The 71,787-nt window shown below is 40.6% G+C and overlaps 4 protein-coding genes across 7 annotated transcripts in view; 2 read left to right on the top strand and 2 right to left on the bottom strand.

Moving 5' to 3' along the window:
• The window catches only part of RGS20 (regulator of G protein signaling 20), a 21,172-nt gene extending 5,202 nt beyond the window's left edge, over positions 1-15,970 (top strand). Inside the window, exons 2-5 of the mRNA XM_035125482.2 lie at positions 7,411-7,559; positions 12,393-12,470; positions 14,674-14,908; positions 15,782-15,970. Coding sequence (XP_034981373.2) covers positions 7,411-7,559; positions 12,393-12,470; positions 14,674-14,908; positions 15,782-15,970 — 651 coding nt within the window. The remainder of the gene's footprint in view (positions 1-7,410; positions 7,560-12,392; positions 12,471-14,673; positions 14,909-15,781) is intronic.
• A 9,131-nt stretch (positions 15,971-25,101) lies between these two features.
• On the bottom strand, positions 25,102-48,043 carry TCEA1 (transcription elongation factor A1). 3 transcript variants are annotated; one of them, XM_060277838.1, is made up of 11 exons: positions 46,009-48,043; positions 43,844-43,921; positions 40,826-40,888; positions 38,583-38,688; positions 37,251-37,338; positions 34,058-34,206; positions 32,987-33,043; positions 31,543-31,697; positions 30,625-30,771; positions 26,860-26,931; positions 25,102-25,987 (listed from the first exon to the last, which is right to left on the bottom strand). In XM_060277838.1, exons 3-11 carry the CDS (start codon positions 40,850-40,852, stop codon positions 25,979-25,981), a joined length of 810 nt encoding a protein of 269 aa, XP_060133821.1. In that variant the 5' UTR covers positions 40,853-40,888; positions 43,844-43,921; positions 46,009-48,043; the 3' UTR covers positions 25,102-25,978. The 3 variants fall into 3 exon arrangements, with proteins under 3 accessions (XP_060133821.1, XP_034980869.1, XP_034980870.1); XM_035124978.2 differs by lacking the exon at positions 43,844-43,921; XM_035124979.2 differs by lacking the exon at positions 43,844-43,921 and having other exon boundaries at positions 34,058-34,203.
• Positions 48,044-48,154: 111 nt separating this feature from the next.
• Positions 48,155-63,053, bottom strand: LYPLA1 (lysophospholipase 1). 2 transcript variants are annotated; one of them, XM_035124980.2, is made up of 9 exons: positions 62,852-63,053; positions 60,306-60,337; positions 58,391-58,456; positions 56,714-56,761; positions 54,978-55,048; positions 53,733-53,806; positions 52,559-52,660; positions 51,810-51,986; positions 48,155-50,941 (listed from the first exon to the last, which is right to left on the bottom strand). In XM_035124980.2, exons 1-9 carry the CDS (start codon positions 62,918-62,920, stop codon positions 50,888-50,890), a joined length of 693 nt encoding a protein of 230 aa, XP_034980871.1. In that variant the 5' UTR covers positions 62,921-63,053; the 3' UTR covers positions 48,155-50,887. The 2 variants fall into 2 exon arrangements, with proteins under 2 accessions (XP_034980871.1, XP_060133822.1); XM_060277839.1 differs by lacking the exon at positions 62,852-63,053 and adding an exon at positions 57,307-57,407 and having other exon boundaries at positions 60,306-62,749.
• A 2,205-nt stretch (positions 63,054-65,258) lies between these two features.
• The window catches only part of MRPL15 (mitochondrial ribosomal protein L15), an 8,025-nt gene continuing 1,496 nt past the window's right edge, over positions 65,259-71,787 (top strand). Inside the window, exons 1-4 of the mRNA XM_035126052.2 lie at positions 65,259-65,505; positions 66,876-67,024; positions 68,368-68,533; positions 69,622-69,745. Coding sequence (XP_034981943.1) covers positions 65,389-65,505; positions 66,876-67,024; positions 68,368-68,533; positions 69,622-69,745 — 556 coding nt within the window. The 5' untranslated portion in view covers positions 65,259-65,388. The remainder of the gene's footprint in view (positions 65,506-66,875; positions 67,025-68,367; positions 68,534-69,621; positions 69,746-71,787) is intronic.

Genomic DNA, 71,787 nt, shown 5'->3' with positions numbered 1-71,787 from the left:
CACTGCCACATGATTTCAGCACCCACTATGAGCTGTCAGATTGCTTGGTGTGAATCACAACATACTACAGTGAAATTGGCTTTGTTGAGGCCATTCATAAGAAAGCCTGGGGAACAGAATGCTCATTGAATTAGACCTTGACAGGAGTCAGTTGAGAACATCGGCTTCAACAGCTGTCTGCTCAGCTCCATCTTGTTAATTATCAAGTGCCTCATAGAATCACAAAATAAATCTATTCAGCAATTAATACTGTCTATATATCGTAACCACACATGCCCACACCCATCCACTCAAAGTGAGTTTAACTAAAGCAGTACACTCAGATGTAACTATTTCAGTGACTGACAAATTAGCTAATGATTTTTCCGCATTTAGAGTTCCTTAAACACACACACACACACACACACACACACACAAGTGTGTCAAGCCTGCTGCATTTTGGGGTGTGATTTAATCAACTACAAGCAAATTCAGGTTGCACAATTAAACCTGATTTGCTGCTCTTGCACAACAAGCCCACTTCCCCTTCAGCACTGGATTTTTCTGTGCTGTAAGGAAAGTGATGGGGGAAATACAGTGGAAAGTGTATGATAACACTTGCTTGAAGCAATGCTATTTAACCTCCCTGCAGGGCCGGCTCACCGTAGACCCCCGGTGGCGCAGGGCACCATGGCGCCGGCCCGCCAGGAGGGCGCCGTGAGCTGTGCCCGCCCGCCGGTCCGCCGGTCCGCTGTGCAGCTGCGCGCGGCGCCCACCTGCCCACCGCGCTGGGAAACGGGGCGGGAGGGCGCCGGAGAGATCGCGCTGTGTCTGCCCGCCCACCCGCCGTGCGGCACCGCCGCGCCCACCCGCCCACCGCGTTGGGAAACGGGGTGGAAGGGCACCGGAGAGATCCGGCGCACCATGGCGACAGGGGCGCTTAAGACGGCGCTGCCTCCCTGCAAGCAAAAAAGAATGAATGCTCAATAAACAGCTATGGGTTTGAAGCCTGCACCCCAGACCACTGAGGATAATCTTGGCCAATGCCATCTAACCTCCCTGCAAACTTTTGCAAACAAATCAGCATAAATGTTCAATAAACAGGTCATCTAGAAGTAGCCTATGTACCTAAGGACTTGATTTTAATTTTACATTCTGACCTTCAAATAGTAAAAATATAAATATATGTATAGTTCCAATAAAATTAATAACTTGAAGGTTCAGAGTTAGTATCTACATTAGCCAGTTTTCCAAAGCAGCCTACATTTGAACACATAATTGTCCCCATTTAAACCCTCTTCATGCTGTCAGATTGCTGTCAAATAGATCGTGGATAAATCAAATGCAAGCTTAAGCTTATTAGTGAATAGGGCAGTGTACCTCTTGTTGTGACTGTGTGGGTGGGTGTTGCAGTTCTGACTAGCATTGCCTTTGAAATGTAAAGCAATGCTTATAATGCCTGCAGAAGAACAAAGCTTTTCAGAGCTGAAAACATCATACTTGGGCGTAGGCAACCTAGTTTCTGGTATTCTATAACTTTTTAATATGAGGCTTCCATATTTGTACTGAACTGAAGATTTCTCTTCCACCATGAATCACAGTTTCCAACTGCTTGACAGCTTGGTCTGTGGTACCCAGTCTTGCACAAAATTCCTGGATAGGGAATAGACTGGCCACAGTCATTTATGTTCTGGCAGTCTCCTGACAGCACTGATGTGTGCAACTACCTTCAAGGGTTATTCAGAAGCTACAATTTGCACAACAGTGAGGATTTTAGTGGGGACCAGTCATTCAATTCCCACTTTGCCAGATTTGAAAGAACTTCCTGAGCCTCCTGTGCACTTCCAAGCCTAATTCAGAATGCTAACTCCAGTTTCCACCATCCCTACCCATTGGCCTTGCTGGCTGAGGCTGATGGAGTCTGACAATATCTGGAGCTCCACAGCTTCTCTCTCCCTATCTAAATCTCTTGGGACACAGGTACCCTTAAGAAGAAGCATCTCCCATGTCAACCTGCCAGTGGCCTTAGGTTGTCAGGCCCTTTTCTGACCACCACAGCTGAGCCTTTCCAGCCGTGCCTCTCTGATTGGGCAACACTTACCAAGGAGGCTTGCCTGTTGCTTTCATTGTGGATGGGGAACCTGTGGCTCTCTGAATGTTGTTGTACTATGACTCTTATCATCCCTGACCATTGATCATGTGAGCTGGAGCTGATGGGAATTGGAGACCGACAAGAACTGAAGGAAGGACATGTTATCCCCACCCCCGTTTTATACCCCAGCAAACACCTTTTAAACATTCACCCATGCTATTAAAGCTTTTATCTTTTAGCTGCTGCTTTATTAATTATGTGTATTGTTTTACTTCACTATATTTTTACTTTTAAAAAAAACCCTGCCCTGGGATGAATTTTGATGGAGTGCTAAGAAGTAAATGACATACATAGATAAAAATGAATACTGTAAATAGTGTTCCTTTGTGCATTGTGCAGTCAGCTTCCTTGTATCAGGACAGTAGGAGCAGCTGCAGAAGGGAGCCTCAGTCTTGGTAATTTCATTCACTGGTAATACCTGTGTCTTAACTTGGCTACTGTACTCTATGCTCTGGTCAGCAGCATTGTGTGAGCAGAATGGGAGGCAGGAGGAGGGGGCTGCCAAATTTTCACCTTGCACAGGGTGCCACTGAGGACCTTCAAAGACTGCGTCAACTTTATGAATTCAGAGAAAGTGAACGATGCACACAGATCTTAATCTAGCAAATTCATCGTCAAATTGACCAGCCAGGACCCAAGGCAAATTACAGCAATTTAAAATTTAAAACTAAAAGCAGTTAAATCATATTAGAATCACAGGAATAAGGTGGACCCCAAAAACCCACAACTCAGGTCAGGTGTTCTTCGGCATTCACTAAAAGCTGTGCAGTATCATGAAGAAGCCAGACACTCCTCTGTGCGGAGGCACAACCTAGGGGCTGCCACAGAGAATATGCTCTCCCGGGCCACCCCCACTTCCAAACTTCTGAGGGAGGTGGAACTTCCGAGAGTCCCACCCCTCCTCCCCTACTGATCTTAACACCTAGCAGGGTCTGTAGGGAAGGAGGCAGTCTTTCAGATATTTGGGGCTTTGAACACTAACGTGATCACCTTGAATTGGGCCCAGAAACGAACTGGCAGCCAGTGCAGCCAATTAAGCACATCCTTCCTTTTAATTAACAAGTAGTCACAAGTGCTGGCAATTAAATTAGACCAATTTTTCCAATGTAAGCATCTGCCTTTGTGATTTGCTGATTTGGCTTTAGGGAATTAAAGGAAACATGTTTGTGAGTGTAATAAACAAGAGCTTCAGAAACAAAGGAACGCTTCTAACTTCTCAGTGAGTTAACCATTTGTTAATTCACACATTATCAGAGGTTCTTCTTTTCAAATGGGCTGGCATCTTGATCAAGCAAGGGAGATTTGCTCCTGAGGTAAAGCGATCTTTGCAAAATTCTGCTTCTAACAGGATGCCTTGCCTGTGGAGAGATTGGCAAGCTGCGCAATGTGACCAACCCCAAATCTCTCTGCTGAGATGTGCTTCTTCTGGCTTTGCTTTTGTTTTCTCCTTCGTTTCCACTCATTTGCCCATCCTCTGCCAACCTGTATACTTCTGTCTACTTTTCTGTACATTTGCTTGAAGGTAAGTTAGGGAGCAACAGGGGCCCAGAAAGACGAGGGAAGTGTTCTCATTCAAAGGGGATGCAAATATATGGATTCAGGAAAAGATTCTAGTGTCTCAAACCAGCATCTACCTGAAATGGCAGGGATGGGGAATCTGTGGCCCTCCAGACATTGTTGGACTCCAGCTCCTGTGGACAATGGTCAGGGATGATGGGGATTGTAGTACAACATGTGGAAGCCATCCAGAATGGCTGGGGCAACCCAGCCAAATGGACGAGGTATGAATAACATTTATTTATTTCACCAGAGGTTCCACATCCCTGATTTATGGCTAGTTAAATGTGATTATGCTTTGGATATGTGTCCTAGTTTGCCATTTGAAAGTTAGTTTTATTGCATAATACATGGAATATTGAATATCCCTCTATTTGATGTAAGTTGTTTATTTTAAAGTCCTAGTTTTTTTATGACTTAGCTGCTAGCATATTTGCCAAGCTAAGCAGGGTCCAGTATGGGTTTTGTTGAACTGTATATTTTGTTCTTGGGACCCAGGTGGCGCTGTGGTTAAACCACTGAGCCTAGGGCTTGCTGATCAGAAGGTCGGTGGTTCGAATCCCTGCGACGGGGTGAGCTCCCATTGCTTGGTCCCAGCTCCTGCCAACCTAGCAGTTCGAAAGCAGGTCAAAATGCAAGTAGATAAATAGGAACCGCTCCGGCGGGAAGGTAAACGGCGTTTCCATGTGCTGCTCTGGTTTGCCAGAAGCGGCTTTGTCATGCTGGCCACATGACCTGGAAGCTGTACGCCGGCTCCCTCGGCCAATAATGCGAGATGAGCGCGCAACCCCAGAGTCGGTCACAACTGGACCTAATGGTCAGGGGTCCCTTTACCTTTACCTTACAGCTTATAAACCGCTTTGTGTATAGCAACATAGAAAGGCAGTATACAAACTAAAAGTGAAATCAAAATGAAATTTCATAAGCAATGGTCTTCTGCTGTGCAGGCTGATCCTAAGTTGCAGATACTGAATTTCTCTTTGCAGTACAGTTATTTAAAGTGCACTGGCCTTTGTCAGAAACAGAAAGGAAACCTCAGCCTGAACCACAGCAACAATAGCAAGGAAGGTATGCAAACTTCATTTGTTTAGGACACAAAAGAGGCACGTGACCTGAACAGTATTTCCCCCTCTATTTCCTCCAAAAACCTGTGCTCCCTGAATATGTATGCAAGACCAGTTCCTGCTTAATTTAGGAACAAAAGTAAGCAGGAATAAAGCCACCTCGAACAATATACCATCTGCTTTATTATAGCTCTCGTTTACTGCGAGAGCCAAAGTACAATTGAAAATAAAGGCCAGGCCAATCATCTTGTCAGTCTTGAACACACACAGCCCTTTTCAGCTTCAGCAGGCTCTGCGTATGCACCATTCACAGAATCCTTCTCTCGACAAAGGGGCTAACATGGAACAAGGAGAGAACCAACAGAGAAATGTGGGCCTTTGTTTGAGATCAAATTGATTTTCTTCTCTTTCCCTTTTTGACATTTCAGGTTATTTTTTCCCACAATTAACACCTGATTGGAGAGTGGTCTATAAAAATGCTTTTGCAAGGCGGGCAACAGATCTCTAACAGAATCCTCACTGTTTTCATTTCACAGGGCTGTTTGCTAAGCTCATTTATTTAATCATAGAAGCAAGTTGAGAGACAGTGACAGGCCCAAGGTCTCCCAAGAGCTTGCTGGTTGACTGAACAGAGATTTGAACCTGGGTCTCCCCAGTCCAACTCCAACTCTCTGTCAGCTACACCACAGTGGTCCAATTGCACCTATAGCAAGTGTGCAGGGTCCTCTGTTGCTGCATAAGAATGGATGGGTTTGTTGTTAAAAAGTGCTATTCTCCTCTTTGTTCACTTTCGCATGGCATCTTCTGATGTATAGACAGGGGCATCGCAAAGGGGGGCAATGGGGGCGGTGCGCCCCAGGTTCCACTCTGGGGGGGTGCCACTTGGCACCCCCACCCCCACGACTCCCAAGCCGAGCCTCCCGGTAAAAAAAGTCCGCTTGGCGCGGTGCGCTACGTAACTTTCTACCTAGAGTCACTTTCTACCTGGAGTTTGTAGCTGGAGGTGTGTGGATTGGAGTTGCCGGGGGGGGCGATACCCTGCTACGTAACACGCATGCACAGGGGGATGCTGCGTGTGCGTTGTTACGTGGCCGGGGTATCACCGCTTCCCCGTGCCTCCAAAGCCACGCACCTCCAGCTACAAACTCCGGGTAGAAAGTGACTCTAGGTAGAAAGTTACGTAGCTATGCCACACACACACACCCCGGGTGCATGGCAATTTGCCACCCTGGGTGTCGCGGCGGCTCGCTACGCCCCTGTGTATCGATTACTTCTTATAAGCATATCCAGCGTATCCTGTTAAATATGTTGCAGTGAGAATTATTGCGGCGGCTTAAAGACTAAACAAATTCATTGTGGCGTAAATCAGCAAAAAGAGGTACATGCGGTTGGCAGTGGGAAGGGGAGAATGCAGGAGAGCGAGGTCAGAGGGTGAGAACGATTACCTAAACCCAAAATAATCCTTGTGACCATTTGAAAAGACTGTATGTGTAATAAACATGGGATGTTTAATAGGGATGGGAAAACTTTTTGCCAACTGAGGGCCATCTGGGCAACATTTTGGAGGGCATGTGCAAGTGGCAGACAAGACCAGAAGCAAAAGTAGGCAGAGCAATGAATGCAAAGTTTACCTTTGTACAGCAGGCTATTTTCTACACATGGTCACCCACACTTCTTTATCCTTTAACCAGGGAACCAAGAATTGTTATCAGAGTTCAAGGACACATTCCAGCCAAGCAAAAACACTAGTTCAGTGCTCTTCTGTGTAGACATGTATAGGATTGTGCTGTATTCTCATGTGCTGCTTCAGATAAAAGCATAGGGATAGTGCATGTGTTGCATGCCAAAGACCCCAGATACAATCTCTAGCATGTCCCCTTGAAAGGATTAGGTAGCAGCCAATGGGAAACACCTCTGCCTGAGACTCTGGAGAGCTACTGCTAGTCATAATGGGCAATGCTGGCTAGATAGACATGGCAGCCTGAGATGAGGAGGCACCTGTTGTTGTTTCTGCCTCAAGCTCTCTAAAACAAGAAGTATTCTTGCTGCGACCTTTTCTCTGTTGCCCAGCTCACCTTTTGGGGCAGTGGAGGCAGGATGAAGACATTCAGAAAGGTGTCTGAGCACCCTGAGAAGGGCAGCCTGGGCAGTGTTGCAATGAGGTCATTTTAGACTGAAATGGTCAACATTTAGATAGTAATGTGTATTAACTGCGTCTCAACAAGGCGGAGTAGAAAACCAAACTTTGAAAGATGGCAAGCCAGCCCTGTCCTGCTGCTCTCAGGGCGGGTGGGGGGGGGTCCCTCCTGCTCATTTTGCTGAGTGGGGCCCTGGGAATCTTTCCCACTTCCACTGCTCTTTCAAAAACTCTGCTGCATTGCGCTATGGATGAAACGAAGATCATAAAGCACTTGGCAAATTAAAAATAAATGACAAACAGTCACGGTGGGCTTAACGACATTACCGGCCCAGAATTCCTCATCTGATTAGGACCATGAATTAAGGAAGCAGTTTCTTCTGTCTGCTCCACAGGCCACTTCACCTATTAGCAACAATTAGGAAAGCCACTGGGTGCCAAGACTAAAACTGAAGCAGTAAACCTGGTGCCTGGGCTTTTTCCACAGAGTGTAACCTCCTTCCTATTTTTTCCTCATGCAGCCCATGGGATCCGAGCGGATGGAGATGCGCAAAAGGCAAGCATCTGTGACCCAGGAGACACCAAGCTCTGTACAGCCACAGCCAGGGATTGAAAACCGTGGGTCCAACGCCTGCTGCTTCTGTTGGTGCTGTTGTTGCAGCTGCTCCTGGTATGCCTTTAAAACATATTCAAAGCTCTTGGGGGAAGAAGGGGAAAAGATGACACCATGCATGCCCTTGAGTAATCAGATGAGTTTTACAAGGGGCGGAGGAGAGGAGATGCAGCTGTTGCCTACTTTTCCATAGATGAAAACACCAAACAACATTCCTTCCAGTTCTTTAAATCTTCTGGAAATACATAAAGATGCAAGCAGAGCTGGAGCCATTCAAACCTTATGTGCTTCTCAGCTGCAGGTCAATGCAGGAACATGTTTAGCCTGAATAGCTCAGTTGTTTAAAGTGTGGTGCTGGCAACGCCAAGGTTGCAGGTTCGATTCCCGTATGGGACAGCTGCATATTCCTGCATTGCAGGGGGTTGGACTAGATGATCCTCAGGGTCCTTTCCAACTCTTATGATTCTAGAACAGCTGAGCCCAGTCAGATGCTTTGGGCTCCAATACCCATCACTCCTTACGATTGACCACACTCGCTGAGGCCGATGTAAGTTGAAATCTATCGATATCGGCAGGGGACCAGTTTGGGAAAAGATAGTCTAGGAAGGGGCACAGCTTATAAGTAGAACAAATGGTTCACATATATTAAGTCCCAGGTATCTCCAGAAAAGCTCACCTAGCAGGGCTAGATGGCTCATTGGCTAATGGGGGACAGCTCTTCATAATAATCCGCAATGTGTGGATTCCATTAATTAAGGAAGGAAGCATTTCAGAGGGCCATACCCAGAGGCTCTAACTTCAATGGGCCACATACTTCTGGTAAGAGAAAAGTAATATGAAACAACTATTGCTGAAAGAAACGGAAGAGTGGATACCCAGTCACCGTTCCAGAGAAACCGAGAGAATGCTGATAATTTGAAAATATGCAGGGCTTTTTTTCAGCTAGAACTCAGGTCCGGCACTTCTCAGGTGAGCACCTTGCCATTATAAGAGAACAAGGGAAGTGTTCAGGGCGAGTTCCAGCACCTCTTTTTCTAGAAAAATAGCACTGAGGATACAGCCTCACTCTACAGCCTCACTCTAGTTTAGCTGTCCTGTGGCTATACTAAACCTAGACACTGTACCACAGAGAAAAGGAACGAAGTAGCACATATAATCTTCAAAAGGAAAGCTTCTGAACAGCATATTCTTAGCAGGGATCTTTAAAGTGCATATGCTGACATATCTGGGACTTATCCTGACAGGATTCAGCATGGAACATAATGATTTTCTCCAGAACACTTGGTCTATATAATCCAGTTCCTCATTGCAATCAATCAGGGCAGCACAGAATCAGCAAAATGATGCATAGGGATCACTTCAGAATCATCTTACTGAGTTCTGATTTTAAAAGTTTTTGTTGCTGATTTTAGTAAGCCACCTGTAGCCTATAACCCAAGGTCATGCCCACATTAAGGATTTCTATTTGAGAAACAGATGGACAGCTAGAACTGAATGGTGTACTCTTCCCCTCCTCTGACTAGTTTTTGTGCAGGGGTGGATTCTACAACATGTCATTAATGCAATAATAGTGTATATGTGGTGGATTTATACCTGTTCATCCACACATCATTTCACTTTATTCATTGTTCTGCTATGCCTCCCCGGTTGCATTATTGCCATCTAGACGGACACTCCTGCACTATAGCACAACAAAAGCAGGATATAAAATAAGATAGAACATTTGTGGTATAAAAAGCTATAGGTTTTCAGCTGGAAGCTATGGGGCATTCACCAATTGCAAATAAAGCAGTACATCTGCCCCAGAACTTTTGCAGGTACAAACAGGATTATTATTCATTCATTTATTTGTTAAATTTGTATACTGCCCTTTATCTAAAGATCACAGGGCAGTTCACAACATAAAAATACAAAATGAGAACACAAAATACATAACAAAACAAAAACAGTCCAATAACCTCCCCTCCCACATACTCATTTAGAAAGATATAGAATGTTTAATCAGCCCAAGGCCTGGTGGTAGAAAAATAACCATTATGTATGTACGTACAGTCAAACCTCGATTGTTGAACGTAATCCATTCCAGAAGCCCGTTTCGCTTCCGTAATGTTCAACAACCAAGGCACAGCTTCTAATTGGTTGCAGGAGCTTCCTGCACTCAAGCAGAAGCTGCGTCAGACGTCCGGCTTCCAAAAAACGTTTGAAAACCCGAGCATTTACTTCTGTGTTTTCGGCGTTCGGGAGCTGAAACGTTCCAAAACAGAGGCATTTGGGATCCGAGGTTTGACCGTATATATAACCACCCTGATCTCATCACAAACACAAATCACGAATGCACAATAAAAAGGATGACCATACACTACCACACTTCTGTCAGTATAACATCTAGTATGTCTCAATCAAAATGTGTATTTTAATGAACTGAATAGGGTGAAATATAATGAGTCATGGGTGTGTGGAGAGTGAGCTTAGCTTTAGTTTAGTTTAATTTAATTTAGTTTAGTTTAGTTTAGCTTAGTTTAGTTTAGTTTAGTTTAGCTTAGCTTAGTTTAGTTTAATAAATGCATAGCTTATTCTTTTAGTTGCTGCTTTGTTAATAACATTTTATAGATTGCATTATAGATGATCTGTTAATTATTTTATATGTTTTATGCTGTATTTGTGATGTTCTATTATGTTATTGCTATTTGTTGTTTATAAGCTGCTTTGGGTTCCTTTGAAGGAAAAGCAGTATTTAAATACAATCAATCTGGAAAGTTACTGCTTTTGTCCTGACTACAAAACATACATATCAAATACTCTTTCAAGCATGCATAAAGGGGTCATCCATATTGGGTGGGATTGCTACAGAAACATGAAACTAGCTTGGACAGATGTAGGTGAGAAATGGCTGCTTACCCTGTCAAGGGGTGGGCAGCGGTTGCTGCCTGTCATCTCAGATTCCCAGGGAGCAACGCTGGGGCAGGCAGTGAAAAATCCCTGGGCTGGCCGCTTTGATTGGCGGGCTTTCCCACTACCCAGTTGTTTGAACCCTGGCCAATTTGGCCAGGGTAAGTAGCGGGGCTTGAGAGCAGACCAGAGAGTACCAGGCTTCACTCCAGTCCACCCTTGGCCGATAAAAGCTGGCTGCACCCGACCCCCTGGGAAATGGTTGCTCACTTCAAGAGCTTACTGCTGAAAATATTTTCCAGTGTAACCATTTCTGCAATACCGTATTAGAGTATCACCTTTCAAGTATTGTTACTGAGCATGACTGGCAACAGGATTTCTTCAGGTGCAGTTATTTCAACTATTACAGAAGGAAATAAAAGCACAATGGATTTTTGCACAACAGGCATACTTTCGTCTCACTGTCTTTAGCTTGGATATAAAATTCACAGCCATTTTATTCCATTTTCTTTTTAATCCCATTGAAAAATATATAATGAAAGTATAAAAAAGAAGTTGCTCTGTTGGAGGTTTTGAATTACTTTATATTCATGACTCTTAAAAATATTACTTGCACTTAATAGCATCCTGCCCAAGTAAAAAACCTCTCTCTACCATCAAAATTAAATTACTGTTTTCAAGTAAGGAGAAATCTGAAAAACGGCAATTCAAGGCTCTATTTATAATCTTTGTTTATAGAAAGGATTTCCTCAAATAACCTGAATGGGCTGCAAAGAAAAAGAAAAATATGAATAGGAACAGAAATAGTATCCCAAGTTACAAAATCTCCAATACTGAAAGCTCTTGTAGGGTTGGAATTAACCATTTTAGAGAAACTGAGGAGAAAGAACAGTCACCAGATGGGCTTTTGTTGGCTGAAGTCATAACTTATGCTCCATCTTTTCATCAGCAATTCAGGATCAATTATACTTTTAGCCAAGCAATTATGATAAATGGTCTCTCTTAGGTGGCTTCAAAATTAAAAGGCCACAGCTGTCTTTTTGAGAAGCATGAGAAATACAAAAAATAAAGCAGAGAAGAAACATGCTCTCCTACACTGTTTTGCATAGAATTTATTTTTGTCTAGATAAGCTTTGTTAGTGGTGGTACAGATAGTCTTGTTGAACAATTTTATTTCATTTGTATCCCAGCCTTGAGTATTTCCGTTCCTAGGATGTCTTTTATATATAATGTTTAGACAAGCAATGTAACAATGCAATTAAATGCAATCAAACAAAAGGCAGCAGGGCAGTTAATGGTTTACCATTCAGATTTATTTTTTTAAAGCAGTAATATGCAATAACACTAGTAATGTAGCAAGTACTATGGAGATAATGGAGTTATATGGGTTATTGAAAAAGATGCAGTAGAAAAGGTTAATGATTGGACCCACGGAGAGGAAGTCGGAAGTCTAGAGATTTGGAGGAATCTTTAAATGTGGATGTATATGGCTGCATTGTCATAATTTTATACTTGTCCAGTAAAATCAAATAAAAATTACAGTATTATTTTTATATATACTGTATATGGAGCAGGATAAAGTTGGGTTTTTGTTCTGTTTTTAAAATCACAAGAAAGAAGACACAGGACAGGAAGCAGTTGTGGCATTAGGTGTTTTCAGGTGTGCTAAACATTTCTTGGGTTAGTGTACCGCACTTGGTACACTATTTCATACTACTGTATATGTTTTCCAAGAAGCAGCTTCATGCACCAGAAAAGCTTTTCTTTCCCCACATTTTCCAGATAAGGCAGACAAGGTCATAGAGCTAAATTCTGCTGTGAAATGTCCTATTCAATATACCCAATTCAAGAGAAATATTTTGGTGATAGGAGCGCACTGTTCTTATACTGGGGCAAACTTGTTAGAACATATGTTCAGGTTTGAAAACTAGAGGAACAATTTCAAAGCTTCAGCAAACTTCTTTATTTCAATTTGATTAAACTATGCTCGTTGCCTTGCAGTCTTACTGTTAGGAATCAAGATGAAAGAGCAGCATCACATGAACTCAGAACAGACACTATTCCAAACTGTGAAGAAAGGTAAGAATTAGCTGGGTAACAAATCAATTGCACATAAGACTAATTTTTGTTTCTAACAACATGCATTTAAAGCATGTGCAGCACACGAAACAATCCTGGGAACTGATTTCTTAAGGGTGCTGGGAAGCTCTGTAAGGGATAAACTACAGTTCCCAGGATTCTTGGGGTGGTGGTGATGGAAATGCCTGATATGTATGCAGCCTTAGACTCCTACAACTGGAGGTGGTTGCCACACACATAGCTGCCATACTTCATAGAACCCATGCCCATGCAACTCTGATATACTGGGGAACAAAAATTTTGTTGCATTGACACCTGCAGTTGTTCTAACCTAATTTCAACGTGCTGATTTCATATCTGAAGTCGGTTTTGTTCTGTAAGCTCTAGTTTTTTTGCAATTCATGTTTTTCACTTTTTACCATAATCTTCGTTTTTCACAATGCAAGAATTCAATATTTTATTAAACACATAACCAATGTAGTACAATATGATTATAAATGTAAGTGACTTATATAGCATTGAACATGACATGTATAGCATTGAAAATGGCATGTATATCTATGTACAGCTGAAGGTATGCAAAAAAATGTATTCCAACCAATTTGCAGAAAAGGTCCAGGAGATTTGTATTGGGGAAGTAAAAGGGATTAATTTTCCTACATAATCCCTTCTGTTGGGAACAGGGGCTTGTCTACCATATTACCTTACCTTAATTAAGTGGTGGCCAAATGATTTCTCTTCCTATTACATCTTTTAACACTTTGCAGCTGCACTCCAGCTTCTTTCTGGATGTTATTTGTGTTTTCCAATAGGCTTTATAAGCCTTTGTTGTTATTTTGTTGTTTAGTCATGTCCGACTCTTCGTGACCCCATGGACCATAGCACGCCAGGCACTCCTGTCTTCCACTGCTTCCCGCAGTTTGGTCAAACTCATGTTCGTAGCTTCGAGAACACTGTCCAACCATCTCATCCTCTGTCGTCCCCTTCTCCTTGTGCCCTGAATCTTTCCCAACATCAGGGTCTTTTCCAGGGAGTCTTCTCTTCTCATGAGGTGGCCAAAGTATTGGAGCCTCAGTTTCAGGATCTGTCCTTCCAGTGAGCACTCAGGGCTGATTTCCTTCAGGATGGATAGGTTTGATCTTCTTGCAGTCCATGGGACTCTCAAGAGTCTCCTCCAGCACCATAATTCAAAAGCATCAATTCTTCGGCGATCAGCCTTCTTTATGGTCCAGCTCTCACTTCCATACATCACTACTGGGAAAACCATAGCTTTAGCTATACGGACCTTTGTCGGCAAGGTGATGTCTCTGCTTTTTAAGATGCTGTCTAAGCAGGCGTCTTTTAATTTCGTGACTGCTGTCACCATCTGCAGTGATCAAGGAGCCCAAGAAAGTAAAATCTCTCACTGCCTCCATTTTTCCCCCTTCTATTTGCCAGGAGGGAAAGAAATGGAGGCAGTGAGGGATTTTACTTTCTTGGGCTCCTTGATCACTGCAGGTGTCCAATAGGTGAAGAGGTTTTGTTGTCATTTATGTTGTTTAAGCAGAACAACTTAAGAGTTTTAAAAAACTTAAAATAATGCTTACGGTATTACTTAAAAATACATTTTAACAGAAAAAAACCTGTTTTAACAGAAAATGATCCAGACCTCTTCAAGCAGCATTTTTGATAGCCTCACTTCTTGAAAAGCCCCTGAACATAGAGAAACATAGAGGTATTATACAAGACCACGTAAGAGATGTTATATAGGGACACATAAGAGGCGTATCTTGTACAGAGTGATATGAGACTGTGGGCACTCTGATCTGCTCATGAGGGATTATTGACATTTAACTCAGGGCGAGGAAAGACCCTCCCAAATCACCCCAAATTGGCTCATTATTCAGCCCACACACAAGAGGTGAGGCACACCTGTAGCAGTCTATGGTATTGTTCTGTCCAATAATTAACACTGCTGGCATTAATAAGATGAATTTAGAAAGTCGTTTACTCAAATAGTAACCTGCCACAGGGTATATTTTTAATTGGCAAGTCAGTCATCTGCATCTGTCTCCTCACCACTTGGAAAGGTAAGGCTGGTATTGCTGCATGCCATAGCATGCATTTAATCTCCTGATTTCTACACAATTATCACCCACTAAAGTTCTCCTCTTGTACTCTTAACTTGGTAATGCCCAGTCTCTATTTTTCATTCGTATTACAGCTCAACTCCAACTCTTGAAGAAGTGAGTGCCTGGAGCCAGTCCTTTGACAAATTGATGAGAACGCCAGCAGGTAGAAACGCTTTCAGGGAGTTCCTTCGGACAGAATTCAGCGAAGAAAATATGCTTTTCTGGTTGGCCTGCGAAGATCTAAAGCAGGAATCCAACAAGGCTATCATTCAAGAGAAAGCAAGACTAATATATGAAGATTATATTTCCATTCTTTCTCCCAAAGAGGTTTGTAACCCTTTTCACACTATTTTCTAGTACGTATACCCGATTTCAAGGAGACTAAGCCAACAATCTAAAATGAAAGATTTAATTGATATTTCAAGATGTTTCCATTCAGGTAGGTAGCTAGTGGGTTGGGGTGTGTTTTTTTAAAAAATCAACTGGTTTTTATTTTAAGCTGTTCTATTCTTATTTCATAACAAGTTTTTCAGTTTGCTGAAAATTTTGGGGGGCTCTTTCAGGGAAAAAAGGTGGTCATCTGAGATGAAAGGAGCAAAATTATAGTGAGGGGAAAGTGTGACATTTGAAATTCTGTGAGCTGTAGGTCTAAAATCTTTAACTGTCAAGGAATAAAATTAGTCTGGCATTCCAAAATTAGTCTGGCTGAAGCACTTTGAACCTACAAGGGTGTCTAATTGTAGGTAGGAGGGTCTTCTAGTCTCTGATAGGTGCCTATATATAGCCAATAGGTTATACTTAAACATTTGAAGGCAGTTGGGAGCTACCCAGAGTGGCTGCGGCAGCCCAGCATATTATTATTATTATTATTTATCATTTATTATTAATATTTATGGTGCAAGCCTACTATAAAACCATCCTGTCATTCTGCACAAGGTAAAAGTTTCTCCTTCATCTGCAAATAATTTTAGTGCATATATAATTAGGTCATTAGTGTACATCATAATCATTAGGTCAATGTACCGTGAGACAAAAACAGAGCAGAAAGGCCTATTTTTATCATTATTTTTACTTTCATTAGTTCTGAAACATAATGCCTACATAGGTTTCAGTTCCACTATGGTCGCATTAACTCCTTTCCACAATTTTCAATAGAGAAGATTAACAACTGCTCTTAACAACTGTTTTCTTTATTTACAGGTCAGCCTGGATTCCAGAGTAAGGGAACTTATCAACCGGAATATGCTGGAACCATCAGAACATAGTTTTGATGAAGCACAACTCCAGATTTATATGTTAATGCTCAGAGACTCTTACCCTCGGTTTATGAACTCTGCCATTTATAGGGACTTAGTTGAGTCTCTCTCTCAAAAATCTGCTGAATCGTAGAGTTTTAATATATTTCACACCCAGTCATCTAAATAAACAAGGAAAACTTGGGGCTACCATACTGTCCGTCAACGTGGAAATTAGAATTATTGAGTTTATTACCCAAAAATAACTCAAGACATATTGCGTATATTAATACAATGTCAAAAAAGTGTTCTAAGATGGAAGGTTTCCAGAACCCCAAGCCATCTGCAGTTTTGGATAAGAGTTACAGTAAGCTATGATAATGGGATATGGAGATATATATGCTGCTCCTTTTTGATGATATTTTTTATAAGATACAAAAGAAGAAAACATATTGGAAAAAGCTTTAAAATGTATTAAAACTAATTAGGAATAAAATAATAAAATTAATTAGGAGGTGGAGGAAGAGTAGTTGTTACGCCTTTCCCCAAGATTCATATCAAAGTGCTGTGCCACTGGGATCAGGCAAATTGGTGTGTAGGTTCACCTTAATACTATTCTGTCTCTGAACACTTTGCAGAGATGAAAGTTGTACTCAAGGGATCATAAAGTACATGGTCTAATACTGAAATAACCATGAGATAAGTACTGCATGTTCAAATAAGCTTTTGGAAGTGTGTTTCTTCATGGTCATATTTCCCATAGCTCTCGCCCTCTCTTCACTGGCATGGAGTTCAGCCTTAGAACACATTCCTGGAATTCAGGCATAAAGAGAACACTCCTCTTCCATTAACATCATTTGGAATTTTGCCTTCAATTTCAATGGGAGCCGAATGTCAACCTTTCTTGGACATAAGCAGCATGTTTGAGGTCAATAAGCCAAATAGAAGTACAAACATTTAACATATAAAGGACTGAAAAGCACTGGTCGGAATGCTATCACCTATAAAGTGTTATTTTACTATTAGTATCTGTGGAATGAATTTTAGAAGTTGCATTGTTAATGTTTCTGGAAAAATTAAAGAATTTATTTAGAAGAGGAAAAGGAGTTGGGCATTTACTAATTTAAATAAAGCACAAAATGCATGTCAGCTGTTTTCATTACACAATTTGTCGCCAACATACATCTGTATTCATGTCGCAGCTATGATATGTATTAGACTGAGGATGTCCACCAATTGGATTGGAACAGCTTTGCAATTCAAGGCAAGTCCAGGTTCATTTCCACCCACCCTCAATTTACTACTTGGCCACTGGAATCCTAGATCTGGGGTAGAGGATCCATTATTCTCCAGGTGTTGTTGAACTCCAGTTCTCATCAGCCTCACCCCAGCACGGTCAACTGTCAGGAATGACAGATGTAGTCCATCAACATCTGGAAAGCCACAGGTTCCCCAGCCCTGTAGTAGATCATAAAAAATAGATGAGATAAATGCAATACTGTACTTGTTTTGTTGCTTTATGATAGATTCATTGTTTTATGTACACCACTTAAACATTCTGATTAAGTGGTTTATATGTTTTTCTAAATAAAAGTCTAGAGTTGCCCCTCAGACAGAACAAGGTGCAGCAACTCGGGTAAAATTATTCCAGGGAAAGCATTTCAAATGCATTGGAGCACCTAAGAAGTGGTTCTATAAAAGATTCACTCAAATCTTTGCTGAATAATAGAAATTTTAACCAAATCTGGTATAATTAGCTATAGCTGCAATGCTATATATCTGGGAATAAACCACACTGAACTGAACCAGTTTCCAAGACAGCATGCTTAAGCAAGTGAACTTGGTTAAATTCAAGATCACCTATGGAATCTGAATATATGGTAAGAGTCAAGATAAAAGCCCAAAGTGAGATTAAATATAGAGCAACCCTACATCACTATATGACTGATCCAGCCAATGCATATGAATACCAAGCTATGTTATCATTACTTCCATACTGCATTGTGTTTCTTTCCATGTCTTAGCAAGTTCAATAGCAGTGGGTGAGTCTCATGCTAAGAAGCAACATATTGAAGGAATAAAGCATATCCAAAAAGCTTGCCAAAAGACGGGGGAAGGTATATTATGTCAGAAACTGAATTAGACAAAGATCTACTGAAGAGTCATACCGAGCACAAGCCAGAAGTACATTATATTGCCCTCCCACAGACACTGTTGTACCCCATTCTTTCAGTTATAAAAATAAATCTGCCTCTACTCTCTACTAATGTAAAACTTTTAAGCATGCCAGATAGACTGCACTATTCTGGTGTTTTCCCCCCTAGACTCAGTGACTAGATACATTTAATAGAAATACATCAGAAATACATCATTAATTCATTTAGTCTGAAAGCTTATTCTGCAAGAATTGCAAATGAATGCTAAGCAGGCACACATTTTTTACGCTCTTTTCTCATTCAGAGCAGATCCTCATAACATCCTTGACTGATTTTACACTTTATATTTTAAACGTATTAATTATATTAAGCGTTATACACTAAAAATAATAAATTGGGTTAGAATCCAAAGGGAAATGTGTGCTCAGGAGTGCTGCACACACAATCTGTTTTCATGGCTGCAGAAAATAGCTGATTTCTAAAATGAATGCAGACATATTTCCTCCCTACAATGTTACAAATCTTGGTGATTTCACAAAAAACCATGAAGAACATGTCCAACAAAATGCTGGATAGTATTTTTGTTTTGCTGCACCAAGAAAGCCTGCTAGAATTAAAAGTTTAGCTAGTGTTTCTAAGTTAAAATCTCATATTCCTAATAGACACAAGTTACAGTCTGAACAGACATGCATAGGATTGAACTGTACGTGATATAAGAAAGCTAAACAGGTTTAACTTCTCTAACTATGCTCAAGCGATTGCACACATTCCAATTTATTTTTTAACAGCAGCTTATAATGACATTTGCATCTTCAAAAAGTGACTTGCCATGCATAATGAAAGCCTGCTGTACAATTGTTTCCCACACATGCTGGGTATGTGGAACCTAGCTGCATGGATCCAATTCAGTTCACATCAACAGACCCTAACCAATAAGTTACTATGGCACTGAATATTCAGAAGCTAGGCAAATAAACAAAAATGTCCTAATATACTTGAATCTGAGTTCTTATTTTTATTCAGCCATCATTTGTGATCTTCGGAAGCCATTCTTAGTTTCAGCTTCCCATCTGCAAAGCAAAAACATTAACTTCTCGAATGACTGCTGCAAGGTTCAGCAATATGTGGTACTAAGTATACTGAGCCATGTAAGTGTAAGCCCATTAAACAAGTTTTAAAGAATTGGAGCACACTGTGTGTTGCAGAAGCCTTGCACATGGGATCCCAGCGTCAAGAGAAAGCAAGTGTGAGATCCAGTATCATGAAGTGTTGGACTAGGATCCAGAAGTCCAGGATTCAATTCTCCACTCAGCCATGAAGCGCACTGTGTGTCTTGGGCCAGTCACTGTCTCTCAGTCCAGTCTGTTTCACTGGTTTCTTGTGAGGATAAAATGGGAAGGGGAAGAACCACTTTGAGCTCCTCAGAGAAGAGAAAGAATGTAAAGATAAGAAACAAATAACTGCAAACTAAGGAAAGTAGCCTTCAGGCAAAGAATACAATCATCATGATAAGCATCCAAAGAAATGTGGCAGCAAAGTCTATTTAAAAGTTTTTAACACAATATTTTGCAGCCAGGTTCATATTTACCATCACAATAAGTCAAACCTACTGTCACAGAATCAATATACCCCAGGGATTGGGGGATGAAAGCCATTACTACTTCAGGCTTGGTATTTATGAAGCCGCAGGACACCCATTAGCAACTTGCAGCATTCTAGTCCCTTGACATTATCAGTTAGAGGTCTGCCCTTTATATAATACCAATAACTTCAACAGAACATTTGTATACCTATTCTTTTCATTATACAATATTAAAATTGTATGGCCACCTCCAACTAGGACAGTCAATTGATCCTGACCTCAGGTGCTTACATTCGCTGCCCTTTAATTTTTTGGCTTCATTAGCAAAAACTACAAAGCAGCTAAATAAATCTCTAGAGAGCACCATGGTTTACAAAATGCTTTAAAAGTGTTATTATTGTACTGCATATCAAAACATCTCAAGTTCCAAGAAGAAAAAGCTCAAACGGAGGGAATTTAGGAGACAATTTTTGCAGCTTGATTAAGCTTCCCACTGTTTTCCTGTCTGCTAGAAACCTTAGTTATGGATCAATAAGTTTTAAAGATATCAGGAAGTTTAATCATGTTTACAATATATAGCATCCCATCCTCCTCTTTATTACTTGAATTAGTATATTCTGTCACTACATATGAAATCTTCACATTAATAGTGTAATAGCATTCACATTTTAGCATTTGGTTTTTATTTGCAAACCAGCACATTTGGGCACATTTTATTCAAATCACCAACACTAATAATGAAATTATAATCATCAAACCTTTATTGGCATCACTTACAAACATTCAAAATAAATAGGCCAGTGCGATCTCGTCGCCATTTCAACAGTACAGTCACAAGAGGCAAGCGATCTATTTCACGTCTGTAGGTCTCCAGCAAGGGCAGGGTCCTGTAACATACTTCGGCGGCAAAAAATTCAAATAGAGGAACTTAGCTACTGTCTTGGTGAGCTCCTGGTCTCTCCCCTGTAATAAGAAGCATATGACCTCTGCCTCTGGTTTCCATGTTGGGAAACATAGTTGGTCATGGAATTGTTGGCATACATCATCATACATTTTACATTTAAGGACCATGTGAGCTATTGTTTCCATCAGGTAGGCATCACATGGGCAGATCCTATCTCCTTCTGCCATACCCACGAACCTACCCCAGAGGAGGTTAGAAGGATTAGAATTGAACCTAGCCAGCAAAAAAGCCCTTCTTTCTTGTGGGTTAAACAAAAATTGTAGATAATTGAGGTTAAATTCCTGCGCCCAAGAGAGTCGAAAATAAAGAGGGGAACATGTTTTTTCTGCAGCTGAAATTAGTTCCTGGTGCTCTATGTCCCGCAGCCTAGTTTTTAACATGGCCTTGGTGACTGGAAAAGCCACAGCAACCAGGAGATCCTCTGAAAGCGCAAGTTGCCGTATCTTTGTGCAGAACAGTTGTAGCCCTGGGGAAGGGAAAGGAAGGAGTCTGACAGAACTTCGCTAAGTAAAGTATCTTTGTCTGCTGAAAAGCAAATGTTTAGCCAACATAAAAGAAAACTCATCCAGGCAACTATCTCTAGCTTATGTTGGCCTCCCTCTAGACACAAGGCTGCATCAGGTACACAGCATGGGACAGCGAAAATCTTAAATAGAAAGGCTGCCTGCACTTGTTCCACTGACTGGGTAAACCCTAACATCCAGATTGGAATTCCATAGAGCAGTTGAGCTCTAACTTTGGCATTAAAAACCTTAAGGGCAGAATGGATGTGTTGGTTACCTCTCGATACAAAGAAGCATATTATGGCCTGCATAGACTGTATGCACTGCACAGTGCGAAGACTACTGGAGCCTGTGATGGAAAGTGATCCCCAAATAGTTGAATTCGGATACCTGCTGGATGTGTTTCCCACCAAAAACCCAACTACAGCTCTTACAAGAGTTCCTGAAAACCATTATTTTGTTTTTATCGAAGTTCATGCTCATTTTCATTCTAGACAGATAGTCGATACAGGCATTTAGCAAATGCTTTAAGCCAATTCTTGTCTGTGAGGGCAGAATCATATCATCTGCATCCACCAGTTTTAATAATGGGGCAAGGTCATTTATGAAGATATTAAAAAGAGAGGGAGCAAGTACACAGCCCTGTTTCACATATCGATTTATAACAACAGGGTGTGACACCTCGTCCCCTGGGATTATTCTTATACGACACGTGTTATTTGAGTAAAGCTTTTTAATAAGATAAAGTAACCTAGGATCTAGGCCCAATGACTCCAGTTTGGTCCATAACAGCCCGCTATTGACTGAATAAAAAGCAGCCTTAAGATCTAAAAAGGCCACATATAGCCCTTCTTTATGGTGCCGCGTGTACTTGGCGGCTAAATGGGATAACACTATACAGTTACGTAAAGTGGATTTCCCTGGCCTAAACTCTGCCTGCTCTGGGCCTATGATGTTGTTCACGTCACGCCACGTGGTTAATTCAGATAACAGATGTTTTGCATACAATTTCCCAATATTTCACAATAGACTTATTGGTTGATAGTTGGACAGCAACTTTTTGTCCCTTTTGAAGATTGGGATAATTATGGATTTCTGCCATGAATTAGGCATAATTCCAGTTCTTTCCACCACAGTGAATAGTTCCGTTAGAATCGGAGCCCACCAGTCTGGCTTGGCTTTAATTAGTTCAGACGGGACGACATTAGAGCCTGTGGCTTTGCCTAGTTTCATCTGAGAAATTAAATTTTCAACTTCAGTAATGGAGACAGGGGGCCACTCAACCAGGGTCGAAGAGGGGGCAAGATCTTGGCTGTCTGTTGGAATACAGTCATCGTAGATCGCCTTAAAATGCTCTACCCATAGCAAAGATGGAATCAATGTCAGTCAATGACCTCCCAAAATTTATTATGATCGTTGGTAAGGATGGCTGAAAGCAGCGAATCCCAGCAAGCCTGGTTGTATTTTATCTGGCTGAGCTGGATAGTTTCCCTAAGTTGCCTGGTTCTAGCGAAATATGTATCAGGCAATCGGGAGCTGCCTGACTCTCTAGACTCTCTGTAGATTCTCCACCTAACCTCTACTTTAATGCCTTTGATTTCGTTATCAGTCCACTCGCCAAACCCTGGTTTCTTAGGTGGCCTGTGCAAATGTGAATGGGGCAATTCAGTTATTAAGATGTCCGTATGTTCCTCAAACCAAGTGACTCTAGCTACTGGGGAAAGTTCGCTACTCCCTACCAAGATCAAATGAATCACACGATCAGAATACACCTAGGTTTGAAAAAACTTGTTGCATGCTCATTTATTCGAATCCTTGTGTACTGAGGACGCGGTACGGGGTGGGTGGGTGGATTGATTATATATTCTGGCAGTCTCAATGGGAAGACAAGTTTACATTGAAGGGGGAGATGGTCACTTAGCATAGGATCACCTATGTGGAACTCAACGACGTGGGGCAGCAATTTAGTGGGAACCAGAATATAGTCCACCAAACTATTTCCTTGTGGGGGCAGGAAGGTAAAGTTCCCAGGTCCTTCCCAGTCTGGCAGTCCATTAAGCCACACCAAAGCCCTGGTGGTAGTTAGCATGGTGAGCTATAAGCCCGCCAGGTTGATTTCTAAGTCCCGTGATTCTTGTTTCCATAAGCAGTCTGGAAGAGCAGTAGAGTCCAAGATCTCCCAAGCTTTTGTATATACTTCCCACCCTTGGTTTAGGCGGGCATTAAAATCCCCTGTCAATGTCCATATTCTCGAGCACATGTATGAGGAGATCCCATTGATGGTTCTTGGCTGTGACAGTAGAGGTGGGAGGAATATACACATTGACCAGTAACATGTCCTGGCTCTCCAGCTCTATCTTTGTTGTTAAAAGTTTGCAATTTGCATTAGCCGAGAGAATGTGTCCACATTTTATATGGGGAGCCACCAGGGTTAGCAAGCCCCCCGAAGGCCTGCCTTTCTTGTGGAGTTTGACTGCCGGAACCGCATAGGCATTATAGCCGGCAAAGTCAATGTGCTGTGTCGACCAAGTTTCTTGTAAACAAACTATATCATGCTCTCTTGTTAGCTTAACAAAGTCAGGATAGCATAGCTTTGAGGACCATCCTGCCACGTTCCACGATAGCAATTGCAGGGAAGAGTGTTGCGCCGGGTTCCCCGCTTTGGCACAAAGTCAATCTGAAAAGGTGTCATTAGATTGGCTATCACTAGGGCCCCCGGGCGGAACCTATAGCATTTCCTCTAGTGACTTAGGGGTTCCAGTTGTTAGACCATGGTCCCTGGTGTCGACGCTTCTTGAACTGTCTGCTGTCAACTCCCTGTTCGAATTCGAGTAGCCAATTTGGGGGGAGGGCGAGATTGCTAGGACTGAGAGCATCGACGGGAATGTGCGCCCCAGAAATCGTTCCCGGGGGTTCTTCTTCTGTTGAGGTGTCCTCGAGTGCTGGCATAACCAAGTCAGCATTTGCGAGGCAGTGAGATATACACTGTTGTCCAAAGCCAGCTGATCTTTAAATAACTGTAGGCCCAGGAAGCAAGACAGGAAACAATGGCATACAGTTGGAGCTTTAAGAATATAAACTACATGAATTTCTTTAGTAAATCATAGAATTATAGAGTTGGAAGGGGTCCTGAGGATCATCTAGTCCACCCCCCTGCATTGCAGGCATACACATACAGGGACTGAATCAGACCAAACATTTATATGCTTAAATGCCGTCTTAAATATAAAAAAGGCACACAGGACATAACAGAGATAATCATATAGTGGGGACAAACCAATAATGTTTATCAGAGGTATAATATATTTGAACATGGAGCTTGTCCTTACCCACCATGAATGTTCCTAATCTTTAACCTAGTAGCCAGTCATTATTATGAAAGATCTTGAAGGTTCTCCAGCAGTTCAGCTGAAGAGAAATAGCTTTTTATGATGAATAGTCAGATGAGTCTTTTCAGCTATTACTGATGCTGCTATAAAAGCTACGCATGCAATTTCTCACATGTATCAATATAGGGTACTTGTTTGAACGATTAAAATTCTTACTCAAAATTAGATTTTAAAAATGTTTAAAACACAGTTATAATTTGGCATCAAAAAGCAGTCATCAAAATAAAATCAGCAATCTGAGGAGTGTGCTTATATTTAGAATTAAGACTTTAAGTTCTATAAAAATGATGAGACAGAAATTAGCACCATGTATATAATAAACATACCTGTATGTCAAATGCACAAGTTAATGTTTTGCTACTGAGAAATGGTATTCTCGATTACTTGAGTATCCTATTCTCTTCAGTCAGCATGGCAACATAGAATAGTACAGTACCCAAAAACTGAATTCTGCAGTAAATGAAGCCAAAGTTTGTCATGTTGTTCTTATTGTGAATATGAAAATGAAAAATATTCAATTATCCATTCCATGTCAATTATTTATCTTCTGAAGCCATGTTTAGTAAAACTCATGTTCTACCGGTAATAGATTTGTGTACTATATCAAAATATAAATGATTGTAAGTACTTTGCTTTTCAGTATTTCCTTAACAGTTAGTGAAATATTCTAACAAAATGCCACCCAAACAGGTGGTGAAAAACCATAAATTTATTTTTGACCTCAGGTCTAAGAAATCAGCAACTCTACATGTAAAAAGAGCTGGTCATTAAGAGTTCACAAGAACTAATACCACTTTAAATTTGTAAATATTAGCTTTACATCTTCAGGAAGGCAGCATACTACAGAGCATCTTTGTTCATTTATAGAATATAAAAATGAAACTAAACAGTAAGTTCAAATTAACCATTAAGGAATTTCTCTAGAACTAAATACAATATAATAAAGCACATGCTTCAAGGCTGCACATTAAACTGGATAGAGCAATGCAGGTTTCAAAAACATAAAAAGTTTGATAATCTAATAGGAGGTATGTGTGTGTTACAAATAATCAGATTTTTTAATGAAGAATTGAGGGCCACTGAAAAAATGGTTTATGCAGTCTAGTAACCCACACAAATTATAGTTTATTATGAGAGTATAAAGCAAAACTATTTAATCTAACACACCAAAATGGTTAACATGGAATGTACTATTAAATATGAATTTTATTCTACAAGAAAAAAAATCAGCTGGATATGCCAAATGCAGAGATATACAACTCTTTGTTCACAAAGTTAAGAAAAAAAGCAGTTACCCAAATGTCATTAATAAAAGTTTAATGTAGACTTGCTTATAAAAATGGGAGGGGGGATATCGAAATTACACCATACAATTGAGCTTCCTGGCTCTACAGACTATTAACTACAGGGTGGCTGTGTCAAAATCCAAAATTTAACTTCAGAGATGTCTGCATGAAAGGAAAAGGAAAGCCAAAAACTTTTGCAGGGATCTAGATGCTTGACCTAGTTCTTAAAGCTAATTATAAAATCCTCTTTCATACTGGTCCAGATTTCAAGAATTTATTCTTCTAGCAGAACTGTCAAAATAAAAGAAATATTTATGAGTTATATGCATATAATATAGCAGAGTTCTAAGTCACCAGTGAGAGAAAGCAAATGAAGATCCTACATTTTGTTCACATTCTTAACAAGCATGGGAGCAGAACTTTCATTCACCCATTTCCACCCCCTAAGTGTCAACACTGATCAGCAGAAAGTACATGAAAAACCCTAATTACTAGGGTGTTATATGTGGGGGGAAACCCTGCAGATTGTGCTGATGTTCAAATGGCGCGTGTGTCACTTCCACCCATATAACTTGAAAAGTTAAGCTAGTAAAAAATACGGGGATGGGAGGGTGGGGAGAAAGCATAAAACATGGTGTGTGCACATTCCTTCCCAATCCTTATTAAATCCCACCAAAGCAGTGCAACTTACTTCTGAGTAAACAAATTCAGCTTCAAACTTACTTGAGAGTAAGTCCTATTGAAACCAATGGGACTTCTCAGTAAACATGTATAAGACCAGGCTGTCATTTCTAGCTTTCTGCTGTTCTCTCTACCCGGGTGCCTCTTTACCTCTCAAGCAATTCAATGTTGACCAGGGCATGGGGTGGTTTCTAGGTTAATATAGAATATAGGACTTCTAGAGTCCTATCAAACCTGGTGGCCATTTTATTACAGATTTCAGCATCTCTTTTCCAACAGAGGCCAGTGAGGCCACTGAGACCATATGACTGGGCAATGGATTGGCATCTCAGGCCTCTCTCTTTTTATGCCTAGGCTGCAACACTGTTTGCTCATAAATAAAGACACATACCCAGAATGAGACAAATATAGTTCTTTCAAAAATCAGGTAATATAACAGAAATTGTTACATAAACAAAACAAACAAGACTCTTTTTTTTTACCTTCCATCTGTTTCCACATTCATTACACAAAACAAATGTTGTCATAGGTTCATCAGCACTTCGAGTTTGAACCTAAAAGGGAAGAAAAGAACTCCAAGCATAAACTGACTAATATTATGCCACACAATTTGTTTATGCATTACTGCTTCTGCATATTTATTTGGAAACAAGACTCACTGTGTTCAATAAGGCTTACTTTCCGTATGTGTGTTAAGACCACAGTCCAATTCTCATTTTTAACCCAATATTTACCTGTGAGTAAAGACTAAGGGGGTGGAATAGGGGGACAATCTCCCTCTTCAACTTCTTTGCTTGTCTCTTTTCTCACCCACTCCATTTGTCATTCTCTTCTTCTACTCAGTGCCCTAATATATAATTTCCCACCCTCTATTCATCTTTTGATAGTTGGAAGCAGATGGCACTGTTTTCTTGCAGAAGCTCCTTTTGAGTGACACATCTTATTTGCCCCAATGTGGGTGGAGAAGGAGTAAGGAGATAAAGGGCCACTGAAAGAACAAGAAGCAAAAATGGAAGGCCTGGAAAAAAAGCTGGAAAAATGGGGGGGGGGCAGTTTTTTCTGTTTTTTTTCCAAAGCCATTTGGAAAATTTGAAAAAAAAATAGTTTGATATAGTCTGAATATTCCACACACTTCTTTTTTTCAAATTTTCCTGAAAAAACAGCTTTGGAAAAAAAACAGAAAAAAATCCTGCCTCACCCCCAATTTTTCCGTTCCCCCCCCCCCAAGCCTTCCAGCACCCACACTTTGGAGCTCCCTGACGACTGACACCAGGCAGGTGCTCTCACTATACTCTTTCCGGCAACTGCTCAAAACATTTTTGTTAGGGCCAGCTGACTTTACTCATCGTTTGAATACTCTTCAATATCTGCTTTTAACTGTGTTTTATCAATCATTTTAATGTTCTATTGTTTATTTTTGTAAACTGTTAAGAAGCTCTCTTACCATCATGCGGTTTATAATATAAAACAAATTCAATTTAATAAACACACACAATCCTTTTCCTTTCAAACAGAGTTTGAGCCTTAGTGCAACATACTATTCAGTAACTAGATGTTGGTTACTTCTGGGCCTGACATGCAAAAAAATTGCCTTACACTTTGCCCTAGCTGTCCTCAAGTAGAGATGGGAAGGCCTGGAAAAAACCCGGAAAAATTGGGGGGGAAAGCTAGTTTTTTCCCCAAAGCCATTTTTTAGAGGTCCATGAGAAAAATGACAGAGGAAGAGGAAGAAAAAATGGAAAATGATACGGTAGTAGTTCAGAAAATAAAATAGAATAAACTGCATGTATATGTTGTCTCTTCTGTTTCTTTTTTTAACCATTACTCAAAGGGTAGGCCTTCTATGGCTTGCTGATCAGGGCTTGCTGATCAGAAGGTCGGCGGTTCGAATCCCTGTGACAGGGTGAGCTCCCGTTGCTTGGTCCCAGCTCCTGCCAACCTAGCAGTTCGAAAGCACATCAAAATGCAAGTAGATAAATAGGAACCGCTACAGCGGGAAGGTAAATGGCGTTTCCATGTGCTGCTCTGGTTTGCCAGAAGCGGCTTTGTCATGCTGGCCACATGACCTGGAAGCTATACGCCAGCTCCCTCGGCCAATAATGCGAGATGAGCGCGCAACCCCAGAGTCGGTCACGACTGGACCTAATGGTCAGGGGTCCCTTTACCTTTACCTTAGGCCTTCTATGGAGCTTAAATATTGAGGTGGACCTTAACTTTATTTGCTGTTGGTGCTAAGAGGCAAATCAGATTATTTTTATGTTGATTGTTTCTTGATTTTTTTGTTGCTTTTGAGGAAAGGGGTGGTGGTTACCTGTTTTATTGCAAGAATACTACTTTTATATACATTGCGTTTCACACAATTTGTAAAACTACTCCACACTGAACATTTTTTCAATTTTTCCAAAATTTCTATTTTTTCCGGAAAAAGCACAGGGAAAATCCTTTTCCTCGTGGCTTCGAAATTTCCAGAAATTTTACATCTCTAGCCTTGGGTGCTGTGTCAGTCCAACTGGCTTTGATTGCATATCATCAGCATATATCTGAGGGATTGCTGTGGTGGTAGTAGGACAAGGTGGGATTTTACAGACTATATACATTCCTAAAATTTAATATCAGAAATACTAAACCTCTCTAAAAGAATCACTTTCTCCACCTTTGGTCCCCACCATGCACTCAGCTCTCACCTGTGGCTCCTAAAAGCTGCCAGCATGGGAATGGCTTTGACTGGCCGGCTAAACCAGGTGAGGGTAGCCAATGGGTCTCAAACCCTTGGTGAGTTAGGGATTTCCCCTGCATGCATGACAGGCTCCTGCAGATTGCGTGGAGGAGACCAATAGTGGTTCCAATGGTCTGAATGTGCTGTCATCCTGGGAAGGCAACCCATCTAGGAGAAGGAAAATTATGATCTTAAACTTCCACTGCCTCATGGGATATCTTCAGGAGAAGAAAGGTCTAAGGAGAAAAGCCTACACAAATCTAGAGTGGAGTCTCTAAGATGGTTGGATGGCACCTAGTATGCCTCCTTCGGGTAACTCCTGTACCCAAGTGGGCGCCAAATGTATTGCTCTGCTTTCCTTTGGACCAAATCAGTGAGGCCACAAGAGGTGTCTTCTTGTCTGGACAGCCCAGGACCTCCATATACACTGCCCAAGCTTGTTCCCCGGAGAGGTCACTTTGGTGCTGTTAATGCCGTGGTTTGACCTCACCCCCGGAGGGGCACTCAACAAAAAACTGATGCAAAAAATTATGGAAGTCAGGCCAATGGTGAGAACTGAAAGGAAGTGCAGTCCAACAACATCTGGAGGGCCACAGACGTCCTATCCTTGTTTTAGAGGGACCAACAATTTTCAGGCAGTTTTTGAGAGCAAAGGGGGTGGATGGGTATGGAGAAGATGAAAAGGCCTAATGCATAGCAAGAAACTAATGCACAGTGGATGAGATGGTTGAACAGTGTTCTTGAAGCTACCAGCATGAGTCTGACCAAACTGCGGGAGGCAGTGGAAGACAGAAGTGCCTGGCATGCTCTGGTCCATGGGGTCACGAAGAGTCGGACATGACTAAATGACTAAACAACAACAATGCACAGTGAGCGTCTCTACCTAAGATAATACCCTCTTGCTTACCTTGACTGATTTCTACTACCCTCAGCTACTTGATGTATTCAGCTACCCACCCACAAACTAGCCCCAAGGATTCTACTATTCATATTCCATTTTAATGTGAACAGCACTTCATACTCCAAAGCCCAGACAGCTCCACATATTCATAGTATCTTGACGATTTATACTTAATAAATTAAGCACTGTAAACCAGTTCCAGTAAAACTGAATCACCAGACAACAGACACTCTGAGTCACACATTTCTACCAAAAAACAAAAACAAAACCTGATAGCAGATCATGAGGAGCCTTGGCTGCTTCTACTATTTAACTATTTCAATAAGATCTTTAAAAATTAATAATTTGTAAGGATAAAAAAGTACCACTTGTAAACACATATACATTTATGGCTACAACCAAAATATCTAGTTTTACTGCTGTTACTCCAAAAAAATTGGATGCTCTCAAGTCCATTCAAACTTTGACCATCATACACTCATGTTGTTATTTACCCAAGAACACACACAGCCTCCACAATCGGCACTGCTTTCACTGCTCAGATATGGAATCTTTCATAAGCAAGTCCTGTTGATGGTGAATGTGGTGAGGTTATGAAGGCTAAATGTTGGAGAATATCACTTGCCATACCTGAGTGTAAGTACAATTCTTCTTTTTACATTTGCCACATGTAAAGAGATCAGTCGGAGTTCCTCCTGTTTTAGCCATTTGATGCTCTCTTATGGCTTCTTTGGTAAGATTTTTTCTCATCTCTTTCAGTTCATCACTTGCCATCTCCTGGAGTAAGGGTACAGAGAGAGATGATGAAATAGGCTTTAAAATATTTTTATTGTACTTACAACTTTCAAATCCAAATTAAAGGCTACTTATTGTGTAGTTTGTGTGGTATCCAACAGTGTCTGTCTGCTGATGGAAGGAATCTGCCATAAGAAAGGAGGGAGGCAATTTTTGACTAGTCCCCTGTGCCCCATCTGGAGGGCTCAACTCCATGAGAATTCTCCTATATGTTGCACAAGATGACAAGATTCCATTTTGCCTCCTTTGTTTTGGGGGCACCAATATGCAGTTGCTAGGACTGATAGTGTACAATTCTGGAGTGGTGTCATTGTTATGCAGATGGCATCCAACCTCATTCTTCATCTTTAAAAAATCCATAAAGAGACATGGTACAGTTGAGCAAGTGCTTAGCTGCTGTTAGAGGGTGGATTAGGGAGGACAGATTTAAAGTGAATCCAGACAGCACACAGGTAGTTGCTAGTGGATCTTACTACTTCCGGGAGGATTAAACCCATTTGGGCAGAACTAAAAACATAGTTTTACCTTAATGCTTTCCGGAAGATAAGCCACACATAAAAGACAACGTTTCTTTGCCTACTCAATCCCAACATGCAGACAGTATAGCTAAGGCATTGTATTCAAGCAAACATCACTGTTTGCTGCTAACATTTTTAGTACATCAAAGTATTTTGTTTCCAAAATATCCAGCTCTTAGTTGAATGGAATTACACTCAAATCTTAAGCATGAAAATCAAAGAATGGGCTACTTACTTCTGCTGTCATTTTAGCAAACCTGTCAGGAGGTATATTCCCACATAAAACATTTTTTCTTAGATTAGGATTCTTAGTGTCCTTAAGATTTGCTATCCTGCTGCGTACTCTATTTTTGTATTTCATGTCTGTATTTTTTAGTTCTTGAAATATAGGTACTTATGAGTTAAGGACAACACTTAGGAATAGCACAACACTGCAATCCATTCTTTTATGAACATTTCACCAAAGCTAGCCTTACATCCAGGGGCGTAGGAAGAGGGGGGGCGATAGGGGTGCTCCGCCCCGGGCAGCGTGATCCCAGGGGGTGCCATCGCGGCTGCCCCCCGCCCGCGCTGGGTGTCCCGCCTCCGCAGGCAGCGCACCATGCCCCCAGAACGTGCGCCACACCCGCAGAATGTGTGCCATGCCCCCGCGGCCGGCGCACCACGCCCCCAGAACGTGCGCCAGCCCAGCGCCCGCCTCCTCTCCGCCCCCGGTGCCGGAGCTTGAAGCTCCGCCACTACTTACATCTACATCTGTGCCTTTCTTTGAACTGACAAGAGCTTCTTAAAAATACAATACTGGCCTGCTGAGACTGAAGAGGAATGTTAGAACACATGGTGAATATAATCTTAGTCCAGGAATGTAATCTTAGCGCAGCAAAGTTTACCACAAATCTGCAGATACTAGGCAAAGGTTCAAAGGATGCTTCTGTATAGCTGCTTCACTGAAATGAAATTTGCAGAAGGCGAGTGCTTGGCAAACTGCACCCTTTACGAAGTCACATTCCTAAACTATGGAATGCCCTGCCTGGCACCTAATTAATGTTATTTAGTACTAGACAAAATCCCTTCTGATCTCTCATACCTTTTAAGGTTTTTAACATCAATTATTTTAAATTTCTTGATTTAATTCTGCATTCCTTTAGTTTTTTATGTGTCGCTATTCTCTTGTTTGCTGCTTGATAATCGGCTTTAGCAGCATTTTATAATTGCTTAATGTTTGTATATTTGTTTTTGCACATCTTATAGTGTTTTTAATGTATCTATTTTTCCTTTTGCCTGTGCCTAGAGAACACATGCCATTTGGCATTTAATAAGTACTGTATAATATATAATATTTCATTTTAATACGTTCATTTTTTATGCCTTGTTATCTTTAGGCTTTATATAACACCTTGTAAAATTAAAAAGGAGAGGTCATTGTTCCAGCAGCCTTTTACTGAATAGTATAAAAACTGACACAAGAGTTTGCTAACATAGTTAACTATATTGCCTTCTACATTCAAAGTGGTTCATAAAAAGAATTAAAAGTCTTAATTAACAATAGAGACAATCACAAACAATTAGAGGCACATTTGGAGCAAAAAGGTCATAAAATATTTTAAGAGGAAGCTAAGAGTTAGCATCAGCCTAGTGAACCAAAATAGATGGTAAAAAACTAATTGTACAGATAAGGATATCTTCTTCAATTTGAGAACCCAGCTCTTCCTCATCAGCACCAATAGCAATATAATCATCTGAAAGAGAAAGTGAGTTGTATGACTATTAATATGTATTAAAACATTTATTCAACACATTTCTCTATCACCCTTTATCAAAATTTCTTCTAGAACACTTAATGTGATTCTTTGTGACTACTGTCTAACACAGTAAGTGCAACAAGAGATGCTTTGTGATGCTGCATTCACATCAGCCATTTTGTGAACTCTTGAGTTAATGAACAGCTCTCAGGTTGTTAATTGGACCTGGTGACTTCTTAATTTTTAATTTAGCAACCTCTACACCTCTCTAAGTCCTCAGATGCTCTCCCTCACAGTTCATACATGCTCATCTGTCCAATATCCTTGAGTGAAAACAAAATTTATTCAGATTCTCTTTAATCTTCCCCACTAGAAAACATTTCACTCCTTTGTTGTCAAGTGTTTCAGCAGCCTTCCTTGATAGGATTCTTCTGATAATATATTTTCCTGTGCAACGCTTCCATTAGAAACAGCTTTGGATCAACTAGGAGATCAGTCTGCAGAAGACGATGAGTGGAGGGGGACTTTTCCACCCCTCCTTGCCCTGTCAACCCCAACAGCCTATCCCCCAAAAGCCTCCAGCTCTGAGAAGATGCCTCTGCCTGCTCTTCTGTGATTTCTCCCTTTTCCTCTCAGTCTCCTCCATCATAGCCCAACCTATTAATAAAAAATCCCAGGTGATTTCAGGAGGTTCTGGAATCTGGCAGGGAGAGGCAAGAAAGTTACTCTTTTTCCCATCTCCTTCCTGTGGACTCATCTCATAAAGCTTCAGAATTAAGCATTCCTAACACAGCGTGAAACCACAGCAATTGAAGAAAGCTCTCTGAGAGGAATACAGTATTATATGAAGGCTTGTCACGAATAGCATTACCTGCTACCAATGGACATATATACTAGGGGTTAGTTATATTCATCTATCACAAAACTACCTCACCACTCACTTGGTATTTACATTGCTAGAGAGGAAATGTCAAGGAGGATGACCTGTAAAGGTGGTAGGACAATCCTTACCTCCTGTTTTGAGAGCTGCCGCTAACATTTCTCGGCATTTCATCCGTACAGAATCAGATGTGCTTGGAGCTCGAGGAAAGGAGGAAATAAATGATTCTGAGGAAGCATTAGCTTCTTCTTTCTTACTGCTAGAGTTGCTGCTGCAACTGCTAAACAAATAAAATAAAATAAAATATAGTTTCATTGTATTTCTGCAATGTAACTGGTGTTTAGTCAGTTTCTCTTTCTCTCTTTATTTAAGTATTTTTATTGATTAAAGCTGTTTTCATTATGCCAAAAATATAAAGAGAAAAAAAGAGAAGGGGGAAAATATGAAAATGCAAATAGTAATAACAATGGAAATAATTAAAAACGATCACTGAACAGAGTTGCATCTAAAATATGAAACAGAGGTTGGGGCATAGCTAAGTACTGTACAGATACCAAAAAATAAAATAAAAATGCAGTACTGTATTTCATAAAGCAGTTATTAAGGCAGTTTCATTACTAGTCACCCTTTAGCACTAATTATATGCTAGCCAAAATATTAGAAATGGCTTATATATTTTTATACTCTAATCTGAATAGAAATAAGAGGTGGCATTTGACACAATTTCGTGAATGAGCAGCATACTAGTATACTCACTTTTGCTGCTCTCCTCCCTGGCACAAGCAACTAACACAAGCCTTTGCTTAGCATCAGTTCAAATCACTGCTCATGGTTTGTTTCTCTCCAAAGCACAACTTGAAGGCAAATGCCAATCTGGGCTTCACAATCACTAGTATTGGTTCAGATGCCACGGTAGGCCAAGGCTTGTGGTTTGTTGATCCTGCCCATGCTAGAAGAGGAGTACAGCAGGAGTGCTTTCAGCAGCAACTGGTTATTTACCATGTCACCTAAATGCTGCCTGTGTTAAGTCACAAATCAAAATGAAAGACAGTACTACCTAACGTCTGAGATGTCCTAGTTTGACCTACTGAAAAGAAAATGACAAAAAACAGGCACACAAATTATAGCTGACATAACGGCAAAGAACATTGCTAGGCTCCACTGCACTCTCACACAAGTAGCAGAAAAGTGACTAGATGTATTCATTTTGGGATTTATGCTGTTTTAAATTATAGCACAAGACAAAATCTACATTATTAGCTGTGTTCCAATGCAAACTCCCACAGTTCTCATAGTTGCTGTGTCAAATATCAGGATATTATATTGTGTAATTCTAATGCAAGAAGTAAACTAAGGTATAAACAGGGTAGGGTCTATGGCAGCCTTTGCCTACCTGGTGCTCTCTAAATGTTATGGGCTATATCACCCATCAGTGCCAAGCAGCATGGCCACACTAGCTAGGGCTGATGCAATCTGGAGGACATCAGTTTGGTGAAGAATGGCCTATAGTCAGTTCATAACCTTTGCTATTCACTCATATATCCCAGCTCAATGGCACAGGCTTTCTGCTTTCTCTAGTATTAAATGTATCTGCAAAATACATGGGAAAACAAATCCCCCTCTCACAATGAATTTCTGTTATTTGAGACTCCCAGAAAGCACTGTTAAACCTCAGGATGGCACCCTTTCTGGAGCAAACAGGCAGAGTCAACATCTTCAATTGCTTCTTCACGGGAAGGCTTGCTCTAGTCTCTCAGACCAGAGCAAACGCTACGCCTCCACTCCTTTCCACAATATAAACTATACACTTGAGTGACAATAAAAACTACAATAAAAAAGGTAGAGAACAAAAGGGGGGGCATTGGAAACTTCCCAAAAGGCACTCTCCACCACTCTCACATGTGTAGTGAGGCAGAACCCTTGAAAAGTCCCATGTACTGAAAGAAAGAGAATGGTAGAATGCCCTTTGGGAGTCCCAGAAAAGAGCAAGTCGCAGTAATCAAACTTCTGTTTTCTCTTCTGGCATTCCTCAACCTTGGGATATAACAGAGTGATAGTATTTCAGGATGATCTTTCTTGCAGACCAGCACCTTACTGTAGTATAACTTTTTCCAAAACCCCTCCTATCAAAGACTGTCTGCAAATACATATCTTATAATGCTTTATAAATGTATTATGTTGTTGTTGTTTAGTCGTTTAGTGGTGTCCGACTCTTCGTGATCCTAGTATTAAATGTATTATAGTTGTTGTCTTACAGACATTTTTAATGAGAAATGGAATGTCGCTAATGCAGATACCCTCACAAAGAGTGCACTGGGAAAATGAAAAGTTCCAAGGATGAACTTCTGAATTGTGACATGGCCTCTCTAATGCGTGTGTCTAAACCTGCCCTGAAGCTGGGTCCATTTCCCCTGTCTTTTGTAAGGGAATTTGTCTTTAGACTAGGCATAAGAGGCTCTGTCTGAGACAGATTGATAGGCCCATTTGATTGCCTAGGAGACCTTCACTCAGTTCATAAATCTGGGGAGAAGATCCCTTCCCAGTGAGATCAGGAAAGGAGTGGTGAGGTACTCACCCACTCTATTTCACATCATCTGTCTGTCTGGTGCCAAAAACATGCTGTGCAGGATGGGCTCTTCCAGGCCTTCCCATTTCATCTCACTTGACACTGCTTGGTTGTGAGGCATGGTGCTGATAGGCTCATCTTCCAGGCATTTGAGTGTCTATCTGAGTGGTCATGTTTTGTCCCCTACCTGCCTGATATGAAAGTGGAGGGAGTCAGGACAAACATGAACACCTGCTGTGGCATGATGGTGCCCTTTCCTGTAGCTGCAGCATTCTCAGCAGCTGGAGAAGAGCTGTGGCTCATTGGTAACACTACTTCGTGCAGTAAAAGTTCCTCTGGAAGCCACCAGCCTGGCAATGTGCTTCCTGTGACCATATGGTTTCCAGAGCTCCCTGTCTAGTACAGGCCTCCCCAAACTTCGGCCCTCCAGATGTTTTGGCCTACAACTCCCATGATCCCTAGCTAACAGGACCAGTGGTCAGGGATTATAGGAATTGTAGTCCAAAACATCTAGAGGGCCGAAGTTTGGGGATGCCTGGTCTAGTACCTGCCGGTCAAAGATGGGAAGGTAGAAAGGGGATGCAAGAACCTGAGAAAGCAAAAATGTATGAAGATTGGGTTTTTAGGACCTCTAACTTAACCCAACCACTCTGCCCACTAGGAGGCAGGGCAGTCCACTTCCTTGAATAAGCACAGAAGATGTTGACCCTGACCAACTGCTTCTTTTCTACCACCAACACCAAAGGTAGAAGACATACCTTTCTTCTCTTGCTTCAGGACTGTTTTGTGATGAAGAAGCTGCTTCTTTTTTCTTTTCTTCAGAATCCTTATCATTTGCTGGTCCATCTGCAATATATATTTATAAATATATACATACACAGACAATATGTATCATTTATAGAGTGCATATATTAAGTATAAGTACTTAATATATATTATCTCAGTAATTCATTCAACTACCCTGCAAGCTAAGTCCATATCACCGAAAGCACAGAAAGCAAGGTTCCAAAATAAATAAATAGTAGGTAGTATAATAAAGTTTCTATATCAGTAAAGTACTTTCTTGTAAGAGCAAGTATGCACTTTATTGGATGACCCACAAATGTCATAACCTCAAATCACTGCGAAGGTTTGTCACTGCTAATCTTTGGGTGCTGCTATTCCTGCAGTAATGGGGTGGAGGGCACAGAGAAGAGCAATGACATTCATATAATATAGTGACCTAGCCCTAGACAGAACAAGAATATGAAAGAATGAAGACTCTGAGTCAAGGCTGTGGTATATATGCCTATTTCATCAACTCAGAGGAAAAGGGTAATCTTAATCATGTATTATATAGAATCTAGATGAACAATTATAGATTTACAGTGTAAATGAAGCATGAAAGTATCTTCTATATCTAGACTATTTTTAAGATGCTGGTTGTATTTTATATACCGTACTCTTAATTTGTGCTCTACAATTTTAGTGAGAAGCTTATATTTTGATTGATATAACCAATATGTGATATATATAGATATAGATATATGTATGTATGTATGTATGTATGTATGTATGTATGTATGTATATTGCAAATAATATAAGAAACTTGCCAGCTCTTAATTGTTTTCACATTCCTCAATTTATGTATTTATTTTTGGAATAACTGCTTTTTACAAACTATCCACTATTGGTTTCTACAAAACAGTCTGATGTGCAACGACGTATATGTTAATATATATCTATACTATATCTATATATAGATATATAATAGTGTTATTTTCCTATTGTGCAATCATTCCAAATTGTCCAATGAAAACCTCACTGATACTGCAGAGCATTCTCAATAACATCCAGTTTCCACATTCCACCCACAACCATGTCCACCACCCAGAACAACCAATTTGTTGCCAGGTTGTTTTTATTGCTTGCCCCATTGTAGTGGAAATATCTCTCCTCTACTAAAATGACAAAATGAAGTTCAAAATGAAGGGAGGGTTCATGTATCAGAGTTAGTTGGTTTTGCAAGAACGACAGAAACAGACAGAAATCTATTATTCTGTATATTAATCTGGAAGTTGTAGAAGGAGAAGAAAACACATAGTTATACCCAATAACTTCTTCCACGACTTAATGAGAGATTTTGCTAAGGATGTAACTTCTTCATCTGTGCTTTGCTTGCGTATTGCATTCACTGACATTCCAATTCTTGTAGACTGAAACCAAGCACAAGTATCAACACTCAAAAGCAGGAATTTATATAATAATATTTAGAACCACTACAAGGATTTCAAATACAATTGAGAGAATACATGAAGTCATCAGATATTGAGCAAAAACAGCAAATGATTTCCAAAGTAATTTTTTTAAAGCCACAGCCAAACGTTCTATTTTTTCTATTTAAGAATTCTCCACATACACAAGGACTGACATTAAAGTACTGCTTGCAGTGTTGAGATCCAAGGGAGGCTAGCTAATATTTTTGCCTCTAAGGCTTTTGCCCTCTCTCTCTTTAATTAAGATCCTCTTCAACAACTACCTGGTTAATTAACAAGCATGCCTTTAAGAGCAACAGAATTGCATGTTTTGCACTCCTTGCTGCTAGCCTTCGAGGGAAATTATTTTAAGAGAATCTGGTTTTCTGCAAGGAGAAAGTATTGGTGGAAGTTGAGTTTTATCTGAAATTGTTTTTTTAATTGTTTTCTAATTGTCAGAAACTGCTGGTTTTAGATTGTATATGCATCCCTGTTGAATACGGAAATAGTTTTAAGTATTATGGAGGCAGGTTGATCATAACTTGACAATATGATTCTAGAACAACATCTGTTATAAAGCAATACATTAGGCAAGTGCTTTAAGTACACCTAGCGCAAATATATCCTGCCAGATACCTTCTAAGCTAAAACTGTTAAGTGTGATTTCTAAACTTAGCAAAGGCTTATAGATCTAGATGATTTATAGATTTTTATAACTACTAAAGAGTATGAATCATAAGCAAATATTTTTCCTTCAAAGAAAATACACACATCAAATATGGATAAAGTCCCTCTTCAGTGCAAAATCACAAACAATATCTTTCTTTTCAAGGACCTCAAACTATGGGATAAATAGTTTAACAATCCACTTTTAAGTCTTATCAATGAATACTTTTTATACTACTATACTTCTACATAACAACTGAATTTTTTTTAATGCAACATGACTTCTGTAACATAACTTCCAGGTTTAATGTGAGCATGGGTAGATGACTGAATGATACAAGTTACAAATAAACTTTCATTATAATTTTCAAAAATTATATATTCTCCACTTATAACTGCTTGTCTTAACTGATCTGAAAACCATGGGATTGGAAAAAGAAAAAGAAACCCTAAGGACTACCAAGATTTATCTTGTGGTTTTGTTTTTTAATCACATTTTATTAATCAGCTTCACTTATACAGGACTCCAGTCAAGCAGTGTTAAAAGAGTACTACTGCCATCTATAGTTCAGAGAGAGAGAGAGAATGAGAATTGAACAAACTAGGCATAATGTGCATTTGTTACAAAAAAAATTATTTTCGTTTAAACATATTTTCAGATTGCAACTCTTATTAAATTAGTTCCATTTTAATCCTTTCCAACTCTAAAAGCAAGTTCAAGAATAAAGAAAGTTCAGCACCAAATAAAGTAAAAATTAGGCCTAGTAATGGTGAGCTTGCATATATGTAGTACAGTACAGGTCTCCTTATATGTTTTTAAAAGCCTCTAGCATGTTTTTAAAAGCCTCTGGCAAGAAAGAATTGCCTCCTATGCAGCAGGAAAGGTTTTTGCAAGTTTGTCCCAGGCTGGTGCCAGCTAAATAAAGAAAATTCATGTCCTGAATTTCTATTATAAGATGTGATAATATGCTTGCCATACATTTTTATCAGTGTAATTTGGAATGCATGTATATTGATGTTCAGCTTTCTACTTAAATAGTAATATTTCTGATACTCAGGGATAATCAGTCATAGAGATACAAGTACCTTTTATATGCAACAATATGCAGCAGCAAAGTAATTCCACTAACGTGCATGTACATTCCCTTTTACAGGAACATACTCCCTTCCATAAGAACAACAATCTAAAGTGACTACAGAACAGGGGTGGAAAACCTTTGACCTTCAGGCCAAACTTGGCCCAACCAGGCCTCCCCCTTTGATCGGTGAGGCCGTTTTGGGGGAGACATGCCCATGCAGCCTCCACCTGACTTCATACATGATGTCAGATGCAGGGAAAGTAAGGGAAGGGCTTCAAAGGAAAATTTGTTTCCATATGTTTATGGTATAATAAAATGTATATAAGAGGTACTGCAGCACTGGAAAGACATACCTGTAATAACTCCAGAGTCATGGGCATATTCTTAAGTTCTTTGAGTAAGTCAAGAGCCCCAGCCTGTAAAATATATTGTAAAAAGATTCAGTATGCATATTCACATATACTTAAAAGAATATTTACTATGAAACACAGCAGTTTTATTCAACCCTAGTTCCACAATATGAAAACACTTATGATGAACCTAAACACTGATAGATCAGTCTAGATATTTATTTCACAAGCATCTAGTAGCAACTGATGGTTTCTCCAAACATTAATCTGACTAGTCAATCTTGAGTTGGAGGCACACTTTTTTTGTGAGACAAGCAGTTGTTGGGATGCTTGTTAAATAACTACACCTTCCCACCAAATCCTGCACAGAATTAGGGTCATTGCTGTACCTCTAGGTTTTAGTTAATTACAAAAACCCCTTAAGCAAAACTTTAACTTGGCATTCCCAAGGCAAATACAATCTTGCTTGTGAGCAATTGTTCCATTAAAGTTTCACCAGTTTTAATGATATAGTTGTTGTTTATTCCAAATTTTATTAAGTGCTAAAACTTTAATTTACTTTCAAAATGAGTAGGAGGTGAGAAAATATATTTTACTAAAGCAGTCATATGAATATTAGATTCTACCTATATTTAATATAGTTAGTAATTTTAAATTAATATTTTGAAATTAACTACAGGTCAATCCCTCAAGAGAAATGAAATGAGATTTTAACAACACAGCACAGTAAGATCAGGTTTTTCATTATATGGTACATTTTGCAGTAAACCAGATGGGCTCAACAAATGAAAGTTCCACTTTTACGTCAATTAATTTGGGCTCTCAAGTCAAAGGCAACTGTTATCTATATTATCACAGATTAAAAGCAGTTATGATTAGCAAAGCACAGTTAAGCATGCAATTCACTTTACTATACTAACCTCTCTGCTACTAGCTTGCTTCTCTTTAGATACCTTATAAAGATATTCAATATTCACCTTATAAAGAGAAAGGCCACTAAAAGTAAGTAAAAGGTATGTAATAAAGAAGTGGAATATATTGTGCCGGGCTCCTGACAAAACAGAGACATCCCAGTAACTGAGGTCTTGAATAAAAGTATAATAGAGCTATGGGGAACCACCAACAGAGACTCCCCCACCAGTGAGCAAGCAGGGCTACAAGGGATCAGGTAGTCCTTAGGATATCCCGGACTCAAGTTGTTAAGGGCCTTGTAACCTTAAACCTGGGTGGGTAACATATGGGCAGCCAGTGCAAGCTTTTAAGCACTCTTGTTATGTGCTGAGAGTAGTCTGTCCCCATCAACGGTCTAGATACAGAATTCTGCACAAGCTAGAGCTTCCAAATCATGGACAAGCATCGTCCAACCACACGGAGCACGTTGCAATGATCAAGTACTGATGTTATGAACACCCTTGTCAAGTTGTCCCTGTTCAAGAACAGTCATAGTTGGCGCAGCCGCCATAGCCAGTAAAAGGGGTTCCTAGTCACTATGGCTACACAAGTCACAAAAGACAAGGACCCAAACCTATATTATTTCAGAGGAGAGTAATCTTATCCAAAACTGGAAAATGGTCAGTATCTCAGACATAGGAACCACCCACCCACAGTACTTTTGTCATCCAATGATTTAAGATCAGTTCAATTGGGCTTACTCCCAGGTAAAAATCCATCTAAAACTCGATTTCTAAAGGTTTTTTAATAAGGTACTCCCCCTTTCTCAGCTTATTAGAATTTGTGCAACTAAACATGATCAAATATTTGAAGTTTTAATCTATCTATTTACAACTCTGCAAACAAATTTGTCACAAAAATAAATACTATCATTTCTAGTAAAATAACTTATTTAATCTAAAAAATAAATGACACCTTTTAAATGCAATCAAAGATAGTAACCCTCCAAATAAGATTCTCTGAATCTTAAGCCTACACGAAAAGAACAAATTAGAGCTATAGCTTATTGCCTATGATATTTGTAATAATTTACATACAAAACTTAGCATAATACATCTAAATTAGCTCCAGAATGGGCAGAGAGTATTATCTTTCATTGTAATTGCAGAATCTACCTGTATTAGATGATGTAAGAGGCAGAAATCACTCCACTTGTTTCATTCAAAAACTTGGAAGAGTTGTTTACTGACTTATAGCCATACAAGCCTGATGGTAGCTTTGTTCTCTCCTGTATTCAACATGCAGTTATGATACCATGGAAATGCTTTTCACTAAAGGATCTCTAAAACTGTAAACTAATGCAAATAAAAATGTACTGGTACTAATGAATGCATCTCAATTCCTACTAAAAGGAATATGTCTTCCATTGATCTTACAGAGAAAGAAACAGTATAGATTCCAGAATAAAGGCAACGATCAATTTAGGGACATCCGAATGACACACAACTGTGCACAAGCACCTGTCGCCAAGCTCGAAAGTAGCCCCAAAGTGCCATTAAGACATCTTAAAAGGGGCAGAGCGCGGGCGGAGCAGGCGATGATTAGAGTGGGTTTACGCGCACTCCACTGATGCAAGCTGGAATGGAAGCACCGTGCAAAATGAGGCTTTCCTGTATGTAGAAAGTTTGTAACAAAATAAAGCCTGTGTTGAATAAACGGCAGGAGTTTTCACTGTTCAACCTGACGTACTATCTTCTGAAATACCACTTGAAAGATTGTGATAAGGGAATGTTACTTGCAGTAACATGACAAACTAAAAAGTGTGCATGAAACTATTCTCTTTTACCTTGCTGCTTAAATAAAGATAAATGCAAAGCCATATATTTATTCACAACAACAATTAGGTTCCATATTCAAGGATTTGAAAAGTATGGTGCTATAGCTAGATATAAATTTGTACAACTGATTTGTAACTTCAATCCTACACATGTCTACTCAAAGGCATGTCCCACAGAGCTAAATGCGGCTTGCTCCCAAATAAGTGAGCATAGGATTGCAGCTGAATGCACATGGAAAGTTGTTTAACACATACTGGCTCCATACCTTGTAAGAGGAAAAGCTACTGCTTACCTTTATTCTCTAATCTTACTCAACTGCTCTCGATTTTTGAAAATCCATATGTGCAAAATTACCTCTGCCAACTTGCACCTATTCATTACACAATAAGGTAATTTGTTACACTGGTTATACTACAGAACAAGCATTGATAGTCAGAAATATAACTTGCAAGGTTTAGTTTAACACAAGTATACAGTTCGTGCTGATATGATTATTATTTTTTAAGGAATAGTATTTTAATACACACTGGGCCTGAACCAGTTGAATCTGTAGGTGTGAGATGTGTGGGTCCAGCAGCAAGAAACTCACATCATGAGGCTTGGAAGAATACAAGCGGCCAGAGTATCCAACCCCAAATCCATAAGAATAGTAACACATGACTGTTCCTACATCACTGTGCACTCACTTACCAAGTTAAAATAACTTTCTTTCAGTGAATGTGGTATACATAATAAGTAACAAAGCCTTTAACACAGCCCTGTATCAAGCCTCAAGTAGCATTCCGAAAGCATAATTCACCAAGCAGAGAAAAATATATGAAGTTGATATCTAAAATATACCATCTCAATCAAAATTATTATCAAAGATAGTATAGCTGCTATAATTTTAATATTTGTTTGAGGAAGGCATAGACCACTTTCAGTGATGATTGAATGCCTCCCCCCTGAATTCACATGACATTATTACTATGAAATTAGCTGGGAACTTTTACCTGTTTCACTTAACTTTTATGGACAACTGTCTCAGTTCTCTACTTTTAAGAGTGAGAATCATGTTGATGTAAATTTCATTTTAAAATGACAAATGTAAGGTCAAGTTTATTGAACACACTTTGAGTGACACATCTTCATCAACTGACTTGTATGCAGAAATGTTTAAAAGCGAAAATATTCACAGAAGTTTAAAAGCGAAAATAAAGCATAGTTTAATATTCAGGTGCCATTTATTTATGGTTATATCTCACTGGCTATTTAAACATAGGACTGAAGCTTCCCCACCGTCCCCGCAGTGAGGTACAAACACATGATATGATATCTAGCAAACATTTCCAAAAAGATGCTGAAACTTACAAGACACATAAGCCAGTTAAAACCAATGCAGACTATCAATTATTTTCCCATTGGAAAATGGAATCAAAGGTGAAGACAGATACCCAGAAAACATATACCTATTGGGGAGGTGGCATGTTAACATCTTTGCTCCCCCAGCACCTCCTCCTGCATTGCTAGTGAATCATATTCTGAGTCCATGATCTAGTTGAGATTTCTGCATTGCAGGGGGTTGGACTAGAACTAAATGACCCTTCCAACTCTATGATTCTATGACTAAGTCCTAGGCCGTGCAGGAATAACATCTGGTTGCTTCAAATGTCAGTTCCAGAACAGCATTTGATGGAACACTAGAGAGCAAGCAGGGGAAACAGATACACCTTTGCCCTGCTGTAGTAACTATTGTAGCCTTGTCTGCTTTGCTGTGCTTCGAATATATTGCAAGCTGCCTCGAGAACTTAGGTGAGTAAGCATAGTATAAATACTCTTACGATAAATATACTGTATATGAATGAATGAATCAACAAACAAACGAGACTCATAACATATTTTTGCATCTTCTTCTCAGATCTGTGAAAAGAGAAAGAGTTCACCCTTCTGACAACCAGCACCACATTTTTAAGCGAGTGTACCATGGCGAAGCGGTCCAGTGCCACACACAATACACCACAGGCAAGAGCTTTACTTCGTGGGTCCCTGGACTGCCGGTTCTTTGGAGGGCAAGGAATCGGCTGCTCCCCAAGGAAACGTCGCCCGTGAATGAAAGTGCCTTGTTTTGACGTACAGTGTCGTCACCAGTCGAGAGACCCCCCCCCCCCCCGAGGAACGGCTCCACCTGCCACACTGGCATGAGGGCGAAGCGAGGTGCTTCCTTTCTCTCCCCCACCCACATTCCGAAAGGTGACAGTTGAGGCCTCACAAAAGAGGATGCGCGCGCGAAAAAAGCAGCCCCTCAGTTCTCCCCCTCGGAAAAAAAAGGCGGGCGCCCAGCTGAGCGCGAGGCGCAGCTGATTGGTCGAGCAGTCGTTCAAGCCGAGCGCGCGAGGGGCTCGATGGAACAACCCCCCCCCTCTCTCTCACACACACACACACACACCGGCACTCGGTCCCCCAGGCTCATCGCCTCACCGCGTTCTTTTTCTGCACCATCTTGTCCATCTTCTTCGCGATGCGAATGATCTCATCCTCGGCGCTCATGGCGACTGTCCGCGGCGCCTACGCTCCACGATGCGATTGATCACGGGGAGCGAAGTTCCGCCGCCGCCGACGCGAATGCCTAACGCTGCCTCGGCGGCTGCTGCTCCACAATGACTCCGGCGCCAGCAAAGATGGAGCCGCCAACCCACAGCCCGGGCCGCTCACCGCACATAAACCGGCCTGAACCCAGAAGCGACAGCTCGGCAGCCGCGGCGCCAGGCTACGCTCATCAAGCCTAGGCAAAAAGAGCCAGGCGGTGCTCGGGAAAGCCGAAAACATCGATGGAAGGGAGGAGAAGGTGGAGCTTCACCAAAGCTCAAAAGCTGCGCCCGCCCAGCGGAAATGGAGGGACGCTGTGGGCTGTTTGTTGCTGAGCTTGGAAGAAAATGTCACTTCTCCATCAGAGAGTTGGGATCAGGAGAGACTGTCTAAGGAGGAACCGCAGGAGAAGCAGATCATCCATTTAAAGCACGCACCACCCCAAGAATCTCGGGAGCTGCAGTTTGATAATGACGCTGGGAACTGTAGGTCTGAGAGGAGGAAACTACAGTTCTCATTGCTTTTATTTTTTTGGGGGGGGGTGTGGGAGGAAACCTTTCAAATGTAAAACTGTATGGTGTGTACGCACCCCTTGCCTTATGAGTTGCCCTAATGGTGCTTGATCGGGATGGGGCCTTACCCAGGTAAGAGGGTGGGTGGCCTGTAAGCGGAAAGAGGACCGGTGTGGGATGCGGGAAGGTTTCTTAAGCTAAAAGTCGATTTTTGTTTTTTATATCGCCTCCGCCATTTACTGGATATCGTACCTTTCTGTCTCGCCTTGCAGCATTTTCTAACTACTGCAGGGATTTCCTATCGTCAGTTAAAAATTATGCTTTGCTCTTTAGCATGTGCTGCTTAAGCATGCAGAACACCATAGCAAAGGCTTTCCAGGCAGTGAATAAGAGCTGTTCTTAGACCAAGACAGTTTGTTACAAGTAGCCTGTGTCTGGTGACCTAGCAGTTGGATTATTGCTGGAGAGTACAGCTGTCAGGTTAACTCTGGGACAGCCAAATGGGATCATTTAGCATCAGTATCTTAAAAGGTCCAATTTAAGCTGCGGCTTGTTTTATAATGTCCTAAATGACTTGGAGCCAAAATACTTGCAGGAACACTTTTACTCATAGTTATTTCTGAAGTCTACATTATTATTAATCAGACATCGACTGACATTTTTATTTCACCCAAACTTTTATTGCTTAAAAAATAATTGCTTAAAAAATAAATACTAAGCCCTTAGCAGACCACCCTGGATGGAAGGAGGTTTGCCGCTTTGGGGTGCTCCTGCATTCATCACTATCACTGGAGGCTCAGACGGTTTTGGTGACTAGGCGTGCCTTTTTCAGCTCCAGCTGGTTTGCCACCTATGATTTCTTTTGGACGGAGATTATTTGGCTACTGTACTCCATGTTCTGCCAACTTCCAGACTGTATTAGTGTAGTGAAGATGATGTAGAGACTTCAGATGGTACAAAATGCAGCAGCCAGCTTGCAGGCTGAGGTTCCATTTAGGTCTGATTTAACCCATCCTAAAATAGTTGCACTGGTTGCCTTCATTTCCAGGTGCAATTCAAGATGATCACATTGGTGTTTAAAGCCCTAATATCTGAAAGACTACCTGCTTTTAATATTAACCACCTCTACTGTAGCATCAGTTATCACCCTACAAACATTGCATGCCTTTGCAAGCAGTTAAAAGATATTTCTGTTTATTTACTGACTCTCACTGCAAGATTTATTTTTTATTCTTGCTGCTGTTGTTCCTGAAATTATTACTATTTAGATCAGACATCCCTAAACTGTGGCCCTCCAGATGTTTTGGCCTACAACTCCCATGATCCCTAGCTAACAGGACCAGTGGTCAGGGAAGATGGGAATTGTAGTCCACACACGTATTGCAAATGGCTTTGAGATTTACAAATTAAAGGCAATAGTATAAGGTTCCTTTAAAAGACAAAATATTCCCTCTCCATCTTTTGCTTTACTTTACATATATAAAGCCTGCGGCCTTTACTCTGCTATCAAGAAATGGTTCATGTACTGGTTGTTCAGACTTTATTTCACAGTAACAGAAAGGGTTACAATTTTCAATTACAAGAAAGCCATTTGAACAAGATTTATTTCTATAAAGAAATATAAAATCAAGATGTTACCTTAACTGTGTATTTCTACAACTTAGGATAAAAGAAAGCCAAATTAAATTTCTTTATAAAATATCCCAGCCTAAATGTATGGCTTCATTAACATCCTATACAATACATTCTTAAAACTATATTCATTTTGAGTGTCAATAGCACCTATTTATAAAAAGATGCATTTTGCAGTTTAATGAAGTGCAATACACCTCACTAAGGCAAACATTTAATTAACAGATCTAGAATAACAAGTTAGAGTACTGTACTCCTTCAGCAATTCACTGCATTGACATTGTACAATACTTAAGGGAAAAATAAAGGCCACATCCTATCAGGGTAAAATGAAGCCATTAGTTTTCCTTGGATGCAGCATTTAGGCTGTAATATACATACAATATAATTAATATTCATCAGCAAGTTGGCAATTAAGTATTTCATCCAATACTGGATATCAAATTTTGATTTGACAAAATGCTACATGTCTATAATTTCAAAGTGAACTAAATTTGTATCTTATTGGAGTACTACCATTTTTATTTCAGTAGTTTCACACAAATTGATAAAACATGGATCTAGTCTAGTAAATCAAAACATCTATTTTCACTACTGCTTAATAGAACGTATCTATTCCATTAGAAATACTTTTTAGCAGACCAACTTCTGTTAAAGCAAGGTTCTGAAAAAATTCACACATTGCCGGAAAAATGACAGATTGCCTTCTGCTGCAAACTATAATTTATATTGAAAACTATTATCCAGTATAAACAGGACAAGCACTCAGGAGAGTCACACTGGTTTCATATTGAAATCTGTGCACACCAGCAGAGGTTCTCAGCACTGAAATATCTTGGAAGGAAGGCTGAGTACAGAAGCATTCACTACTGTTTAAGGGCTGAATTCTATTCAGCAGAATTAAGTGGTAAAGCTGTTCCTGAAATGCATTGTATGAAATACATTGTATGCAATGTAGGAATCCATTTCTACAAATGGAAAGGTGGCATGTTTCAGTTCATTCGAACTCTCTCCTAGCACACAGCAAATTAGGGAGACTGCTAAGAACAGTCAAACCTATTATTCTTTCATTTGAAATCTGAACTTGTGCAGACCAGGAACCACTTTACTGCCCAATTCTGCTGGTATATAGATGGCCCTGAGGCTACAGAAGGTCCAGCAAGGCTCAAGGAATGTGATACACAAAGCTAGATAGAAGTACTTACAGTCACATTACAAACATCCTTGGAACACTGTAACATCTGTAACTTAATAAAGTGCACATATGACTGTGTTGGATTGTATCCCTACGCTTGGATTATATGCATAAAGAAGAGAGATAATAGAAGAAACCCCAGAAGCTGTAATTTCAACATCATTAAGAATAAGATATGTATCAGCAGTGTAATGTCAAGGCAATTAGCAAAATAGTGGAACTTCAGTGATGGCCTGGAAGAGAGGGGAAATGTCCAAACTTTTCTACATATTTATGATTTGCACTACCACCAAATCTGCAATACTGCTTCTGAATACATTAGATGAATTTTTTTGAAGCTGGCTCTACAAGTTACTTATGAAGCTTCAAATTTTATTTGTATATGTATAGATTAAAATGCAATAAGGTTTGGCAGGTTGAGCAAGGGAGAACATTTTATTTCTCAAAGATTTGCCATAAATTTAGGGCAGGGGGGGGGGAGATACTAGTCTGACAAAGGCTCAAAGTCTGAAACATTTTAAAACAAAAAAGTCACACTATTGTGCTAAGTGTGCAAAGAAAAATGAGTCCAATTACTTTTCTAGATCCTCTTGTCTATAGCCTCAGTGGTTGTACCACAGCACATTCCTGTTTTTGCTATAGCAGAAGAAAGCAAATTACAATAAATTGTTCATAAAATATATTCTTTTACTTTAAATTCAGAAATTTTACTAGGCTACTTAAGAGGATTTGAGAGTTTAGGTTTTCCAATACTTTAGGAAAGCTTATGCTAGGAATTCAATGTATTAAAGATTTATATTAAAATCATATTAAGTGCAGTTGAGTGGGAATCTGACTTGAGATCAGGTGCTTTTAAGTTTTCAAAGTAACCTGACACACAGGGAGGTGATAATACTATATTTCATCAATGTGCAGGAATAATTAAAGACTGAGCAACAGTCTTCTCTTGCTCATGCAATAATATTGATTAAACTTGATCTTTAAGTATATATACTTATACTACCACTGCATGCTTACTCAGTTTTACATACTGCATATTGTATGTATACAATTGTATGTATACAATTGACATGAATGCCAATTTTGTAAGCAGTAATAAAACAGGTCTGGAACATTAACTGTTCTCATTTAAACAATTATTTTAAAGAAGAGGTATTCAGTTATCAAGAGACAAATGTAAATTTGGAGCGATCACGCATGGAGGGGTATACCTAATTATATTCTAACATGCTTTTCCTCTGCCTTCGATCTACACTGTGGCCAGTGAAGTTTGAAAAGAGCATTACTTCTCAAAGTTATGTGATCTAGTCTTTGCAATACAGTGAACACTGTAGGCACAGAAATACTTTAGAAATGGCTGCATGAAAAGAAACAATTTAGTACAGGTGACAACTGCTGCTGGTGCATTTAACAAAAGGTTTCTCACATGGTTTCAGTCAATTGGAGGTAGTTGCTTGTCAATAAACTGCTTCACATCCATCATTTCCTGTTAAGGGATAAAAAAACAGTGATCTGGTTTAATTACGCATATTGCAGGAATCAATACACAATAAAAGCAAGCATATGGCTGGATTCCTTACAATGGAAAGTCATTCTTACCCTGGAAAGCATTGATTCTTTTCCATTCAACCAAACTTAAATCACGAACTGTAATTTTACACTATTAAAAAAGAAAGTCCCACATACAGTCAGCCTGCCATTGTATCGGCACTGTTTTGGACCAATGCTATAATCCTATACCCTGTAACCAAGAGTCTTTCCAAACTGAGTGTCGTGACACATTAGTGTGTTGGCTGCACTGTGTAGATGTGTCACGCAAACACTCCCCACGCTCCTTCCAGGGCTGGAAGTGGTTAGTTTAACCTCTGGTTTGCTAGTAAAACTGAATTACTGTGTTGCAAAATGATGCTTGTCTAAAAAGTGTGTCACGAACATGAAAAGTTTGGAAAGCTTTGCTCTAGCCTGTGAGCCCCAATGAACTTACTGGGACTTATTTCTGAGTACAGATGTATGACTGCATTGCATATAATGTCAGCAGGCTCCATGCTAAGGAAGTCAGAATCATGTTCCAAAATACTGGATATTTAGTTGGTTCAATTCACTATACAGTACCTGAAAATGTGATATTACTTAGAAAGAGGAAGTGCAACAATGTTAAGTATATTACAATTGTATCCTATCCTTCATTGTATCTATTGAATGAGTTTTTAAAATGTTTAATAACTTTCAACTAGTTCTTGAAAATTTATATTGTTACAATTGTTTCAAGGCCTTATACACTAGTATGGCTTAAATGGAAAACAAAGAAACAGAACATCACTTCAGATAACATCAGTATTTTGCAGAACAATTACCTCAATAGACGAGCTATGCATCATGCCTGAATAAGTTTTAAAACTTATGTTGCCAGGATTTAACATAGTCTTTAGTGTCTCAGAAGTGACAGAACCAAACATAAGTGGAACTAAAGGATCGCGGTCACCATGGCACTGGAAAATGGGAATGTCTCTGTTGACACAGTTGATAGGACCCTGTCAAAAGGCAATAGGTTAGAACATTAAGAGGTGAAAGGTATGCACAACTTTTTATTTTAGCCCTCCAAGCAGTTCACCATCCCTTTCATCTCATTCCTTTATGACATAGGTAAGTCTGAGTCACAGTGTCTAGGTCAGCATCATGAAGTCAACACTGTGGCTGGATGGGGAAAGGAATCTGGAAGGCACCCCACTGGCTAAGCCTCTCATACTAACTAACACTTTAAGGAAAACATCCTTTTCATGTGCTGTTCTAGTGAAAGGTCCTGAAGAAACATCCAGCTGATATCACAATACTGTACCTTCTTTAGAAATGCATGAAACCTGTTTTGAGTTCTTGGGTTCATGAAATACTGTTTATATTTTCTATAGTCAAGATCTAAGAAGGGATAGAGGCATGGAGAAATGGAACAAACAGAATGCTCTTTAACTTGCTTTAAGCTGCCTTTATCACTGACTGTGATAATTATGCCTCTCTGTCATGAGAATTGAATGCAGAAATATAAATGGAAAGCTTTTTTAAATATAACCAACCAATTCTTTTGAATTTTAGAAAAGCAGTACACTACCTGTGGAAATGAGGTCCGCAGCGGAAGCCAACAGCTGAGTGCTACAACACCCCCCAGTTTCTGATTTGTTGTGAGAGCTGTGTACAGTGATAAAGCTCCTCCCTAGTGAAACCAAAAGAGCTCTTGTTACTGCAATTACATATTAAAATATGCTCACTGAAAATGCTGTAATTTCAGCTAGGCTTCCTTACCAACATTTAGAACAGCACATCTGCATTTTTATATACTAGAATCATAAACTCATAGATCTTTACATTAATGGTTCTCAAAATACAAGGCAGACCTCCTGGAGGCAACATGTTCTCCCACTACCCCAACTCTCTTCAAGCGTGTGCTGTATTTGAATCTTTCACTTCCAATCCTTGGGCCGATTGTAAAACATTTGTTTTCCTATGAGCACTTCTCCAACGACCTTTAAGCATGTTGGAGTTCAGGTGGCCCAGCTCCTTTCCTTTCATTTGGATAAGAATGAGCAAAGTGGCTGGGTTTTGGGACACTACTGAGGAGGTGCAAAGGAGTCTGTGAAACTATTTATTGTAAAACTATGTTTTAAAAATAGCAAATCTGTCTTTGTTACATCTTGCTCTAGACAGTCTCTGCTATACAACAAATGCAACCATACTAACTCCCGTGCACAAGATCCATACTTAATTAAGCATATTAGTCCTTTATGATAGCTTGAGCTCCAAGGGACCACTTCATCTCCTGTACCTCATGCTGTTAACCTAGAAATTATAACATTTACAAGCCAAGTAAAAATGATCGACATATATTCATTAGTGGCTGCTCCACAGATTCCTAGAGTGCAAGCCAAGATCAGAACATTCTCTAAAAGGTCTGCAAGGTAGAACTATCAATGCCAAGAACATATGGAACTAACTTTTATTTTTAGCATATTTTATGAGCTTTGAGGGAAGGTAAATAGGAGTATGTCCAATCCACAAAGACTCCAGGAAAACTTTATGCTGCCAAATGCTAAACAACTATGATGAGCACTATGATGTCACTAATAATGTGTGGGTCTTTTGAAGGTCACGGAAAAAATGGTAAGTGGGAAAACTATCGAGATTCTATGTTATATGGTAACAATAGCAGGTGTGTTGTACTATAAAAGTCACTTTCAACTTACACAGAAATAGTGATAGATGTAAAATAAATAAATAATTGGCTTTACCTGAGAAAATCCTCCCAAAATTATTCGGTTTGAGGGTATTCCATTCCTTACTTCTTGCTCAATAAGTGCTTTCACTGTAACCATAAAAAGCTAACTGTTAATGGTCATCACAAAAAAGTAGACAATTGACTGTCATGGAGAGGGGCACTGTGGGGCTAACAGGTAAAGATGAGAAATTTATCCAATTATCCAGCTGCAGGCATGGCTCCAGATAATGAGATCAGAATCTTCTCTCTTGCTAGGCATATAAAGCCTCACCTGAAAGACTACCTCAGGACGAGGTAAAACAGGCAAAGGTTTAAATACACGCCTAGCAGTCAGTGAAATTCTGCTGATTCTTATGTGACAAATATGACTCCATCTACCCTAAAGTCATGGTCCAAGACACCTTCAAGAAAGTGAGCCATTTTCCCATGCCTTTCCACTTTGTCTGCTTACCCAAAGTAGTGAACTATACATATTTATACAAATAAAATATATGATACAAATAAAATATATAATAAAAGTCCAGTTTATCAATCAAAACAAAACTGCATAAGAATACACATCATGTAATAGGATTTGATTATGACTAGGTGAAGTGCATTGGAGGTTGCAGAAATCTCTCATTCTACTTTGGTTAGTTGTAGGAGCAAAGAAGTCATCAGAACCACCTTGTTAGGGTTTCTTCTCAAGTTCAGATTATTTGTCCGCAACCTACCTATTTGTCAGCAACATAAATGATGCAATTGCGAGTAGAAAAAGGGAGAATGAAGAGAGGTGAGAAATAGGAATAGTATGCAAAAAGTTGAATGACATAATGGGATACAGCCCCTGGTCAAAAGAAATGTCCTGACTACAATGCCACAAACTGTGGCAACACCCATTCTATTAAGATTGTAGTCATTCTGTGGTTTGGATCAGAATAGGAATAGGGGCCCATTTTTCCTCAGAGGACTGAATTCTGGGAAGGCCCAAAATGTGCAGGGTGACCATACACATAGCTTTTGTGCCATACACTAAAAAATTGACTCCATTTCTCACTGTACAACACAGAAACGCAGCAAGCTGCTCATGAAGATGTAGTTAAATACCAGTTGCTGGGAAGCACAAGAAGAGAAACCACTGTTGTACTCATGTCCTGCTTATGGGCTTCCCATAGGCATCTGGCTGGCAACTGCAAGAGCAGGATGTTGGACTAGATGGGTCTGATCAAAAAAGCTCTGCTCGTGCAGTGAACATAACATTGTTATAGATAGAACATACCATTCTCTGATGCTTGCTTAATCCCAGCTTCATCTTCCTGTGAATCTGGAGAGAGGCCAAAGATATCAAACCTTAAATGAAACAATGTAGATAAATTTAGTGGGAAATGTTTTAAAGCACTACCTGGTTTCCATTATTATAGCACAATCAGGAAGTGGTTAAAAAATTGTAATCCATAGTGTTAGCAGAATAAAGCCTTTTTCTTTAAAAGGGCTTTATTCTGCTAACACTAAAAAGGGATTTACTGGTGGACATGATAGTGACAAAACCTTGGGTACTGAAAGTTTGTGTCTCTAAACTTTTACAGATAATCTAAGTTGTGAACTGTCATAGGTCAGATGAGGACTTGAGAAACAGCCTCTGCCAAGGAAAGCAAGCAAGGTAGCAGCTGGATCAGAACTAAAAGTTTACATGGGCTATAGCAGCTTTAGTCAATGTGTTGCCCTGCAGATGTTTATGAACTACAACTGCCATCATTCCTGATCATTTGTGGTGCTGGCTAGAGGTGATGGGAGTTAGGCACCAACAGCACTTGAACTACCACTCAACTACAGGAACAGCAGGAGTTGTATCATCAAGACAAATAAATTGAGTGAGTAAAGGTTTTAGGAGACTATGGTGTAGCAAGCTTAAAAGATAGGTGACATAGTCAACAGTAGACTGAGATACAGAAACCTGAGGGGGAAATAGCCAGAATATGTACAGGTGTGAAAAGCAGCCAAGGAAAGAAGAGGCCAAATGAACAGGCATAGAGAATCTTACATAGGGTCTTAGGGATCAAAGCTGAATCCTTCCGGTAGGAAGGGATTGTTGGGGAGAAACAACAGTGTCTGCAAAGAATTGTGGCTGAATGAATGCAGGAGGGGGATCAAGGATTTGAGGAAACAGTTGGATGGATGGAGTTGAAGAAGGGAGAGGCAAGCAAGAGGTAGGGTTAGCTATACTGGCCACTTTTTCTGGTAATGCGTCTGAGCTTTTAAGCACTTTGTGAACAATTATAAAATGATATAGCTTTTCTACCACTAAATCTGTGTGTAGGGAAGAAAGCTGCCTGTCATCCAGCTTTTAAAAGTCTTAGAGCTCCAATGTAGGCAACTCATAACACGAACATGAGCTTTGAAACAAACCACAGATCAGATCCAAACCAGAGGAGGTTACTGTGTCTTTATGATAGGCATAAAAGGCACATTTATGATTGAAACTAATCAGCAACATGTGCTATAGAGGAGGAATGCAAAGCAACAAGGCTGTGTCAGTACCCAAATTCATGTGACTGAAAGGAAACACTGGCATAATGGGCAGCATCCCCAACCTTCAGCCCTCCAGATGTTTTGGATTACAATTCTCATCATTCCTGACCACTGGTCCTGTTAGCTAGGGATCATGGGAGTTGTAGGCCAAAACATCTGAAGGGCCGCAGGTTGGGGATGCCTGTGCTAGACTAAACATAGGCCTCTTCCTCTTTATGAGCTGCAGTCCACAGAAAAGACACAACTGTGACCATAGTCCATTATATCATACATTACATGAAATTAAGGTGACTATAGGTTCAATCAGTGTTTACTGCTGCATCCATATCCCTTCCTCATTTTACTATGTAGTGACCAAAATCAACCTCCTCTCCTATGTCTCCTTCAATATTCCTCCATTTGGAATAAATAACATTGTACGTTCAGGGACAGAGAATGCAACAAACGTAAAGAAAATGACAAAATTATTGCAAATCCACTACTTACCAAGAAGGCATAGCCATGTTCATGTTTACAGAAACTGGCATAACTGGCCTGGAAATTGGGGAGAAAGTTTTTTTAAAAATTAGCAAAAACATTCAAAACAACCATTTTCATGTGTTTCTGTAATATGGAAATGATAAGACCATATCACTAGACAGACCTCCTTAGAGAGAAACTTTGTAACTGGCCAAGACAGGAAATGAAATTCTCTGACCCTCTTACCCCTGCTCATGTCTTTCTTGGTCAACAAATATGGTGACCCATCACAATTAGTGCTATGTGAATCATGTACATTTCTCCACCTGTGCTCACTGACCCACTGGGAGCCAATAGATCATTTCCTGGTATTTCACACATTCTGTTTTCCTGTGTTCCTTCTGTCATGAAACAAAATACATGTTACGGACCTATTCTTTCCTACCTTTTCAACCTGCCAGTCCCTAAATAAGACTAATGCTGAGCATTTTGATCCAATACTTGGGCATAAAGGGCTTTTTTCCATTCCTGAAATATTTTATCTTGGTTGGCTTACTTGGACAAGGCAGTATAATACATAACTTAGGATTCACCATGAAGATTGTGTGTTTGGGACCCACCTTCAGCCCCACCCCTTCATTGAAGTCATACTCCTTGTTTTGCAGTTCTGTCAAGTGGTACTTCCCAGGTGGTCCCAAGCCACCATTTGGGAATCAGTGTCCTATAATAAAAAAACCGTACATACTTATAAGATACATGGCAAAGCATGGACTTAATGTGGGATATTGAAGGTTCTATCACTTTAAGTCATTAGCTTAATGACGTCATTTATAGCTCATGTTCTCTTTGAAATTCATTTTTGTGTACCTGGGAATGATCAAAGCATGGGTTTTTTCAGGCTCACACCTACATTACCTCACTATTTATCCAGTCTCTCTCTAAAGTGTCATCCTGCACTCTGCACTACAACCTGTATAATGTCTCAAGTTATTTAGGGATATTCCCCAGGAGAGGAAATTCTAATGTAATCCAGAGCCCCTGTAATGATAAAACCTAAAAATGTTTCAGAAGGAAGCCTCTAGGTGTCTGCATTTCCCTGCTACCTTGTATTTCTTATTGTTGTACCATACTGTTAGCCACTCTGTGCTCCCACTGGGAGAAAGGGTGGGGTATATGGAAATAAATAATAGAGCTGGAGAATCTCTTGGATGCATGCTGTTGAGCCCCCCAAGCATATTTTTACAGCCATTTGGTCATTTGAAGCAGCTAGAAATTCTAGATGCAGGTAACCAGGGATTTGCCTTCTTGTCTGTAACGCGGGATGTGTGATGGAAGGAATCACCAAAGACATAACAGACAAGTGAAAGGGAATTGTACTTACTCAAATCACTGCTTGCTTGTTGGAAACTGCTACTCACTACTATCAAACAAGCAAGTGGTTGGCACATGAAAAATCTCCAAACTATTAATCAGGGAATTAAAACTGTGCCTTTATGTTGTGTGCAATTAACTGAAATCACGGAAATATGCTTAATAGAGATGAATATTTAATTTTAAGAAGAAACCAAAAAGCTGAATGTATAGCAACTCCTTGTTTCTCAAAGAAAACCTTCAGGCCATCTGTTACAAAACATGTAATTGCCATCTAATTTTGAAAATGGGGTTGGGAGAAGAACACTAACCAAAAAGGATTAATATACTTACGCATGTGGGCAAATATACTTTATGTGTGGGCTTCTGATTCCAGCAAATGCTTCTGCCCACCCATGCCTATTAGAATACAGACAAAACAAAAAACAAAAAAGCTTGTCATTTAAAATCTTCCAGTTCATTTAAATATACCTATCTAAAGTCATTACTTATATCATAATTTAGCCATCCTCTTTTTTAGGATATAAAACCCAACACTTTAAAGGAGGATCCATTTCTATCAGGATTTATTTTTAAAATTTGATTTAAATCAGATTTCCAATTCTTCGGTGTTTAGATCAGTATAATTTTGCAGTTTATGCTGGCTGCAAGGCAAAGGCTTGGATTCAGCTTCAAGACTGAAAATGAAAAAGACAGTAATGCAAAGCAAAAAATATTGCTACAACCAGTTAAACTGCACACGTTAATTAAATATTAATTTCAAAATGTAACTTTTGGTAACTCTAAGCATCCAAAGATGGCAGTACTGAGTGGACTTACTACAAAGTAAGCCCCACTGGAACAAATAGACATTGTATTGAACTGTATAAAATAATTACTTCTGTAGGGAGGAGCTTTAAGGAAGCACAATGTGAAAGAAAAATATTAGAAGAGGATTCCTGTTTATTCTTTTCTAGACTAATTAACTTAAATCTAGCTATTAACTTAAATCAGGTGACAACCTGCATATAAGTTTAAAAGGATACATTCCATGGCACTAGTTAAACCACTAAACACATTTCAAGCACTAAAGTGATTCTTACCTGGATCTTTACATTCCAAACCATACATAGATTCCTTCCCTAGCCAGGAAAGCAGGGGGAAATGAATGGTGATGGGGAGAAGCCTAGGCACCAACCAGAGACCCTTGGAATAACAGGATCAATGTTGGGGGGGGGGATGTTATTGTTGGAGATTCATTCCCTGTGTTTGAATTCATGGGATTGTTGTCTATCACAGGATGGTATATGTTTTCATTCCACAGTCGGAAGTGGCGGAAACAGGATGTTTGTGTTAATGTGTTTCCTGAAGTGGGACTACTGTCCTTTGTTCATTCTCTCTTTGCTGTCTGATGCTAGAGAGGGAGCCATGTTGCAGTGCTCTCTGTGTGTTTATATGTAAATATAATAGATTAGCCAAATGCTGATTTGCTGAGGTCTGTTACGCAACTGCGCAAACTCTGCGGATCCGTAAGTGTGCTGATGTCAGTTGGCATCAGTCACTGTGATGTTCGGGCAGAAGAATGCTTTTGAAGCTCCCAAACGATCACCCAGGAGGGAGGGAACATGCCAGTCGGGCATGTGTCCCTACCAGGGTCCTACTTGTGAGAATGAGATCCTAACAGTTATTTCTCCCTGCCAAGTTGTTCCTGGAGACCGATGCTTTTTCCACCCTCCCTCTCTCTATGCAGGTCGATGAAAAGATTACACTCTCTCAAGGAGAACAAAAATGAAGGTGCATATTGGGAAGTGTTGCCCGATAAATAAACGAATAGTCATGATTGTTTAGTCATTGAGAGAAAAATAAAGGATAAAACTCCCGGCCACTCTGAGCTCAAAAGTGGGGCAAGAAAGGAAGGTGAGGTGCCAAGCTAGTTCTACAGGATTAAGGCCACTCCCACTGATAATACTAACAATGCTATACTGTTGTTCAATGGCATGTGCAAGGGAATTAAAATGCAGAATTTTTTTAAAAAAGTAATAAAACTAGTCTGAAAAATCCCAGGATATAGTAATCCTGTTCAGAAGTAATGGTATTAACATATGGAGGTTGAGCACTGCATGCACATAAGCCAGTAATAAGTTGTCATGGGGGGAGCTGATGTAGATTTGGCTGCGGTGAGAATTCAACACATAGCATATTCTCTTGTAAGTAGCAAGCTGCATTTTCAAAGGCTAAGATCATATAACAAGCTAAATATTTCACTTACCCGGTATCTCCTAATCCATGAAGAAATATGACCTAGAAGTTAACAGCACATTAATTATTAGACCATTCATTTTTAAAAAGATTACATGGTACAAAGCTATCCACAGTGAGCATGCACCTAACTCTTCAGCAACTACCCACGTACTTCCCATAAATCTTGACTCCACATGTAAACAAATAACGGCAGCTCATGTGATAAGGATAGAAGGATATACCTAACTGTTGTTCTCATTCAAACACCAGAAGTCATCTATACAGTAGGGCTTCTTTGACAAAGAGAAATTCACAGCTGGTTCACATATTTTTGTATTTGGAAAAGAATATGAACAGTTGGTTGACAGTTCTAAGATTGCTTTTAATAACCATCCATATGGCTAGAATTGGCTGGTATGTAAAGCTAGAATTCCCATAGCAGTGGAGTGCAGAGAAGTGGTTCAATTCCATCTATTTTGTACTCTATTTGCACCTTTAAGTTATAAGCAATAAACTATTTGATTGGAGGTTACTGGTTTCAATTATTGTCTATCGGTATTTACAGTTGTCTATAGTGAAAACATTTGTTGAAATGTATTTGGTAATTGAACTGTGAACCACATTCACCTTGGGCACCTGCTTGAGGTTCACCTTTTCCTTTTTTCACAATGAATCCATCATGTATGTAAACAAGTCATTCAAAACTGCCTTTGCACAGCAGCTCCTCCATGCAGTAACTATCATCCTGAGTATTGGATCACCATGTTGATCAGTTCCAACCTTGTGATTATGCCCGTAGCACTGAAATGTAGTGTTGAGTTCCTCTGACCAAAAAATATAGAGGTTACAATTCTATATATGCTTACCTAGGAGTTTGGTGGGACTTCCAAAGAATCATGCACAGGACTGCATTGCACATATTTTAAAGATAAAAGAATTTGGGGTGGGGAAAACCAGTGCAGCAAGGCACATAGAAACTGTTCAACATACGGAGCAGTCACCTCACATATCACTGTGTGTGGTCCCTCCTATGCAAAAGCACCTATGAGAACCAAAACCCAATTTGTATTAAAGTTTGTGTGGTCCTCTTCTGGTTTGTCCTTGTAGTATGAGCTAGGTAGCAAGTTTCTGAGCTGGGAGCAAAGCCAGAACCAATTGGCAAGAAGAAACTGCATGCTGGTTGATGCTCTGGTGGTTCCATTTTTACTTCTGCCCTCAAAATAGAACTACTGTACAGAATCAAACTGGCCACTCATATGTCTTTGAAATAAATTGTTCTTGTTTCTTACTTTCTTTCCTTATAATGAATGTTTATTTTGTCATTTCATTGTGATGAGCCTTTCTGTATTCCTTTTCCTTATAATAATTATGAGTCCTCAGGGATATAGGGCCCCACCAACCTAATTAGCAGTAGCTTGTGCTGCTCATCAAGTTGTTAAAAATAGTATTTTTAAAAACCTGACAGATATCCAGCAGCATTAAAACCACATTTGTAACCTTCATAAATCAAACTATTCATTAAAAATTCTCACCACCTAAGCAAATAAAATGTTTTTGTGGGACACTCCTGCATAGAAACTGACACTAAAATAACTCACTTAGCTCTACTTCGCGCTTCTGTTTATTCTGGTGCAAGTGTTCATATTCCAAACACTTTTGAAAGAGACAGCAAAAGGTGATGAAATCTTTTGTTGCAGCCAAGTCTCTCAACAAATGAGAGCATGTGCTGGCTTCCCAAAGCCTTCTTGGGAATTTATCCGATTGCTGTGACATTCAGTTGCGATTCTCCCACCTGCCCACACAGGATTTGACACCAAGGCCGTGAAATGCAAAGTATTTTTAATTTTAACACAAGAAATTACTACTTAGGGTCTTGCTCATAAACCTTGATTAGCACCATCTGAGGCAAGGAAAGCACCCAATTGGCTGCACGGTCTTAATTACATTTTCAAGCGCAACAACGCTGTTAAGCTCATATTGTGAAACCCGGCGATATTCGATTTTGAGCTTGGCCAGATTTTGTTTTTCTTCCTTGAAGAGGGGGCGAAGGGGAAGAGAACGCTGTTTGGTTTCTGCAAGAACTGCTTGCAAAAGATGCATCGTTACCGTATACATCAAAACTGTTGATCCACCGCGCGTCTGTTCATACGGCGTACTTAACAGACTTAAAAGACTTAAAAGAGTAAGCCCGGCTACCTCGAGCAAAACCCAGGACTTTTACCTACAAGGCGGCGGCCGGGGGGCCGGCGGCGGCTGAGGTGCGGCTCAAGGGCATTACCGCCCACCGGGAGACAAGCGAGGGCGCCTGTCCAAAAGCAAGGCCAGGGGCAGGAGACGAAAGGGGGGAGGGAGAAGTGCTTACGGCGCTGCTGTGGGCCCTCAGACTCCAAAGCAAGTCGCGCTGCGTTCCGCGGGGCTTCCTCCCAAAGAGTCAGTGAGTTTTGGAGTGCGACACCCAATACGCCCCCCCCCCGCCAGCCCCTGCCTGATCAACTCTTTCCCACGCCTCCCCCCCCCAAAGACCATCCCCTCATTACGAGAGGCGCCGGGCGCTGCCTCTCCTTCTTCACTCACCGCGGCGGTGGCCTTTCTGGCGGCCGGGACGATGGCTGGCAGCGGGGCAGACATGTTGTTGCCGCACATACACCGGACTCTCCGACCCGCAGGGTGGGCGGGGGGAGGCCGGTAAGAAACTGTCGCGGGAGGGAGGGGGAACGGGCGTGTCGGTGAAACGGATTGGAAGGAAGAGAACGGGGAGGAAGCTCAGCCAGGCCCGCCTTCCCCGCCTCCTACGTCAGCGGGAGCGAGCGAGCGCACGCCCGTGCGTGCCTTTCTCTTGCCTGTGGCGTCAGCAAGCGAGGGCGGCCGTTAAAAGGAGGGCCCTCCCGAAAGCGTGTAGGCCTCTTCCGGGTGCTTAAGCACCTGCTTTGTTTCTGTAGGATGGATTCGCACACGGGTGGGGGTGTTTCTGCTCAGTCTTCAGACAGGGCTTCTAGGTTATTATTGGCGCCGCGTTTTGTTTTCTTCTCTCAAAAGGATGGGGAACGGGGTTTCGACTCCGAGGCCCGCAGCCAGGAATGATGGGACTTGTAATCCAAGCAGTTTCTGGAGGTTTCCTGTCAGATCCCTTCCCCGCACCTGCTCTAGAGTGGCCGAAAAGAAAGTGGGGGGTGGGGGGAAATCAGATATAAAAGAGGTACAGGAAAACATAACCAGAAGTCTTAACTTTAACCTGCCATTGAAATCCAGAATATTGCCGTCCTACCAACAAAAGGAACAGTCCGGACACAGCCTGGATTCCTGCTTTTTAAAACACTGGTCTTTAAGAGTAATTTTAGAGGTTTTTAAACTGCCTCGGTAAAGAGCAGCGGTATCTTAAGTGTGCATGCACACGAAAGCTCATACCAATAACAAACTTAGTTGGTCTTTAAGGTGCTACTGGAATGAATATAAATAAGAGACAGGGAGCTGCATTTGTATTAGAATTTGCACTGCAGAACTGTTTGATTTGTTTTTGTTTTTTACAAACTTCAATGAAAATATTAAAAACATTTACCAAACAGTGTTTTCTTCCAGGACACTTAACATGTACAGATGCTAAGGCTGGTATGCTGTCATCTAAATGGCATCAAAATAAACTTGGGAAATCTTTTACATAACAGATTAAGCTCACATCCACAGGGTATACTGTAGGGCTGTTTTTTAATGTTTAGAAACACGCAGATACAAAGATTTTTCGCCCACATACAACATAAGAGCACAAGTTCTTATATTGCTGTCTTGCTTCTGGGTGGGCTTGCTGTTGCCCAGCACTCAGGGCAAACCTTGGGGGCAGAAATCCAGGGCCCAATCAGCAGAATGAGCAAGGTTGGCTTGCCACATTTTGAAATACCGGTAAGTGAATACTTTCCCACCTACAGAGAAGTGGAATTAATAACATTTCACATGTAAACTTACTCTTCAGGACTGTTAAAAGTGGTATAAAACCATCTTTGAGTGAGATTGTACCTTTTTGCAGCTGATGAAAAGGGCATTCACAGCAGTGGAGCTCTGAAATGCCACCCACCTCTTGAAATCCAGCTGACACCAATATTGGCTGCCTTTTTTTTGCTGCTAGCTAGATTTATTTATTCATCCAGGCTTTTAATGATGTGGTTTTCTTGACACAATAAGACTGTAATTCTATCCCAACCCCCACCCCACCCCTGTTTAGCTGGGAGGAAGCCCAGTGGGGTTACTTCTGGGTAGACATTAGGAAGGATTTCAGCTGAGGCTACTGATTTTGTAGTAAGGAGGTATGACTGACTTTCTATTGTAATTTTTTATTGGAATTGTGTTGCTGTTTTCACTGGAATGGTTAGCTTGGTTTTATATTTAATGTACTCCACCCTAGAACCACTTGCGGTTCAGAAATGAAATAAATGAGAGAGACAGCTGTTTTACAGGAGACAATGTATTATTATTATTATTATTATTATTATTATTATTATCATCTAATTTATATACCGCCCTATATCCGGGGGTCTCAGGGGGGTTCACAGAATACAGTACTGTATAGTAAACGTAGAAATCCAAATGCAGCGCAGCTCTGATTTGGTGGTGGTGTCAGTGTGCTTCCACCTACAACAGAAGCGAAGTCTGGAACCGTTGTCCTTCAAACTGAGATGTGATGCCCATTCCATTGAATTCAGACACGTGCTTCCGCTCTCTCAAAACAATATTTTATTTATATTATTTATATTTATTTATTTATACCCCGCCCATTTGGCTGGGTTTCCCCAGCCAGTCTGGGCGGCTCCCAACATGATAAAACATCAAACATTAAAAACTTCCCTAAGCAGGGCTGCGTTCAGATGTCTTCTAAACGTCAGATGTTTATTTCTTTGACATCTGATGCGAGGGCGTTCCACAGGGTGGGCGCGGTACCAAGACAAAACGAGGAACTGGGAGAGGTGCCTCTCTAATTTTCTTTTCTCTACAGCTACAGCATGGGGTGATGGTGTTTCTGCGCCGGCGCAGAGCCTGCTGATTGGTTCTCTCTCGGGCTCTTCCGCCGCGCCGCCGCTTCCTCACTACTGCATTCATTGCCCTTCGCTCGCGCCAGGGGAGCTATGGCAGCGCAGGCTGGAGGAGTCGGAGGGGGCCGCGACAAGGCCTTGGAGCTGCTGCGGACCTTGCCCAGGGTCAGCCTCGCCAATCTGCGGCCGAACGATGGCGCCCGGCGTCGGGTGAGTTGGAAGCTGGCGGGTGAGGAGGGAGGCCTTGGCCCCGGGGCCGCCTCCCTTGACGCTGCTGCGTTAGGCCGCCTCTGCGCTGCTAAGCGATTCTCCCTCCCTCCCCTCATTCAGTGCCGCCTCCCCCCCTTTTTTTATAGAGTCACGGGTGTCTCTAAAGGGACCCAGAGGAAACGAGGGGCATGTTTAGCTTTTTTCCCGTAAGTGGCCCCCTTCTATGACTTCATTTTCTGTACATGGTGGCGACCTTAGAAATACAAAAGGATACCTGTGTGCATGTTTTTACTGGACCCAGTCATATTGTATCTGAATACACATTATTTTACCTAGAACCCTGTAGCATCTTAAAGTCTGCTCAGTTTATAGTGCATGATATTTACTAGGAATGAGCCTGCTTCTTCTGAGGCATATGTAATTACAAATCTTACAGGTATATGTATATATATACACACAAACACTAATATTTAAAAAGCTGTGACCAGTGCCCAATGCCCATATATTTCAGTCATAGGTTTTTTTAGCATTGTTACGCTATTCTGTCCAATTTCCATATTCTAAAAATACTGAAACACTAGGCTACATAAACACTATACTTTTAAAGCACACACATATCCTAGGAGGATTGTGTTGACAGGAATTGTAACTCTGAGGGGTAAGCTACACTTCCCAGGATTCAGGGGGCGGGCGTGCTTTAAATGTATGGTGTGTCTCTTGTGAGAGAGTAGTTAAAGTAGTTAGAATGTATGAAATCTGGGGAGGATTTTTTTTTTTAATTGAAAAGGTGACGTGTAATTTATGCTGCATTCATGAAGCAATATTCTCTATTCCACTTGCTTGACGTTTTATATAAATAATAGTAGAAACAAATTGAATTAGTCCGTATGCACAAGGAATGATATACTTTAAAAGTAAGCTGACACCAAAAGATGGAAATAATCTCTTGCTCACAAAATCTTATGTCACAATATACTAGTTTGTCTTTATAATGCCATGGGAATCAGTCATTTTTTCTGTATGTAGCAGTGAACCCATTACAAATTGTGGAATTTATTTTTAGACTATTATCTGACAGCTTCCATACCTACCTCTTTCCTACTCACTTTTCTACACCACTTACCTTGCTGTGGATTATGCAAATTAATGGAGTTTTATTTTGTTGTATGTCCCAAAATTTCAGACCTTATTTCCTATACATGCTTACTCAGTATTAAGTATCACTGTTCATTAGGGATTTTTTTTCCAAGTATATGTGCACAAGATTGTACAATCTTCTATGATTTTTTTAAGGTGTCACAGAACTCTTCTTCCACAAATAAACTGAATATGTGTTATGTAACAAACTGATGTTTGACTATTTCCTTTAGGAAAAGAGTCGGCGTGAAAAGTCTCAATGGATGAAAACAACTCACAAAAGCCAATGGAGAAGAGGAACTCGTCCTCGGTTAGGCTTTGAAGGAGGCCAAACTCCATTTTATCTAGTTATTCCAAAATATGGCTACAATAAAGGTCACCAGTAAGTTTGCTTCCATGATCATTTTCTTTTTTAAAATGTCTGTAGTCAAAATTTATTGAAAGCACAATCCAAACTCCTAGCTGGGAACAGTGGGGTGGACTGCTGCATCCAGAGCCCTCCAGTTGTGGCAGTGAGGGCAGGAGGTAATTTAAATCATTTTTGCTGCACCATCTCAATACTGGTGTAGTTGAAGGGCACAGATTGGGGCCATTGTTAGTACCGTAGCTGGGTCAGCTTTCAAAATCAATAAACACCACTATTTTAGGTCTATTAATTTCATGAGTCTACTCTGAGTATAACATACCTGGATGTAGCCTAGTGTTTTACATTTGGGGTGGGGGGTTGTGTCTTTTTAAAGTAAACCATGGTACAGTATCACTACATGCAGACATGTAGAAGAACTGAAAAGCGCTGCTGTTTAAATCACATGCATATACTGTATTTAAGAAGGTAAGGCAGAACAAAGATGAGATTTTTCATGTCTGCGCCTAAATTGTTGAGAAATGAAGAAGAAACTAATGATTTATTTTTCCAGCCTCTCACAGAGGAAAGAGGATTAGGAAAACACTCTTTTGATTCAAATTACTATTTGTTCCACCATTCTCAAATCCAAAATCAGACCTGAGGTGCCTAGATTAGAAGTAGGGGGTGACTTGATGCGCCAGTCATAACAGATGATGAGGCTGTGCATTGCACTCAACAGCAGAACTCTACTTAGTTTTAATCTGGCACTGTACTTGGTTGTGTACAGAAGTGAGATCAATTGGTGCGCAGCTTAATCTTTTGCAGCTAGAGTCAAGGAACACTATAAAAATGCTATCAGCAACAGGATAAAAGATTGGAATCCTATTATAAGGAAGGAACGAGAAGCAAAAATTCTATGACAGTATGTGAATATTTGGCACGTGCGGAGACCATCCATGGTCTGGAAAACCTATCTTGTTCTTGCAAGAGATAAGTGTGTATGGAGTGAAAATCTCTCCACCCCACTCAGTTCAAGCAGCTCTTCCCTCATGCCTCATTGCAACCAGTATGTTTTTTAAACCCCAAAAAAAGAAAGATAAAATTCAGTGGGATTACTTTCCAGGTATGATGGGGATAGGGAACCTAGTGCCTCCCAAAAATTGTAGAATTTTCAGTAGTGTGGGATTAAGGGTACTATAGTCCAGCAACATCCCTGTGATGGATATCTTGGGTTGCACCATTTGCACTTAATCCAGTACTAGAGCAGATTTCACCCACTTCAGTGAGACTTTCACAGGAGGAGCTTTGCAGTGCATTTTGTGCCTAGTATATTCTCATTAGTTCTGAAACTCTAAAACAGTTTTCCTTTGTTTGTACAGCCTCAGGCGCCAGTATCCACCTCTCTCTCTCAAAAGGCTACAGTACCTGATTGACTTGGGTAGAGTTGACCCCACACAACCAATAGACCTCACGCAGCTGGTAAATGCCAGAGGTGTAACAATACAGCCACTCAAAAGAGATTATGGTATCCAACTTGTGGAGGAGGTAGGTCTGTAATGCATGATATTTTAAGCCATTTAGTTTTGGGCATGTTCTGTTTGTTTGTTTGTTTAATAGCTGAAGACAAGTAGGTATCACTCCACTAGAGAGCAGTATACATTATCAGATTGCTTGGTTTTGTTTTGCTGGGTAAGACACATTCTAAAATAAATCAGATTATTTTAACAATGGAAAGCATGGAAAAATAGATGAAAATAGATGAAAGTTAAATCCTAGTTTGGTGAGTAGGAGATGTTTGATCAAAATTATTGGTGTTGTCAGGTCTTGCACACAAGTTTTTTAAATGTAACATAGATTCCAGAGATGAATGCAGCAAAGTCGGTGAACAATATAAGAATTAATTCAGAGTCCAAAGATGCAACTCATTCCTGTGCCATATGGCATTTTGGATTTGCATAAACAATCTGCTTTTCAAACTCCAGAGGATTTCAAATCTGTTTGTTGTATGTCAAAGGAGTCTACTTTTAAATAGCAGAAGAAAGCAGCCAAAGGTTTTTTTTCTAGTCTTACAGCTACTTCTGTGAAAACAAATGTTGCATCATGTCAGGTTGACTTGCTGGTGTGAGTAGTTAAAAGTGAATAGGTTTTCAGTCTTTTTTTTATATATAGATGTTTTTGATGAAATTCTACATTCTGTTGTAATGGCAAATACGAAATAATTTCTGTGATTCTAAATATGAAAGGAAGTGTTGAACCCTATTGAGCATCAATCCTGAGTGCAGCAGGGTAGTTATTTCATATTTTCAACTGGGCTCCCCAAAACAGCAGCTTAGACCCTACCCTATGTTTCTCAAGCCAACTCTCAGGAGAGGATTTCTGAAGGGGTACAGAGTGGAAGAAGGGATGGGAAATTTTCTTTCTATTTGAGTTACACTGGTTTGGATACCAATATAAGGTATCCTTTGCTCTCTTTTGATGAAAAGTGCTGAAAATTATGTTATATTTCATGCACTTGAACTTCTGAGACCTATTAAAGGTTTTTAATTCTCTACTGCATAGTATAGGGCATGATAGCTGAATAATATGAGCGTTGATCTTTATGTGACCTAACCACTCTTCGTGTGAACTTGTAGGGTGCTGATACATTTGCAGCAAAAATTAATATTGAAGTGCAGATAGCATCTGAACTTGCCATTGCTGCTGTTGAAAAAAATGGTGGCGTTATTACTACAGCCTTCTATGATCCAAGGAATTTGGGTAAGAATTCTCACTGTCCAAGTGTTCAGTATTTTCTGTTTCAAAGTTTATTTTCATCGCAGGTCTTTATCAGCATATACAGCTAGTCTTTTAGATGGTTCTTGGGGGCAACCCTTGCATTTTTCAGCAACAACAAAATGCAGAAATGAACTGTGCAGAATTTCACCTGCCATTTTAGCTGGGCTGGTGTAAAGGGTTGGCATTCTTAGGCCTGCATCTTGCTATGGAGCTCATTCAGAAGACATGGATCCCCCTGCCCCTGCTGCTCTATCTCCTTTCTCTTGCTGCTTGAGTGAGCAGCAGCTGGAACAAGAGGAGGAGGGAGCAGTACTTTTCTTGCCCTCTGAACAGTCATGCAGGCTGAGCCCAAAAGAAGAAGCAAATGAATGGCCGGCAGTTATCTGTCTGGAAATGGTTGTAAGCAACACAGATCTGTTACCTATGTTGAGGAGGAGGTGGGCCGACTGGGCACATCTTGCCCATGGATCCTTCCTAAACCTGGCACTGCATGCTTTCCTCATCAGCATGGCTTTAAATAAACTGGTGTGTTAAAATTGCACGAGGGTCTCTATTGCTTCCCCCCCCCCCATCAACCTTTCACTTCATGTGTTTTGATTGCCTGCAAATCAGAGACCATTCCTCATTCAAACGAACTGGATTTAGTCTACTGTGTCTCCATAATAGAATTCCAGGTGCTTCCCTTCCTGTGCTTTCCTTTTGCTATAGGAAGAGTAAATACTGCAAAAAAGGTCTTGCCTATTGAGCTTTTTGCCCTTTCAGTCCTGTAGATTTATGTGATTACTTTATCTATGTATGCAGCTACTTAAGCTATTAGCAGGGATCTAAAGAACAGGATCTTCCTCAGCCCTGTCAAATGTCACTACTGAGGAAGTTACCTGAAGTTAGCATTGCATTTGATGTTAATATAAGGAGAAGGCATTATAGTACCCTGGACCCAGATGGTTTATGGCTTTAAAGATTTTATTAAAAAAAATATCCAAATTTAGACCAGAAGCAATTGGATAGCTAGTTAAGGTCATCCCGGATTAGTGCTTTATGAACTTTGTGGTCTGGTCCAGCCATTTCATTAGAATCAAAAATGTTTTCAAAGGCTGTTTCATGTACATCACAATATGGTAAACTAATTGATACATTAATAGAGCACATAAGACAGTGGCTAAGCCCATTTTATCACAAACTAGTGTATTTCAGCCCGTTCAATAACGGGCTCTAGAAAATCCTGGGGTTCGGAGAAGCGCTTGCTGGGGTTCGGAGAACCCTGGGACCTGTCATTGCTGTCGGCGGCAAGGGGACAGGAACGGAGGAGGCGAAAGCGCTGCTTTCTCCTCCTCCATTCCTCTCCCGCAGCCGCCGACAGCAAGGAGACCTCCCAGGGTTCGGAGAAGCGCTTGCGCAGCGCTTCTCCGAACCCTGGGACCTGTCATTGCTGTCGGCGGCAGGGGGACAGGAACGGAGGAGGAGAAAGCGCTGCTTTCTCCTCCTCCGTTCCTCTCCCGCAGCCGCCGACAAGAAGCAGACATCCCACAGTTCGGAGAAGCGCTTGTGCAGCGCTTCTCCGAACCCTGGGACCCGTCCTTGCTGTCGGCGGCAGGGGGACAGGAACGGAGGAGCGCTTTCTCCTCCTTCCTTCCTTCCTCTCCCCCAGCCGCCGACAGGAAGGACGCGCACACTCTCTCCCCCCCCCCGCCTCCTCCAACCGCCGCTCCTCTCACGGGCCAGGGAGGGTTGTGAGGAGGCCTTCGCCGGCCTCCACCCTCGCTTCCCTGACGTGCCCTGCAGTGAGGCAGTGTCCGGCGGGAGCGGCGGTTGGAGGAGGCAGAGGGGGGGGGAGTGCGCGCGCGCAGTCTCTGCTGTCCAATCCCTGTATCCCTGGGGCACATGCGCAGTACCCCAGGGACACACGGGACAGCTTGGACGCAGGGACAACTTGGACATTATTATATAGGATGGGTGCAGTAGATTTGTCAGCCAGTGCTGGAGAACAATCCACCCGTTTAAAACTGTTGCTTTGGCAATAGAAG

The sequence above is a fragment of the Zootoca vivipara genome, chromosome 8 (assembly GCF_963506605.1).
Source record: "Zootoca vivipara chromosome 8, rZooViv1.1, whole genome shotgun sequence".
Lineage (NCBI taxonomy): Eukaryota > Metazoa > Chordata > Lepidosauria > Squamata > Lacertidae > Zootoca > Zootoca vivipara.
Note: the sequence above shows the minus strand (reverse complement) of the source record. Positions and strands in the feature narration are given on the sequence as shown.

Coding starts and splice junctions, on each gene's coding strand:
- TCEA1 (XM_035124978.2), bottom strand. CDS start 46,077: ATGAGCGCCGAGGATGAGATCATTCGCATCGCGAAGAAGATGGACAAG. Junction 30,772..31,542: donor TTGCTAAAATGACAGCAGAA/GTAAGTAGCCCA, acceptor CCCTTACTCCAG/GAGATGGCAAGTGATGAACT. Junction 26,932..30,624: donor AGAATTGTACTTACACTCAG/GTATGGCAAGTG, acceptor CTTCCCTTTTAG/GTTCAAACTCGAAGTGCTGA.
- LYPLA1 (XM_035124980.2), bottom strand. CDS start 62,920: ATGTGCGGCAACAACATGTCTGCCCCGCTGCCAGCCATCGTCCCGGCC. Junction 53,807..54,977: donor TAAGCAAGCATCAGAGAATG/GTATGTTCTATC, acceptor TTATGGTTACAG/TGAAAGCACTTATTGAGCAA. Junction 51,987..52,558: donor TGCGGACCTCATTTCCACAG/GTAGTGTACTGC, acceptor GCCTTTTGACAG/GGTCCTATCAACTGTGTCAA.